The sequence below is a fragment of the Vigna umbellata genome, chromosome 2 (genome assembly GCF_029865625.1).
Source record: "Vigna umbellata cultivar VRB3 chromosome 2, Vumbellata_1.0, whole genome shotgun sequence".
Taxonomy (NCBI): domain Eukaryota; kingdom Viridiplantae; phylum Streptophyta; class Magnoliopsida; order Fabales; family Fabaceae; genus Vigna; species Vigna umbellata.
Genome location: NC_142166.1, coordinates 45425688 through 45497599, shown reverse-complemented (window position 1 = coordinate 45497599; position 71912 = coordinate 45425688). Strand labels below are relative to the sequence as shown.

The window sequence follows — 71912 nt, the reverse complement described above, 5'->3', positions numbered from 1 at the left end:
AAGTTCCTTTCCGAATCATATTTTGATAACCAAACAATGACAAGTTTATGCTATATTGTTTCATTATTATCTTTTGTTTCATTATTATCTTCTAGAATTCAATAGAAATATTTTATCACCCTTTCTCCAAAATAGATGTCCATATATACATACATAGAACATATATTTCAACTTTTTAAGTTAAAAAAGTGATTTTTTAATCCCTAGTATTTTCGTAGTAGAGTGTTAGCTGGGAGGCCTTTCTTTCTAATAAACTGTATTGTTGGGTGAATTAGGATAAATTTCGGTAAGAATCTAAATTTTGAAGTGCTTTTAAAATATAGAAGTTACAGAAGTTTAACTGAACTGTTCTCTTTTAATAGTTTGCATATGTCATTAAGATCGGTCTTCAGAGCCATTAAATTTAGTCCATTGTGGTGGAAACAATAATGGATTCAAGAGAAGCTTTGCCTCGATCTCATCTTCTCAAACTGAGAATAAACTAACTTGGATCTCCTTATTCCCTCTCATCTTCTCAAACTGAGAATAAACTAACTTGGATCTCCTTATTCCCTCTCATCTTCTCAAACTGAGAATAAACTAACTTGGATCTTACATATCTTCTACAACACAGTTTGCCTTGCAATAAATTAAAAAAAGAACCAAAATATAGGAAAAAGAATTACAACATTAAACCAGGAAGCAACCCCGACATTTTAAGAGGAGGAACTACTTATATAGTTGCAGAAGAACTAAAATAAGGGAAATATAACTAGAATAAGGGGAAAGATACGACATACAAAAGCAAAACAACAAAAGCAAAACAGCAAAACAACAAAACAACAAAAGCAGAACAACATTGAACGCTCCAAACAAAATTCAAATTAATATAGTAGAACTTGAACATGCACATTCACAAGGGGATGATAACTCCCTTCAATTAAGCCTTATAATACATAAGCATTGCACATCCACAAGGACACCCCTTCCCTCCATTCAGTTCAGCCTCATACAAACATGCATAGGCATGCATGATTAATAAGCTCCCTGTGTAGCCTCCTGAATTTTACCCTGAGCATAGCTTCCATAATCTTTTGCCCTCTCCTTCACATCCCTAGCCTTATCAACAAGATACCCTTTTGCATAGTCAAGGGTGTCAGAACCTGCAGGCTGGTTCCCAGACACGTAGTTGTAAATCCAAGACAAAACAGCAATGGCAGCCACACCACAGCTGCCAGAGAACAAAAATCCGGAAGTAACTAGAAACAACACAAAAGCTGCTGGGACAAGGATGGGGCTGAAGATCACAAGAAGAGGAGTTGCAACTATCAACCCTATGACAGTACCTGTGAAGATCAACCCAGCCAAGAGCAAGAGTGAGATGCCAATAGTAACAGCAGTTATAAACTTGACTGTTTGACGTGAAATAGAGTTGCTGTAGCTGCTGGTGTTGGACTCATTGGTACTTCCATAGGGTGGTCCATAGGAGGTTCCATGGGAGGAACCATAGTAGGGACCTGCAGTTCTTGGTTGGTCAGCCATGATTTTGTGTTTTCAAGATTAAACTGAATTCAGATAGAATAGTAGTGTGCTGATGAGAGTAGAGTCTGAGAGAAGGAAAGTGGTATATAACAGTGTAGGAGGAGGTGGTGAGGGGTTACGCGGCAAGTTAGGAGGGTGCATTGCATGTCGTGGCGGCTTTGCATGAAAATGAGGTAACACCTGTCCTCTCCTGCACTGACCCCTCTTAAACAACCCTAATAAGTTATTATGAAATCATGGAAAACTTGGAACTTCTGCACCTCCTTTTAATACTTAATCATACCAGAGATACTCTCTGACGTTCTCTTTATAATATTGTTTTTACTAATATTCAGAAAAAAAGTTATTAATAATTTGCTATCTGTTTTGTTCAAAAGGAAAATATACTAAAATATGTAAAAAGGAAATAATATAATCCAGAGGAATGCTGCCATTCATACTCATGTGAAATTTTACTGCATAGAGCAAGTTAATGACATTTTATATAAAATCTATGAGATTGCAGGATTGTTCTTTCTATAATTCCTAGGTTTCTTTTAAAAATATAAAAGCAATATTTTTATCCTATCAGAATATTAAAATTCAAATTCTTAAAATATTACGTCTTATACTTCTGTGCACTTTTCTTAAAATAAAAAATATTATTAAAGTTATAAAAATTATATACAGACATTATTTAAATTTTTTTTTATTAATTTTTATAATGGTATAAGTATATAATAGAAACATTAGTAAATTTTCATTAAAAGAAAAACTATAATAAAGTATATCAAGATAATTATAAAATATTTTAATTTTTATTTAAAAAATCATAATGGCAGTTATATAATAAAACTATTATGAATTTATATGAATATTTCTTTAGATAAGAAAAACTAAAAATTTAGTTAGTAAATATAAGAAAAATAAATAATAAGAGAAGTGAAAAAGATACACTGATAAAACAATTACAAATTTTAATTTAATTATTAATTGTTTTAATTAACCTGACTTTTTTTTACTAAATAAAGAAAACTATTCATGTTATTTTTTTGAGTTTCTTGTTCATTATATACATTAGTGTAGGAGTAACCTGTACTGAATCAATAATGTTTTTCTTTATCAATTTTTCTTTAGATAAGACACACCAAAGCATCTTTATTCTAATTTTTTCGGGTTTGTGTGTTTTATTCTGTTGGATTGTAGTAAATTATGTCCTTCTTGCGCCTATTTTTTCATAGACAGAACCATTTATATTAACAATAAAAGATATTTTAAAATTGTAAATCACTAGTATTACAAGATATTACAGTAATTACTTTTATGCTATATATACAATTTTATCCATTATTTAGAATTCTGATTTTGTTTATAAAAAACTATTTTGTAACAGAGCTGGTTTGTTCGTCCTGGACATTTAATATTATCATGCTTCGATACACATTTGATGAGAAGAGAAAAACAAATTGACTGAAGTTAAAATTGTTTTTCTTTTTTTGAAGTTAATATCAACTAGAGTTGTTTTAGTTAAAATTGATTTTTATCTGATGAACAAATGGCCTCCGTTAAACTAAGAGGGGATAAATTAAGTTAGCAAAATTTTCTACCTTTCTAATTTTATTATTTAATTTCTATATATAAAAAATAACTTAGTTAAACTTCGTATTAAGATAAATTATGAAATATAATTATTAACAAGTAATTTAAAAAATAAACATATAAAAAGTTAGTGAAAAAGTGTCAATTCAATTTATATTGGTTTGGTCCTCAACACCCAATCCTAAGTCACTTGATATTTTGACTATCTTTTGTAAATCATTTACAAATAATGAACATCCAATTATATCTGGGAATCATTTCCTTGTGTTTGAGTTTCTTTTATCACAGAAAGAATCTCTTTTAATTATAATCAAATAACTTTCACATAAATTACACAAGTTCAAGAGTAGATTACAAGTTGAAGAAAACAGGTAAAAATACTCAATAATTTTGTAAGTGTTTGGCCGTTGTGAGTTTCATAATATGAAAACCTTATATTTTTTTAAGTGAAAACTCATTTATAATGAAATTTTGAATCTTTATGTCTCTTTGGAAGAGTCATAAGTTTCTCAAAAAAGTTGTAAGATTTCATAAATATTTGAACATTGATAATTGATTACACATTAATAGTAATATATTACATTTATACCGTTCATCATATTGGTTCAAAATTTTAATTTTAAGTGTTAGAAACTTCTTGTAAATAATTATAGTAATATATTACAACTTAACAGCAATGGATTACTAGTTCAAAATTTTGAACATCATTTCTCACCTAACTTATTGATTACATTCTCTTGATAACTTATTACTAATTCAAAAATTGATTATTTTTAGAAAAATAATTTCATGTAATTTTATTTTCAAATCGAATACTTAAACAAAAATATAAATTCTTTTGGTAGATATACTAAATGAATTTTTTACTTATATAATGAATCTTTTCAATAGTGATTGAATTTCTTGGTCCTTCATTATTTAAGCTTGATCAATCTTTTCTCAATTTTTGTATGTTCTGTCTTTTGTCGGTGTCATCAAAACCTTCTTAGATATTTACGTTTTTCTCTTTTTTGTTATGAAGACAATGACCTAAGGAGAGAAATAATAGAAAAAATAATTTGAATTATAAATTGTTCTCTCCCCTTACTATATTAATAAACTTTAAGAACTTTCTTATTTGTTTTAAAAATAATTATAAATAACATTCTTGTTTAACATATGTGTAATCTTCTAACCTTTTTATTTTTTTCCCTTTTGACAACATAATATCCTTATTATCTTTAGTAAACTAGATAACAAAAGTCAAATTAGTCATATATATTCAAAATAATAATCAAATATGCATAAATAATTAAACAATAATAAATATAAGAGAGTTCAAAGTGACAACATGACCTATGTTTTATAAAAATCCGAACATAAGTCGAATAAAGTATTAATAAAAGTGTGAATCCTGGTATGAGAATATTTAGGAAAAATATATATAGAAAAATTGCTTAGTAGATTAAATGTTGGAAATACCAAAACCAGGAATACACATTTGGGAACTCATTTAAAGTTTTCAAAAGGACAATATCCTCAGACAGATAAGAAGAATCTTACATGTCTAAAGTGTCATATGCCTCTACAGTAGGGAGTAGGGAGCTTGATGTATGTTATGACTTGCACCAGACCTGACATAGCACATGCAGTGAGAGTTGTGAGTAGGTTTCTATCAAATCCCAGAAAGGAGCATTAGAAATGTTTGAAGTGGATATTGAGATATATATTTGTATTGTTCTTCTTTTACAATTGGTATCAAAGTCGATGGTTCGAGTTTGGTGACCAAGCTCAAACGAGTACGTCCCTCCAAGGTAAGGTGAAACCCTAGCAGGCGAACAGTGACAAACAGTCAGATGAATCATGGGAGGCGGAGAGCAGGAGATGCTCAGTGGTGTGACCATGAGTCTCATGGTGTACTCAAGAATAAAAAGAATACTTCGACGATAGGAGAGGTGAAGAACCATAGTCCTTTGTTTGAGAGAAAAATTGTTAGGATATAAATAAAGTCTCACATCAAATAGAAACAAGACATAAATATGAGTTTATGTACTAAAGATAAGATGCCTTCATTGATAAAAGATCCTTTGAAGTTGTATCAAAAGTAAATCCTTGAGAGTTTGGCTAGAACGGACAATAATCTGAAGGTGCTTGATCATATATTCATGAATCCAATCCTTCAGATACCCTTCTTTGTTAGAAAAAAAAAATCTGAAAGTGTTTTTTCTTTTTTAAGTTAATATCCATTATAGTTTTTTTTAAATAAATTACTTTTTATCATGGATGATAATCATTTGTTATCAATGTAATTTAGGATTAATTTTCAATTAATGGTACTCAGTTTTTTTGTTTTATTTTTTAAGTTGACAGTTATTTTTTATCTATGTAAATCAGATTTCAAAATAATGAGTAAACTATTTTTAATTGGTTTAAATTAAGGTTTTTTCATTAATATTGTTACAATTTTTTTTAACTCATCATTCTACACAATTTTTTTATATGAATGAAATTTGTTTTATAGATTAAAATATACTATTATCTAATTATTTATTAGTTAAATTCTAATAATAATTTTTTACATTCTTATTTTTTTAAAAGTTGCATATGTTTTGTATTTGAAGATAAAATTTTATTTAAATAAGTGGATCTAATAATTATTTATCAAATTTAGTTTTTATTTACTTTTGAAAAGGTTTTTTTTTCAATTGAAATTAGCACTACGTTAATTTCTTTTTCAATTTTTTCTTCATGTAATGTTTATACAATATTTTGTATTGATATATTACTTAATATAATTTGTAATGTTAAATTTTTAATTTAAATTATATAAAACAAGCACATATTAAAAATAGTATTAATAATTATTATTTTATATAAATTTGAAATGAGAAATAATATAGATGATAAAAAAAATTAAATAAGTTAGATGAAGTATTGAGGGTTAAAATTTTTAAAAATAAGATATTTTAAGAGTATTTATTGACCACTTTTCATTAGATGACTTATAAGTGAAATAAATTAGTAGTGAATTTACCTTATCAAATAAATTCTTTAACTTAGATGCAAGTGGCTAAAGGAAGAAGAGAGCTTTATAACAATCTGAATGACAGACATGTTATTTTAAGAAAGAAACAAGGTTAGAAATGGAAAGTTGAAAAATTAGATATCAAGAATAGACGATGTGGAACAATATCCACTTCTCACACAGGACAGGGAAATGGCAACCATGTCCCTTACAGTTGCAGCACCTTCTCTTTCCTTTCCTTCAACTCCCTCTCTCACCAAACTCCATGACCGTGTTCTTCACATCAAGCCCCTCCACTGCACTCCCATTCACCAACAACACGTACTTCTTCTTTTCTTCGCCATTATTGAATTCATTAAGCTCAAAAGCTATCCACCTCATATGTTTGTTCTTGATCAAGGTTGATGCAGATGCAGCTATCATGTGTGAGCCCTGCAATGGAAAAGGTTGGTTAGTCTGTGACTTTTGTAAAGGCCAAAAGACCAACATCAAAGCCGAAAACAAACGTATCTATCGAAGATGTCCCTCTTGCAAAGCCGTGAGTCATACACTATTTTGCAATGTTATTCACCTGTCAATGTCATTATAGATATTAAAGCTCTGTGCTTTGCTTTTGTATTTTTTGGAAAAAAAAACTTCAGGTTGGGTATGTCTTGTGTTCTAACTGCAAGGTCTTCAAATGCGTCACTTTTCCTAATTTCGAAGATTCTCAGAACTGAATTGACCAACAGCTTTCGTTTTTGCCATAGTGATTACGCTAGTCAGCAACAAGGATCGATTCTCTTGTTTATTTTCATTCTTCACACCTGCTCTTGTCGATCTCCTATACAATTTTACTTCTTTCAGATGAATCAATTTTATTCACTGGTCAAAAAGTTAAAGAAAGAGATGATACAGTGTTTCACTGTCATCTCTGTTTTGTATCTCATGGATTACTGTAAGTGATGTGATTCAAAGAATTGTAAATCTTGAAGCTTGATAATGTTATGCGTTCTTGATGCTCATTACATTTTTTTTTTCTCGATTTAGATTTTTATATTGGAAGTGGGGGCCAGAGTATTGTGTTACAGAATCACCCTATTCATTTTTAAGCATGATATAATCAATTAAGGAAAAGATTCTGCATTGTTAGAGGCTGATGATTTGAAAAAAAATGGGAGTGATTAGAGTTTTTCTTTTGATCATATTTGCTCTCATTCATGTTGTTGTTGTGTGCTGTTTTTGTCTAAAGACTATGAGTGACCAACACAATTGCATTTGAAATAAATTAGTTTACAATTTTTCTACTTTTAAAGGAATCAAATCCATTATACTTGTCAAAAGGTTTAAGAGATTAAGTGTTGGAAAACTGTTTCCCTGTCATATTTTTTGTATGATTCAATGTTTCACTGTCATATTTTTTTTTTGTATTTCTTTTGGATAGACTGCAACTGATGCATGATGCTATTAAAAAAGGTTGTACACTAACAGCTTTTCATGCATCTCGATGCATACTGTAGTGTTCAATTTTAACTTCAGTTTTCATTTTTGTTTCATCTTTTCTTAATTTAAGTTTTATATTGCAAGTGGTGACCAGTAGTAATTGTTATGAAGTCACCCGAAAACTGATAAATTATACATAAGATTCTGCACTATTACAGACTAATCTCAGCCTCTGCTACGACGAGACTATCAATAAGAAACAACAAGAAAACAGTCTTTTCTACTTCATCCAAGTCTTTCATTCGTTTCAATACAGCTAAGTCAGTCATTTGATTAATGATTAATATAAAAGAAAGGTAGTAAATTATGTTTTCAATATTTAATTCAATGTTTTCAAGAAAACAATGCTACTCCTTCTACATGTGGTGTTTGATGAATAATTCTGAACAGTTTTGCAGTTTTCGTAACAGTCAAACTTCTAGTATGTGGCTAATATTTTTTCCACAGTTTCACAAATTTAGAAACAATATATTGATCATAGTTGGAAAGTTGAGGGAACTCTTAGCAAGGGTTGTATACTTGTTCTTGTTCTTGTTCAATTGACTCGTTTTTTATACCATTATTCAATAACAAATGGAAACCAAATTTGAAACCAAATGCAGAGCTAACGATGGAAGGTGATAAATATTCTTTGTATCAAAGTTAATGTTGCATGAACAACTTCTACTGATTGCTTTTACCTTTTGCAATTGATTTGTCCTTTTAAGTTCAGTCCTTTTTATTTTCCAATTGATCTAACTTCTAATTGTTCATCCGAGCTTTATCCTACTGCACAAGTCCTTTGAACTTTTCCATTTTCCCTCCTTGTTCTTCAGCATCTGAACATATTTTTCAGGTTTATATAAATTACACTTTTGGCAGTGAAATTCATGTAATTTCACTGCGTTAAGTTACATTTAGTTGCAAAATACGTTTAACAGCCCAAAGCTCTAATTGTATAAGTTTGTTTATTCTTTCTAACCTTTTTTTTTTACTTTTCATTGTCTATATTTTACATCAGAAAAGGATATTTCAACAACCAACAATCACTTGTGTAAATTTACTGGGTTGTCAAGATCATTAATCTTCACATTATGGTGAGGCAAAAAGATGTATCCAATTTGAAAACTGGGGTTGACGCTAACTGTTTGTCTGCAGGGAACTGTTCAAAATCTGATAATCCTTTGAAGTATGGAAAAATCTGTAAGCAGGAAAAGCTAATAATAATTATTTTAATCGACCAACACAGTTCAAATAGAATCATCTTCAAAAGAAACCGAATAAATTGCATATTTAGGAAAAAACTAAGCTATTGTAATTCCATTTGAGAAATTCTTAGCTCAGGTTGTTAACAATGTTTTGGCGTCAAAGTTGCAGGCTGTAGCATACTAGTTGATCACATGAAAATTGAAAGATTGATAGTTTGAAAAGGAACAGGGACTGTTAAAAACAAGAGTTATCCTAGGAAAAGTTATCGGGGCAAACTTATAAAAACAATGGATGTCTGTTTGATGGGTTACTCTTAAGGTTTCTTGTGAAAATTAATATACCTATATGAATCAAAATCACTTAAATAATTTCTCTTATTAGAAGAGTGAGAAATGCTAGAACATAGTCTCAGTCTTCTGTGGTCATGCTCAGTCATCTATCTGTTCATGGTCTCAGTCAATATCTACATAACAGACATTTTCAATTAACAGAAAATAATACTTAGGCTAGATTTGGCTGAGATTATGCAGTCCAGAACCATATAATTTATCATTTTATCTTTCTACGTAGTGAAATTCATGTGAATTTCAATCACTAAATGAAGAAACCGAAATAAAGTGTCAGAGATAGTACTATCAAATATTTTGAGTGCATGTTCTCTCCTCCGTTAATTGGACAACGAAACAAGTTACATTTCTTTGAAACATCTTATCATAACAAGGTGAGTGAAGGCTCGTATATGAATCAGAATCTCCTCTCAAGTTGCAATTACGCAGACATATTCTAATGATCATGAGATTTAGTTAAGGAGTCAACACGTGGTATCCTGGGAAATCTGACTAGAGTTGCTTCTGCATTTTTTTAAGCTGATCACACATGACACCAGTAAAGATATCGCATTCTTGACTCAAGATCTAAATAGTTATCCTGATCTTTTTCTTTAGTGCTACAAGGATTATTATTAAGAGAATGTTACACGTAGATTTTAAAACAATATATGTTTTTCTGTTAAATTGATGAAGGCAGCACATATATCAATGTAGGCCACTAAATTATTTGGCCATGTGCTACATTATATAGTATTTAACACAAGTCCTCATGAACTTAGTGGAAGATTCCATATGCTGCAGAAGCTTGTAATTTAAGTCTAGTCCTGTCACATACCACAGATAACGAGGGTGAATTTCTCAACTTTCACCGTTACACATGTTTTCCCTTCTGAATTATGAATGCAGACATGTGAATTATGCAGTACAAGTTTGAAGATTTGATTTCTGTCAGTAGACTTCTTCTGCAGACGTGTTGTTAAATTCATTCAGACAGTAGTAGTTGAAAATCTTGCATATAAGCTCAATTTATAATATATAACTTCATTAAAATCTTATGTTATAATCTATTAAAATTGAATTAGTCAAATCTATTACTTAAGAATTGTTAACAAAATATCATTAAATGATGATAACATACAAAAAGAAATACACTACATAAATAACATCAAAGTTAAACACATCATGCCATCTATAAATTCTCAATGAGCAATACTTGAAGGCAAGTGAGTAGGATTTAATATTTCTGAGCGTACGTAATGCACCATTGAAACATGTGTTGATGCATATACAGTGGCATTACAACTTGTAATCTCAATGATTTTACTAAAGGCACATGGGAAGGGAATTCAAATAAAGAGAAACAGTAACATGGCTTCTAAGATGGGAAATTTCCGTAGATTATCCGTATATTAATTTCCATTTCGGTTATCTCGATAAGATCTAACATACCAGATATCAAAGATTTAACTTCAAAAGCATAATACTTATAAACATATCCATGTTTACATACTATGAAAACCATGTTTAAAGGAATGAATTGGTATTAATTATACATTTTATGTTGTGGGAAAGATTTATTGAAAACTTTCATATTTGACTTTCCATTATCTAAACAACTTATCAAACTAAACACACTAATCATAGTAGGTATTCCTAGTATTTTCTGTTAACATATTGATAGCTGATACTTTTTTAACATGACAGCAAAGATTGAACCTCGTGTAAAACTATCCAAAAACTTCAGTCTTAACTAGACTAATTGGGTTAAATTCAAAGTTGTTTGAACACATCCTCTCGATTTTGTGTCATATATGTCTTTTTTTCATAGTTAAAGTTTGTCTGTAAACTGAGGTGTTTTCAGAATGAAAAGCGCAGTTCCTTTCTTAACCTTTTAGCAGTGGTGAACCTCAGATTCGGTGAGAGCAATTTACTTTTCAAATAATATAAATTAATAAAAATTATTATCATGCATATAAACAGTCAACAGAATCAAATATATAAGATTAAAGAAGTAAAATAAAATAAAAATAAAAGTAAAAAAGAAAATAACCATTTCTCTTCTGTGTGATTAGACTATACCTTTGGCTTGGCTGAAAGATTTGAATTGATTCTTTCCAATTAAATAATACTTCTTCATTCACTAAATTTATAAAGTCAATAACTTCTAAGGTGTTGCTGATAAGAAACTTCTGTGCGTGCGTGATCACAAGTTTCCCAATTCCTAACAGGTGCAATATACAAGGCCTAAAATTTATCATGTTATATTATTTATAAAAGAAAGAACACAAAAGGGTAAAATAAATTCATGAACTGAAATGTAAAATAACAAAACTTTCTATTCCATAATAAAAAATTAGTAAGTAGTACTCAGATTTGTCATCTGTGAAAGCTTTTTGTCTTATCATCACGAGTCCAAAATTTCTTGAGATACATGATTTGGACAATGAAAGTTGTATTCTTTGCTTAGAGGGTTATCTCAGTTGTAACTGATGAATTTGTTGGAATTCACTCTAACCCTCTCTTACATGGATGAGCTTCCACAAAGAAGAAAAGAAAAGAAAAAATGTATAAAATTGTCAAAATCCTAAACTATCTGCACATTGGACTTGGAGGGTGATGAGAATAAGCAAGGTTGTTGGAGGAACAATATCCCATCATTTTCTCAATGCTAAACCTGCATTTCTGAGTGAAAAACTTGTCCTTTCTCTCCACAATCTTCAAGATACTCTCGAACACAGACACTTCACAAGGGATTCTGAGAACCCCAGTCTGTTCAAACCCAAACTCTTCCTCAGCTTCTCTGAGTAACATGTGAAAGGCTTGGTGACCCAAATACTCGGTTGGTATAACGAACCTGCTAAGGTCCACGCCAACACAAACAGCAACGTAGCCCTTGGGAACAACACTGCTCGATCCTCCTCCCTCACGTTCAGACAGAGAAAGTGTTCTTTTGAGAAATTTGATGCTTCTGCCGGTGTTGTTGCTGTTGTTACTGTTACTTCTGCTTGTTTTTGAAGAGTTTGCAACCCTTCTCCATTTCTTAAGAATCTGTTGAAGCCTCACTATGTCTCTGATCTTGTTAGGCTTCTTGGCAGGATCCATGGACATGTTGTTTGAACCCTTGTTAAGGGTTTTGGGTTATTTCAGTTTGGCTATATCATGAGAAGGGTTGGGTTAGGGTTATTATGGGACAACAGAACTGAACCTGGTTTTCTCTATGGTTGAAATAGGTTGAGTTTGGCTAATGATATGGCTCCAATTTATAGAACTCGTGCTTTGGTAAGTCTTAATATTAAAAGGTTATTAAATTGTGACAAGAAGGAATATTATATTTGTAATGAGTGTTTGGTTTTCTATGTCACATGCATGCATGAGAAAACGAACAAAAACTTTTGTCCAGGTTAGGATGAGTTAAACGTCAAGTTGCGTTTCCCATGCTTGGCATGTGAGTGATTAGTGCAAGTCAGAGCTTTCCTTCTACCTCACCATTCTTTGTTTTGGAAGCTAAATCCACCGTGGTTTTCATTATTTTAAATCACCGATGACTAGGTCTCAGAGATTCACTATAAAATTATTAGTTTATGTTCTGCCATTACACTTAATGGAAGCTTGAAAGGTAGTTATTTTCTGATTTGATTTCCAAGGCAAACCGATATGTAAACAGTCAAAGGTCGCCTCGTACAATGCAATGGTACATGTGTACCTACTATTCAACATTAAACTCATAATAGTTTTAGTTTATAAGGATTTCAGTAATCTCCTTATAGTGTTTTTCATTCTCTCCTGTGTTTGTTTCTCTGCTGAAATATTTTCTATTCTAACTATAAGTTACTTCTTATAATTGAAAATCTTAATCATTATTATTTCTACTGTAGTTAGGTCACTACAAATTAAAAGTTGATTTTAAAATTAATAAATACAAATTTGATATTCAGATAATTGATTATTTTTTTATTACATATTTATAGTTAGAGTATTCAAACTTTAGCATCAAAAGTATTTTCTCCATGTAATTTGACAAGAGAAAACTAAAAATAAAACTTTAACATAAATTTAGAATTTAAAAAACCCTTTAGAAGAGAAGAATTAACGTCGGTCCCATAAACCAATAAATAGATACAATCTCGTTATATAAATTATTTTTAAAACTGAATTAAGTTTAAAATTTATCTCAAAAAAATTAGATAACGAGAGATACAACGTATTTTATTGGATCATTTATTAATATGCAGAAATAAAATTTTAAAATATATTTTTTAATATATATATATTTTAATCACTCAGCTAGAATGTTGATTCTATCCAAACAATTAAAAGCTTAATTCATAATATTTTTTTATTTCCTGTGTTGTCAATTTTGAAAATGCATGCAGTTCTATGTTGCATTTTGTTTTTTTCGTTGTTTATGTCTATCTGCTGCGCATGCTCAGTTTGAACAACCAAAACCTGAAACAAGTTCACTTCTCCAATCACGTTTTATTTCCTTTTGTTTTATTTATAATGATTTTGTGATGGGCTAACATCAATTGATTGAACAAGACCAAACTGGAAGTCAAGGAAAAAGTTAATATATTACTTATTTTATTTTATTTTAAAAAATTAAAATTATGCTATTTACTTACAATCTCTATTAGTAATTGCTAAATTATCTGATGAACAGTAGCTAAAGTGTTTACAATGCTCATATATATATATATATATTATCATTAATTTTCTTCACCACTAAATATTAGTCAGAGCATATAGTAGAAAATTGAGTTTTCTCTTGATTACTTCGGCAGAAATTTGTTGCAACTTCTTCCACAGAAAAGTCTCCACAAAAAATTACGGAAATGTCTTTATATTTTAAGTACATTTTCCACAAATTTAAATTTAAAGGAGAAATTGAATATATCTTTAAATGTCAAGGAATTTTCGCAAATAATTTTTCTTTTGAATTGAAGATTATAACAAGACAATATAATGTTGTAAAAAATGAAGTACCCATGATATACGGCATTATTAGAAATAGCTGTCGGTTAAATTCATCATATTACAGGTTCAATGCACTAAATAGCTGTTGGTGAAGCAGAAGAAAAGGAAAGGTAACTACTATATTCTTTGGGTTTTTTTATAAGAAAGAGTAGAATAATAAATAAATAAAAAACATCTCTATCCAGAACCACAAAGACTGAAAGTTATATATAGGTTTATTGCTGGATTTATTTGTTTCATCTTACGTGGCTAACAACGAAATTACCATTTAACTATGTTCAACTATTCAAGAAGTATCTCAATAATGGCTAGAAGATAGATTATAATAAACTTGAAAGGAGAAAAAGTTAAGGGGTGACAGAATTTGGAACAAGTTTGTTTAAAATAAATAACAAAACTAAAATTAAAATTAAGACCTTTGAAACTGACTTAAAAAATTAATTAGCAAAAAAAATATATCACTAACCCTAATGGAAAACTTTGGCCTATAATAGGAACCTAATTTAAAAGAGGCGAAAATGATTTGCAAAAGAAAAGAAGGTTGATTACGTGACGTACTCGAACAGTTACGTAAATGGAGGTGAACAATTTGTATTTCTGAAGAAAATTTATAAAATATTATGATTTGTTAGAAAAATGTAAAGGCTGATTGACTTTTAAGTATAGTTATCTCCGACCTTGATCCGCGTTCTCATGCGCCATTTGAGATAGCTTAACAATGCGTTGCATTTGCATGCTGATATTGAAGAGAAGAGCAAATACGTATCACTGAACAACCTCTCATTATTCTTTGGATTAAATCTGATTTTCAAAGTTTTATTTTGTTTCTATATATTTCATCTTGGACGTTTTATTAAAGTAAGGTAAAACATTTTTTTAACAAACTATATATCCGGCCTATATATCCTGAAATATTATAAAAATATTATATTGTAACTATTTATTAGTTATCTTCTCTATTTATAGACTTAAAAGGTTTATAAAAACACTCTTATATTTCATCTAATCAATATTACTTTAGAGGTTAACTTTTTATCCATGTTTATTCTTTACCAGCTTATCATTACTTAATGTAGTATAATGAATTTTAAGTGAGAGTGTCGTTTCACGATAAATGAATTCAATTAAAATAAGTTTATTTCAATCAATATATGTTCAGAAGTAAAAGTTGGTTCATAATTGATTTCTATAAAATTATGCTAAGTTTGATACAATTAATATCACCACAACACTTAAAGAAAGTTTTAATAAGAGAATTTGAAATTGAATTTCATTCATCTCTCTTGTGATTTGAATGAATATCGACATATATTATTTAGAAATATCAATATTGATGCAACACACAATAATCATTTATATTGATTCATCACCTATAAAATTTAAAATATGAGTTTCGTGAATATTGATTCCTCACATATCCAACAAAATTATTCAGCTTTATGTTAAAGTGTTATAAGGAACTGATATACTGAAATCTATTCCTAGAATCCTTATATATCAAGTATTTTTATTCAAATCAAATTTCAGAAATATTTCTTTGTCAAATCCAAAAATCACAATGAAGAATCTATTGATTAGATAGAATCAAACATTAAGAATAGAACAAGAATACAAATATTGAGTAAAAATATCATAGTTATATATAAATATCATCATATTACATCCAAGTTTGAATCGATTACATTCAATCCTTAGATAAAAGATTAATCACTCATGGTAGCCACTGAAATCCTAAGTTCAAGAAGAAAAATTGAAGAAACTTTGATTTATCTATCTTTTTATTCCTTTGTTCTTCTTTTCCAGAGTTCCTCCATCCATTTTTTTTTCATGATATATAAAACTACACGAGTTATCGTGATAAAGAATCTCCAAGAGGTACGAATTTGAGGACAAATCCTCTTCAAGGAAGGTATGATAGATGACTATTTCCTGAAACATATATGAGAAAAACTTAAAGAAGAACATTTGCAATTCAAAGGATCTATGACAAGGTCAAAGATCAAAACATGTCTCCTTGAATCTTGATTCTTATAATCTTCCATAAAGAATGGAATTTAAAGAACATGAAGATTATCAGCACAATTGAAGAATAAATTAGGAAATTAAATAAATTGTATTTTTATTTTAATTGCAAACAATTTGTTTCTATTTTTTAAATTATTTTTGAACCCAATGTCATTGGGCTTTCTTTTAGGGTTTGTTAAGTGCCTTAAACATTTGTATCTATATATAGACATTTTTGAGTCATAATATATGCATTTGCATTTTTGAGAGAGGATTCTCTTGGTTTTTGTTTTAGAACTCTGATTCTTATGAAAGATTAACATCTTTGTGACGAATCTTCCTTGACTTATCAATCTGCTAGATTGTGGCGTTCCCATATTTGTCTTATTATACATTCTTCTCTGATTTATTTTTATTGTGCCCCTAGAAGGTACTTTAGAGTGAAGAAATTCTTCTTTCTTGAGCTAAATTATTCTCGCTTAAATGAGAATGATACAAAAATTTAATAACTTGATGAATCTCGCTTAGACGAGGTCTTTGTTGCTTAGGTGAGAGTGACAATAATTCTAAAGCAAGGTTACTCTCGCTTAAGCGAGAGTATGACAGAAGCTAACTCTTTTTTCTTGTTTTTTTTTTGTTTCTTCTTGCTCTTCTAAATCCTTTCCTGACCATATTACCATTATTGTGCTTCCAAAATTCAGACGTGGGAGATCTTTCATCCACTCATAGGCTACTTTGCCAAATTTTCATTAAGAATAATTTATAATCTATTATAAAATTCTACTTGTCATATAAAAAACACTTTATGTTTTGTTTTTTTGGAAATGATACTTTTTCATAAAGTGTAGGAACAAAATAAATATATTTTTATTTAAGAATAAAACATAATTTTTAAAAATATTTTTGAAACATATTTAAATTTTTTTTCTAAAGCATTTATCTACATCCTTGGTATGATTTAAATGTTGGATTTTGTAATGAAATTCATTGAAATGATTTAATTTTAATAAATCATGACTCAATTCATAAAAGAAAATTTTCAATGGTATCTTAGAATTATATTATTTTTAGATTCTTGCAAAAATAATTTCATTATTGATCAGCGTCAGTATATTATATAATTTGCATATAGTGTACATTGATTAGGAAAATGCATGCATGTATAGGTGCATTCCACATATATGTAAGAGATATTCATACAATTATGAGTGAATAATCAAAATTGTAGGTTCGTTCAAATAGATAGTCATGAAAATTCTTTCATAATACGCAATACATAAACCAAAATCATTAACGAGTTAATTAAGCTCTGTAACATCACGTGAGGGGTTTATTTGACGATTAAGTTTCACTAGAAGGACTTCCATTCTCTACAACAATCGAATCCCATAATACTTTCAAAGGCCCATTCATCACTCTCCAAAGTCCCTCTTTCAAAGTTGTCATCTTCATCGGTTGTCAACTTTTGACTAATACTTATCAATTGTCCATTCTGCCATATTTATTGACTCAAAACTTCAAGAAGTGTTAGGCCCAATTAAGCCACTTTCAATATATTTTCAGTGCTTTCAAACTTAATCAGAAAATTAACAACTAAATAACTTTTTGTCCGACATATATTTTAAAGGTTTCAACATTTTTTCATCCTTTTTTTCATTTTTTGATTTCAACAATTTGCTCTTCAACTATTGTTTTCGTTGTACATGTCGACGTCGTTAAAAATATGACAAAAATGACAATGATTAAAATAATAGTTATAAAAAATATCAAACAAGGATGGTTGTTCTTTAAGTGATGCTAAAATTTATTAAAAAATAATAATGTGTTACATATCATGACGAGATTAATAAAAATACACAATTTTTCTATGGGTTAATCATTTGTTTGCTTGTAAAGTTGTAAAGATAAATTATAAATAAAAAAAAATATTGAATAAATATAAAGTACCAATAATTGGTGGAAAGAGACTTATAATGAGGGTTTTGTCATGCGGTGGGGAGGGAGAAGCCTTCCAACACAGTGTGGAAAGCTTCATGGAGAACCTAGTGAGTTAAAATAAATTAACACCGTTAAATTATGTTAATTCTTTGACAAACGTATCAAATTGTATAAATAGTATCCGGTAAGACCGACTATTATAATACTAAATAATCATACATTTAATAAATAATATAAATTAAATAATAGTTTCATACTTTGATATCATGTGCAATAAAGTAAATTGATGCATAAATAATAAAGATGAACTTAAAAAATGGAAAATGTTAGAAATAATATGGATTGATATTGTTGGAGCTAGATTTCACTTATCTCATTTTAGTGCATATAAAAACTTATATCCTTTCCGTAAATATACTAATGTCAACCCACAAGTCTACTAAAACCTTAATATCTTTTTAGAATGAGCCTACATTTTCTTATTAAGAGTCAATCTCTTAAACCTCTAATAATAAACAAACTTGCTTTATGAACTTGGATTTAAGACACTATCTTAGAAACAAGCTTTATTGTATATGTTCCAAGTCTAGGTTTCAAAAGATATCTTCCAATACCTAATGAGCCAAACATCAAGATATGAATGGTCACATCAAAGTGAGTATTAAGTACATAAACAACAATATTAACATTTAATGAAATAGTCATATATATATATATATATATATATTCAAAGCATTTGCAAAATACAAGAGAGTTTAGTTATTACATATACCCTTAACAAAATGGGTTTAGTTTTCCTTTGTCATGGAGAGTCCAGGACTACAATAGATGGAAGAAGATAGAGATACAAGAAGAAATATATAAGGGATGGTTCTTACAAACCCCAATAGACCACCAAACTCTTGAAAGAGTGAAAAATTGTGTCTCAAATAACTAAATATGAACTTCCCTTAAGCATATGGAAGCAATAGGACACAACTCTTCATATCAACATAAGTACCGCTCAACACAACCTTTGTACCACTTAGCATTACATTTTTCAAAACGAATGACACTCAATATTGGGTACCTAACACTCAATGCTGACTTTTGCAAATAGAATGACACTCAACACAGTTTTCTTGGCACTCAGTGGTAGATACAAGACTGATACGTCTTACTTGTGTAATACTAGCACTCAACGATAAGAAAGTGACGCTCAATGTCATATAAACTTCATCATCTCTATTTTTGTTGTTCTTTTTTCTTCTTTGGATTGTTAAATTACGTGATTTGAAGTAAAAATTTATTGTCACTAAATTGAAAATAAAAATAAAAATTAATGTATAATTGAATTAATATACCCAAAATATAATTATTTAAAAAATAAAATAATTGAGAATTAAAAAATTAAAAGTTAGAAAATATTTTATTTTGTTAATAAAATATTATTAAGATAATAGTAAAAATTAACAATACCCTGTTATATTAAGAAAGTTATATCCATTAATATTAAAAGTTTGACTATCAAAAAAGTATAAAAAAATTAGAATAAATAAATAAATTTTGCGCTTTAAAAATTAAAAACATATTAAAAAAAATTATAATTCGTGTGTGATGATCGTGAAACTGATAAGGTGAATATATATTGATAACTGTTTGTCCTAAAACTTTAGCATCTGTTCGCTGACATTAACAATGAAATCTTGGGTTTCGAAAACATTGGACCATTAATGAACACATGTTTTCCATGAATTCATACGTCACCCTAGTTAATTGTTCAGTTCACACAAACTATAATTGTGCCCAGGCATCTTCCAAAGCATATTCTCATTAATGGGCTTATTCTATTCAATCCAATTGCCTCCAACTGTTACCATGTTGGACAACCTTAATCAAACTAATGCCCAAATTGTTTTTAAATAGTATAACATATTTTAATAATTTATAATTATTAAATACATACTATTTTAGTACTGGAAAATCTTGAATTTCGTTATTATTAAATATATAAAGAGATTGATAAAAAGATATCAAGGATATTACATTATGTTTCAAATCAAAATGAGTTGTTTCTTAAATGTTCCATACTAGAATTTTTGATTGAGGTAAGTAAGAAAAGGATTTTAGGGTGGCTTTGTTTTGTCTCTTGGTTTTGGAACAGTGGTGTCAAAAGTGGACATCAAGTCTCCACTAATTGCAAAGGTTTGTTGTCCACCCACTTCCCATGCCCATAGCACCCATTAGGTATGTAGTGTTATCTTTTTTTTTTTTTCAAATTGGTGAATAATATACAAAAAAAAAAACTTAAAACTTTTCATAAATTAAATCTTTGAAAAACATTTTTTTACATTATATTATACCACTTGAAAATCTATTTTTGATTATTAAAAAAAATAACTTTTGTAATTATAAAGACACAGAATTATTGAAAGGTAAAATAATAGATATAAATTTGTTGGGTGACAAAATAATACTACGTACCCAACTTCTTTTTTCTCTTATAAGGGTTTCATTTCCCTCTAACATAGCTTCCCATAGACAACAATGTCTTTAAAAATCATTCACATCACACTGTCCTCTTGTCAAATTTTACTTTTTTCTGTTTAGATTCTCCATATGCAAACTTTCATTTTTTGCTTACCAAAAAAGAAAAAGAAGGATTCTTCTTATAAACTAACATAAAAGAAGTAAAACTCTCTTCAAATGTAGTTTCTCTCTGTTCACAATACATTTTAACTCAATACTTAATTCAAGAAAAACCAAACAAACTTGTCATTGTTTCTTAACTAAGTAGTGTGACAAATTTAAAAAATATGTTGGAAATGATTAATTAGTTTGATTTATGAATAACAGCAAAACTATAATTTGATTTAGTCATTGAATGTTTGGAAACTGAGCCTTCATTGTGTAACAACGTATACGTACTCTTTTTTTTCATATGTCCTTACCCTTTAACTTGCTTTTGTTTCTCTTTGACTACCTTTTTCAAAGTCTGAAATGATTTACTAGCTAACTAGCTACGGAAAGCTATAAATTATTGAGCATGTCATGTATCGTAATATAATAACATTTAATTTAATCTAAATAGAAAAAGTAGTTTGTTTTAAAATTAGATTAGTGATAGAAAGAAAGGAATTAGTGAAGGAAACGGTTGTGTTGAACTTAACCGCGAAAGAGCGTTTGTTTGAGTGGATTGCGTATATTATAGAGAACGCACTTATGATTAGCCAGTCTCGCATGAGATGAGTGAATAATGGTGTTGGACATTGGGCCCAATTTGGGCCCACTTCACTTGACAGTGGCCCTTTCCTTATCTCCTATTTCTCTCCTCAATAATCAAATGCGCTTTGTCACAATTTCACTTTCCTTCTTTCTATCAAACCTTATCACTTCTCTTATATTTTAACAAATTTCTCATTCCTTTTTTCCAACTCTTTTTTTTTAATGTAAATCCGTACTCTATATTCCTCATCTAGAATTATTTTTCATTCAAATTAGAGATTATACATTAAATATAAAAAATAAAAAGTTATATTTTTATTTAAATAACTATTAAACCAAAAATTATATTAACACAATTATATTAACTAAGGTAAAGAAAACTACAATTATATTGGAATATAACACAATTTTTTCTTTCTTGAGAATATAAACTCTATTATAAATTTCATTTTTCTTAGTGGTGAAAATTGTTATTTAATATGTGATTGTCTTACACTTTTTCAGAACAGTGTGATAATAAATTATTATTTATTTAAACATATACAAGGTTGAGAATTTGACACTTCAAAATATGCGTGCGATACTAAAATATTATTTGATAGGCAAACAAGACATATAAGGTTGTGAAAGTTTCATACTTTTAAAAAATTTATGATTATCATATATAATAAAATATTATTTTATAAGAATCAAGATATAAGTTGTGAAAGTTTGACACTAATATAAACGGTGGAATAACATTTGATAAGCAACATGACACAAGGTTGAAAAAGTTTGATAAATGAACATTTTAATTCATGTTACAGTTATGTATATAATCAACGTTTTTCGTTATTATTATTTTTGTTTACTTAAATGCAAATAATAAATACAACTAACCGTATTAAAATTACTTCTCACACAAATATACATCCAATTATTATATTTTTAAATATTGGTATTTAACAATTACTTATACAGTCATTGCAATTTTTCATTGGTAATGCATGCATAAAAATACCTTGGTTTAATTTGTCAGCTTTAAGGTTGAAAATATCTCGAAAATTATGTGCCAATAAGATTTTTTTTTTGTAACTTTAGCAAATGTCAGCAAAAAGCACCCTTAAATTTAGATTTACATCATTATTTAATATTTTGTGGTGTATTTTTCTTTTCAATTTTTCATAGGTATTTGCATCTCAATTTAGTTAAATATATTAAAAAAGTGGCTTAAAGCTAACGTAAAATCAAATACAGTTTTGATTTGGTTCGATTTCTTATTTAATATAATGTTTTACAATTTTCTTTGAAGTGATTTTGTAAATTTTTTTATCTAGAAATATTTTTATGGTAATTATTATTTTCTTTTAAATTTATCATATAAATTTGTTTTAAAATATTTGTTATAATTTTTATTACATGATTATTGGTATAATAATTATTCTTTTCGTATATTCATAAATAAATCACATACAAATAAAACTATAATATAAATTGTTATGATGGTGGATATAAATAAATTATAAATATTAGCGAAACGCATCCGCGCAAGTGTGTTATTATTTTATGATAATAAAAATAATAAAATAATAATTATTATTATTACATTATAAAATTAAATATAAATAATTTGTATAATTTATTGTAAATAATTTTTATTTATTTTTTAAATAATGTTTTAATTAAAAATATTAAAAACAATCAAATAAAATAATATTAAATTTAAGGATACGGTTACTTAATTAAAAGATATAATAAGGGAAATAATTTCTTTAATTTAAAACAACTTTTATTTAAAGAATAAAATTAAAAATAAATTTGGAAACCGAAAAAAAATTCTCTTTATATGTGTGTGTATATATATATATATATATTATTAAATCATAAAAAACTTTCAAAATCTGTTCTATATATATGATTAACTTTAAATATATAATATTATATTTCAATAAAATAAATTTTAGTTTGTCTCGATTTTTTTATTTTCAAACCACGTCACTTGATTGAAAAAAAAAATCAATCTAGTCTTTCATAAAAAAAAGTAAATTCTGACTGTTTAGAATTTCTTAAATACATTGTTATCAATCAAGTTTATATATCACTAATCCTAAAAGCTATAATTGATGTGCAAATTGAAAGTTCATGAATACATCAAAATCAAACACAATGTTAAAAGAAGTTTTTTAGACATTTCCATATATATATATATAACAAGTAGGCAAGTAGAAAATGGGAGTAGCTAATTGGAAGATAGAAAAAGCAAAGAAAAACACATGTAATGGGTGCTAAAAGCTGTTCAAAAGAACCCCACATGTAATATATATATATATTAGGCTAATGCTTGTAAATTAATGAGAAAAGTAGGGTTCTTCTTTTTGAACTCAGGTACAGATTGAATTGAGTTTCAAATAAGTCCACATTCATCCTTGCTTTATCTGTATATAAACCATGTTTGCCACTGTCAGAGAAGAAGGAAATTAATATACGAAAGTTGAGTTGAGAGCGATTTCTCTTCAAGATAGCTAAGTTTTTAGAAGCCAAGTGACATGGAATGGAAGAAGTGTTATTTGGATGTGATATTGGTGCCCTTAGGATTTCTTATGAGCATTGGTTACCATTTCTGGCTCTGGCACACTGTTCGAACTCAGCCACACACAACTATCATTGGCATCAATGCTACTGGCAGACGCAATTGGGTTGCTACCATAATGAAGGTATCTTAATTTACTTCCACCTCTCCAAAATTTGGATAAAGATATGTAAAACAAAAATCATCTCAACTTGTTTTAAACCAGAACCAATATGGATCTAGCATCATCTTCTTCAATGTAAAACTAAATATGTGAAACATTATCTAAAATCATATGTACTTCTTATAGCACTTGATGAACGTTCTTTTTAGCAGGTTACCAAACTGGTATATATATATATATATATATTAGCATCTTCCCTTCCAATGGAGCGATGAAAAACTGAAAGTATTTTGTTTTCCTAAACACCATTTTCCTTCCTCACCCTTAGATTTTTCTTAACTTTATAGTTTTTTATACTAGAAAACAAAAGGATTGTTCTTATTCACGCAATGCAAAATGGTTGGAACGAGACGTAGATAATGTGCATGCAAATCTACATGTTAATAATATATTGAAAAAGAAAACGAGACTTATGACAGTTCAAATCTGTCACACTTCTTCATTTTAGCTTTTGTATTCAAATTTACCCTTATTTGGAGTTTTATAAACTATTTCGTCTTGTGTTTGTTTGTATCAATCTACTCAAAAAATTTCAGAGGTATCTATTTAAAAATGGTTTCTTGTGTAACTTTGTAGGAATCCTATGTGTATATTCACTTGAGTTCTAGTTTCTTCAGTATATTCCAGTTTTAACGTGTTGTGGCAACTTTAATGGTTATCACCAATAGGATTATGTCCCTTAATATAAAAAAGTATTTTAATATAAACTTTTTTTATAATATTTTGACATATTTTTTATAGATTTATTATTTATTTGTTATTATGAATTCTAAATAAGAAAATAACACATTGTATTAAAATATTATAAAAATATCTGTGTTAACTAATCATTATCCCCTAATAATATTACAAGTGCAGCAAATAAAGAAGATTATCTCTATGAAAGTTTTGTCAAGTATCCTACGATTAATCGAATGTGGACAACTCATTGTACTGCATGAAGAAGTGCATGTCTAGCGTTGCACTTTTCATTACTCAATGTTTTGTTCCACTAGTTTTATGGTACACTGAATTCAATGGTGAGGCAATAGATTGGAAAAAGAATGAGCAGACGCATGACAATAATTCAAGAATGATGAACTTTTTGCAGGACAACGACAAAAAAAACATCCTAGCTGTTCAATCACTGAGGAACACAATCATGGGTGCGACCCTAATGGCCACAACCTCTATTCTGCTATGCTCGGGCTTAGCAGCAATCATAAGCAGCACCTACAGTGTGAAAAAGCCACTTGAGGACACAGTTTATGGGGGTCATGGAGAGTTCATGGTATCACTCAAATATGTCACTTTGCTCTCCATTTTCCTCTTCTCATTCTTCTGCCACTCCTTGTCCATAAGGTTCATCAACCAAGTCAACATCCTTATCAACACCCCACAGGACCCCTTGTCCTTGGTCAGCCCTGAATATGTTCATCAGATCTTGGAGAAAGGCTTCCTTCTTAACACTGTTGGAAACAGACTCTTCTACGCTGCTCTTCCTCTTCTGCTTTGGATCTTTGGTCCTGTCTTGGTCTTCTTGTGCTCTCTCACTATGGTTCCTGTGCTTTACAATCTTGACTTTGTCGTTACTGCCAAGGATAAGTTGCACGTAAATCAAAATACACATTTTGTATGACCTAATCTAATGTAAAAATCATCACTGATCAGTTAAGTCAGATTTCAACTTTGTCTTTATATTATAATGTAAGAGTTCGAGATGGTATCAGAAAGGATCTTACTGTGTTCAATAACCTGGGTTTAGAAAATGAAAATCATCTATAATTGCTGTGTTCAATAACGTGGATTTTCATTTACTTTCAGCTTTATGCAAAATCAAGCACTAATGCATTTTTGTTGGAAGTTCCATATAAGATTAGACCAATTTAAAAAATATAAATGATAATCAAACTTATTAGAGATTAAATTAAATTTAAAGTCTGTTAAGAGACGTATATTTAAGCCTATCCATGTTGTAATATTAATTCAAGAAACTAAAAATCTTGAGATCATCCTTAAAGCAAGAGTTACAATCATTATTATATAATTTTTAATGATGATTTAAAATCTAATTAACGTAGATACTACAGTTCGAATAATTATAGTAATAATTGTCATCGTGTATTTTTTTTTATAATATTAGTTTATTTTCATGACTATCTCAGACTTACATTAACTCATGATTCTTATTCGATAATTCGTATAGGGCCACTTTCTAGTCAATTTATAAAATAATGACTTGAGCATAACCAATGTCGTTCGTCACTAAAACACATTTATAACTCAAAAGATATTCTAAATTAGCAAATTACGAAGTGTAAAAGCTATTATAAATACTAACAGAATATTATGCATGGAGATACTTTAATAGTTTTGTATTCATGAAATAATACACAATGATAGGTTAATATAGATTTTTTAAAAATATTTTGATACAGTATATTTATTATATTTTCATTAGGTTTAATATATAGTAATTAACTTTATAAGTCTATAAATATAGTGATTTACTGGTTTGACATGATAAATAATATGATTCCAATCTTTTTCAATTTTGACTTGCATAATAGTAATAATAGGCACATTGATATCTTTACGAATAATGCAAATAAAATTACATAATATAATATTAATATAAATGAATGTAGTTTTTCTAAAAAAAATTCAAATAAGTTGTAGCAAGTCGTAAAAGAATAATCTCTCTAAAATTCTTTTTAATTACGTAATTATAAATATAAATTAAGTTCTAAATAACCTTTTTAATAGTTAATATTTGTTTCACTAGTAATTATTTTTAATTTAAATTTTAAAAAAATAGTTAAATATACATTTTTTTTAAAAAAAATTCGAAACAATAATTTGAAAGCGTAAAGATAATCTGTTAAATTGAAAATTTCATAAGATAAACTATAGATTTTCGATTTGATCGGTCAAAATATATTATGGAATGTGAAATCTAAAATTCATTTATTTATTTTCAAATTAAATGATCTGAAATTTTCTGAATCATCCAATCCCAAATTTTAAAAAAAAATTAATCTAAATTGTATAATCTAGGTGGACTTTCAATTTAAAATATCATACATTCTCAAATTAATATTTTATATTTTCCAATTCAAATTAATTCTAAATTGTGTAATGATAAATAAAAAATAATTTGAAAAATATTACGTAAGACTTACCACACAAGTAACTTGAAAACCTTGAACGACCAGAAGCCAAAATCATCACCACCGCAGAGTAAAACAATGGACTGGGGAGTACTGAAAATAATTATAGGGGTGCAGAAAGAGAAAGTATTAATATTTAACAAACAAGGTTAATAGAGCCCATACAATTTGATATTTCATGAGAACTAACATCAATCCCTATCTAATTTTTTATAAAAAAAAATAAAAATTAATGGTTTTATCATATATAATTTTTTTTATGTGGCCCAATAAAATAATACAGTCTAATAAGACTCTTTAAATCTATTTATTATAAAATAATCTAACTTATATCTATTTCAATCATATTCTCATCTTATAAATAAATCTTCATAATTTAATATGATATTATTTATCATTTTATTACTATTTATTATATTCTAAATAATATTATTCTAATAAAAATATAAATTCATGATCCACGTTAATAGAATCATATTTTTCAAAAAATACTGACTTCATAATAAAGATTCACTCTCACGTATAAAATTTAGATCTTCAAGATCCTGGTAAGAAAAATAATAATTCACGATTAGATGAATTTATATACTTTTTTATTAATTGTAAATTTTAGAAACAAAAATCAAATTGAAACTTTAAATAAATGAAAACGGCAAAAAAATCTAACCTGAGTCGTTTATTGTTTTTTTCTTTCAATATTCCGGGCTTAGTATTAGTAAAGCCCAATTGCTCACTTACGCAACGGTGAATTTAAAGTTTTAAAGTTTGTACAGTGACCGACATTGCTTCCTCCCTGCGTCTTCGTGTTTTCCTCCTCTACCCTCTCTTAGGGTTTGCACGCTTCAATTTTTTCCCTAACCAAACCTCGCAACCCCCTAATTCTGTCATACTGCGCCTCTGCAGCGAAGGAATTCTACAGTGCTGCCCGATAAGGTAACCGTGTTTCTGTTCCTTGATGCCCTCTTTTTCCTTTGGAGATTTGATTTTCAAATCTGACTGCTTTCAATTATAGCTTATTCGTCTTCTGTTTGCCGATTTTTTAACACGATTTTATGTAAGCCTAAAAATTTGATTTTCTGCTTCTCTGTGTACGAGTTAGCTCCCCCATTCGTTTGTGGTTGTGACAAACAACACTGTTCAATTACCTTTTCACTCCGTAGGTTAACATTCTGTTTAGTAAATTTTGCTTGGAGGTTTTGCAATTAATTTTGTTGTCTACCATGGACTCATTGTCTGTGTTTGGCCACTGTTAATATTTGTTCAAACTTCTTGTATTTTCCAGTTGATAGGTTTTGGATCTTTCGTGTGACTGTTTTTTCTTAAATTGTATACACTCGTGAGGAGGGAGATGGCCCAGAAAACTTTGTAGGGTGAAGTTTTCGGGGCATGGTGTTAGGATGTGTCGTCCTTAGGATATTTGACTACTTCTGCCTTCACTTTAGTAAGAGAATAAAACATAATAGAAAAGAGAGGATATAGGATGGAATTGATAGTGTTGTCATTGTAGCCATGAACTCTGTGCATCAGTTATTGCATGCGGGCTACGAAGGCCCCCTTTTGATAATCAATATCTTCGTAGTCTTTTTGTGGTGAGTCAGGAGAGTTGGTTGCAGACACCGGCGGGATCCGAGAATCAATCTTAGCGGTAGTAAGGGGAGATGATCTTGTGATTGAGTAGATTATTTTGTTCATACTTTTTGTTACAAATAAATGGTGAAACGTCTTTGTCAGATACGTCGCTTAACAGAGTGCGCTTTTAGCCTCAGTTAAGCTTTTATTGATTATGGTTGTTAATAGTGTCTTTCTTTATGGAAGAATTGGTTAGAGCTTCAATCTGGAAGTATTAAGGTTTATGTTGATATTGATGCCATGGCGTCTTTTAGGTAATCCAGTTATCCAAGGTTCTTCATCCAGCATCAATCTTTTCATTCCTTTCCCGTATTCTCTTCTTAAGGTGCTAAAAAACAAACACTAATAAACATCTATTTAATTACTGTGAACAATTTTAACAACAGTGAAGGGTGGTAATTTTTTTACCCAACTCGTAGGTGTATGGGACCTAAACATTCAATCGATCCAAACTCAGTAGTATATAATAATGTAAAATTATTAAAACCTGATCAGTTTGCCATCTCTTGCCCTTCACGTGATCAGTTTTTTTCTTTAGGAAAGTAGTCTCTTATTTATTTACTGTTGTCCAATTTTTAGTGACTGGCGACATAATGAGATAATAATTTCCACTCTCCAATTAATTGATAGTAATGCAACGTTTCTAGTTTTAAATGGTCCTCTGCATTTACTAATGTTTTCTTGCAAGGGTTTCTCAAAACAGGAGCAATGTCTTCCTCTTATCTTCCTGCCACTACTGAGTCACTTGTTCTGGCAAACGAGGCTGCAAGCCCAACTGAGGCCATCTCCATTCTTTATCGGGTACTTGATGATCCTTCTTCTTCACCAGATGCTCTGCGTATGAAAGAGCAAGCAATCACACTCCTCACTAAGCATCTCACGGAAGAGAATAGGGGAGAGGATCTGCGCAGCCTTCTCACTCAGTTGAGGCCATTCTTCTCCTTGATACCCAAGGCAAAACTGCAAAGATTGTTAGGGGAATTATTGACTCAGTTGCTAAAATACCTGGGACGTCTGATCTCCAAATTGCACTCTGTAAAGAAATGGTGCAATGGACTCGTGCTGAGAAGCGTACCTTTCTGAGACAACGCGTTGAGGCAAGACTTGCAGCACTTCTGATGGAAAATAAGGAGTATTCTGAAGCTTTGACTCTTCTCTCTGGCTTGGTCAAAGAGGTTAGGAGATTAGATGACAAACTTCTTCTGGTTGACATAGACTTGCTGGAGAGCAAGCTGCATTTCTCCTTAAGAAACCTTCCTAAGGCAAAAGCTGCTCTCACGGCTGCAAGAACAGCTGCAAATGCTATTTATGTGCCTCCAGCTCAACAAGGGGCCATAGATCTGCAGAGTGGAATTCTTCATGCTGAGGAGAAGGATTATAAAACTGCTTATAGCTATTTCTTTGAAGCTTTCGAATCATTCAATGCTCTTGATGACCCCAAGGCTGTATTTAGCCTGAAATATATGTTGCTGTGTAAGATCATGGTGAATCAAGCTGATGACGTGGGAGGAATTATTTCCTCTAAAGCAGGACTGCAATATCTTGGGCCTGACTTGGATGCTATGAAAGCTGTTGCTGATGCACACTCTAAGCGGTCCCTTAGGTTGTTTGAAATTGCTCTGCGGGACTACAAGGCACAGTTGGAGGAAGACCCAATTGTCCACAGGCACCTTTCATCCTTGTACGATACCCTACTGGAGCAGAATCTTTGCAGATTGATTGAACCTTTCTCAAGGGTTGAGATTGCACATATTGCTGAACTTATTGAACTTCCCGTTGATCATGTGGAGCGAAAGTTGTCTCAGATGATTTTGGACAAGAAGTTTGCTGGAACATTGGATCAAGGTGCGGGATGCCTTGTCATATTTGACGATCCCAAGACTGATGCTATATACCCTGCAACTCTAGAGACCATTTCCAATATTGGGAAAGTTGTCGACAGTCTTTATGTTAGGTCTGCCAAGATAATGGCATGAGCTATCTGGTATTTTATTCCCTTGTCACATTTTGTTGCCGTTTTCTTCTTATTAGTGGTGACTAACTTATCATTTGTTTCGTTTTATTTTGTTATTAAACTCAATTGTGGGAAACCCCTCCCGGTGGCTCCGAACGTTTAAAGGGCTTTGGTGGTCATTGCCACTTGCCTAACCTTTGTCATCATAAAAATACATGTGTGCTGCTAGATTATTGAGTCTTTAACCAGCATGAACTGGGATGATTGTTAGAATCATTAGGTATTGGTATGCTATGCTCACATGACTTGTGTTAGTTTCATGCATATACAATACGAGCAATTTCCGTGGTGGGTTCGACAGCATGAAAGAAAAGAGGAAATTATCGATTGTTGTCTATATGCTCCTATACCATTATAAAATTATAGTTTGCTATAAAATTTCTATTATTTGTTACATTTTTTAACTTCTAAAGCTATTCTATAAAGTGGGTTTCAATATTTTTTAGGACTCGGACCACCTTTATCTCCTTATGCTTTCTTTATCTTCTTCTCTATTATATTTTATTTCTAAGGTGAAATTACAAGAAATAGTCAAGTTTTTTGTAAGTAAAATGTATAATTCAGCTCTTTGTCAAATTATTTGTCTTTTACCTTCCAAAATTTTTAAAATTATCCAATTATGTTTCTAGCCCCCAATTTCCCAATCAAACTTTTTCTAAACTACCGATTAAATTTTACAGAACAATTTCAAAACATTTCGTATGTTTTCTTTAATATTTTCCATTGCATTATCGTCCTATAATGAGTAGAAATATAAAAAATAATTTACCAATAAATTTTTCAAATCACAAAATGAGTGCATATCAACTCAAATTTTCAATCTAACATAACTCAGAATATAATACATCCAATAAAAGTGGGGTAGTGGTAACAAAAATCTACAAATCAGAAAAATAACTATATTATTTAATAGATATGCAGTTTATTTAGTTATGATATTTTGTCTTTAGATTATTTTAGAATCAACTATTTAAATATTTTATCTTTACATTAACTTAAAATCAATCTTTTAAATATTTTATTTTTATATTATTTTAGAGTTATATGATTAAGAATTTTTTTAGTTTGTGTCCTTATAAATAAACTTATTATGTAATTTCAAAATATAAAGTAGAAATTGATTTATGCTATAATCTCTTGTTAAATTTGTAGGTTTGATTCAAAATAATGCTTTTATTGTTTCATTCCATGACAAAACAAGACTTAACAAAATTAAGAGTGCATTGTCTCATATTGAAGGACAAATCTCCAGTTTTCAAAGCCCGTGAAAATCCAAATGAATCATGTCTCGGGTGTTGCTTCCTCCACCACCACACCTTTCTCCCTCCACCTCCCCAATTTATTTTAATTCCAATTATATCCTTAGATTAAAATTTTTTATTTTTACTATTTTAATTTATTTCAAACCTAGTTCTCCTACTTTACTCCTGCACCCAATTTTTCCATCTCTCATTTTCGTTTAATAATTTGTCTTTCATTTTACTCTGCAATCCAATTTGTCTTCTTCGTTTCACTTCTCCTCCTCCATTTCTTTCTTCTTCATTTTCCTTACATTATTAAAATACATTAAAAATATATTCAAAAATAATAAATCAAAACGTTTAAATTAAATTATTAAAATATTTCCAAAATAAAGAATAAACTAATAAAAGAAACCCTAAAATAAAAAACGTAACTTTTAAACGGAGGTGACATCCGTTGAAGGATTTTGACATCCGTTGAAGGATGTCTTAAAGGTTACGTTTTTTATTTTAGGGTTTTATTTGAAGGTTTATTTGAATACACACCTTGAGGAAGCAACACACACTGCACCACTCCACACACTGCACTACGAGAGCGACACTGCACCACAAGAGGGAGACTGCTTGATAATTTTTTCCACCACCACCAACCTTTGCAACTTGTAAAAGAAAGAGAGGAAGAAATATAATGTTAAAATGAAAGAAAAATATTTTACTTATAGTAGAATAGGTTGTGAATGGGTAAAATTAAAAAATAACCCTAAAAATAAAATTTTACTTAGGGGCAAAATAGTAAATGGGAGGTGGAGAGAGAAAGGTATGGTGGTGGAGGGAGCAACACCCTCATGTCTCTCTTACATCATTTTGCATCCAGTACATTTCGCACTTCTTCTTTCAATAAGAGCCGCAGTGAGTCCTCCATGGTAATCCCACAGCTTCTTGCTGCAAACCAGACAACAAGCACACCAGTGGTCTAAGACTTGTTGAGAGAGTATATTATGGATTTTTAAGAGCTTAAGGGTTTGCCACCTTCTTGGTATAAATCACATCCAATTACTTTGGAGGAAAATTTCAAACCACTACAAGTTAGACTCACGCTTTCAAAAAAACAAGAAATTAATTTTGGTGACTAAAATTTAGGATAATGATACTTTGACAATATTTTTTTGACAACATTTTAACATAATCTACGTGTCATTCTGTGATTGGTCCATGTTGGTGTTTATGATTATTATTATTGATTGTGGAGTAATTTTGGACCAATCACACAATGACACGTAAATGATATTAAAATGTTATAGAAAAAATGTTGTTAAAGTATCATTATCTTAAAATCTATATAAAAATTCATATAAAATTTGATTGAGTTGACTGACAACCTAGACGTAGAGGTTAATTAGGAGTTAAGAAATCTTTTATTTAACCTTTATACTAAGACAACAATTGAGGATAAGGTCTTTTTTTCATGCGAAAGATAATGTTATGGTTGAGCGATAATATTATAGCCTCTGAAAAATCAAAGATAAAAATGCACTATACATTATATTTTTTAATAGGTATACAATTTATAATATTTTATCTTTAGATTATCTTATAATTACAATATTAAGATTTTGTTAGCTTGTGTCTCTATAAATAAACTTATTATACATATTTCAAATGATTTAAGAGTTTATCTATTGTGAGTCTCTAGGTTTGATTTGAAAGAAGAAACTTCAAATCATATAAAAATAAAGTCCATATGTAAAGAGTCTCCCACGTTCTAGTAAATTGTGAATAAAAGTAATAATAGGATATATTATACTTCCTATTATGTAGATATATATTTATAACCCTTTCAAGCTTATAAATATCAAGTACATATCAACATATAAACGTTAATAGATTATGTTTCTATTTATAAATTATATATTGGTTCAAATCTTATATTTTCTTATTTCAAGGTGGTTAAAGTATCATCCAAATCTCATATTTGAATCTTATTTATTGAACCAGCTAACATACAAAATTAATAATAACAATTTGGTAGATAGAGAAATTTATAATTGATACATCAATAAAACTCATGTCTCTTCAAAGCTGTTAAAAATTTAATAGTAAATTAAGTGTTGAACTAAATATCATTAATTTTAGAAGTAAAAAGATTTGGTTTCAACAACTTCCATTGACTTGAATCATTATTTCATGAACTATAAAGTCCAAAACACAGTGAACCAGCACCATTAAAAAAACAGTTATCTTAAGCTCTTAAGAAAACACAATTATTATAATTATAAAAATATAGATTGCATTTTAAAAGATACACAGATTGTTCTGGTACCTTAAAATTTATTTTGAAGAAAATTTAAAAAATTATTTGAAATATTTATTTTTTTTCTTAAAAGTTGAAAAAGCCCATAAAGTTTTAAAACAATTTTACAAAAGGCGATATTTTTATGAAAAAAAAAGAGAATAAAATAATCGGGCTTTTAAATCTTTGTGAGTGGAACAAGTATGTGTTCCACCAAACCCATAACGTGCACATACGAAGGTCCAGAAGCTTCTAAGATATTTCAGCTTTATCAGTCATTTTCTCTCACCAACTTACATAAAAAAATAATAACTAAAAGTAATTAATCTTTTTTAAACATTTCACATAAATTTCTCATTAAATTCATTGTTTTATACTTTTTCCTATTACTGATTCAACAATTGTTAAATAATGATTTTGCAGACCTTTCTTCGTGCAGCTGCTTTTTTAATATATATATATATATATATACCGTTTTATTCTTATCAATATGATTCATTTTATTTACTTTTTATTTATAAAAAAAATATAGCTATTAACAATAAAAAAATTGACGACTTTTTCCACATGCACGTTTTTAATCACTTAGTTTTTTTTTTATTTAATGTAGATTTTACTAATATTTTTATTTTAACAAACATTATAATATTTAATTATTTTTAATTATATTTTTTTATTGTCATTAGGTAAGGTTATGTGTTCCAATTATGAGTACTAGTTAGAATAAGTAGCTGGATTAACTTAATGGTATTTATCAAATATAATTTTAAACATTCCTTGAAAGATGAATGTGCTAATAAATATTTAATTAATATTTATATAAATAATTTTTTGCATCATAATTTCTTTTGCACATTGTATCCATTGAAATAACTGTTGTTGAGAGATAAATAATAGATTAACAATACCAATAAGCGCACAAGAAAGATGAGTTTCTTTCTTGGCACCAAAAATCCGTAAAACATATAAACTTTTTCGACAAATAGATATGAAAAAGTACTGAGTTAATATTCTTTTTTATTAATCGTAGTTAATTCAAAAATTAAAATTTGTTTATATTTTAAACTTTAATATATTTTAGTTTTCAAACATTTAAAATAAATAAATATAATATTTTAATTTAACTGTTAATTATTTTTATTTGTTAAATGTGTTACACCATGATATTTAAGTTAAAATTTAATAATAGATATACAGAATTCAAACGTAAATTTAAAACACCTGATATGTAAAAAATAATTTAACTCGATTAAATTATAAATACATAAAAAAATTAATTCAATTAAATTATAAAAAGTATATTTATTCATTAAAGTTTGAAATCATGTTAAAATTTAAGACATATATAAACTTTGATTTTATATAAAAATTTAAGATTAAAAATATATTTAACTTACACTTCTCTATTGAAATTTTTATGTTTTTAGTTTTTAAAATATATTAACTTTAATATCTATAAAAAATAATATGTTTTAGAATAATTTAACAAATATTAGTAATTAATAAAGTCGATAAATATATTGTTAGAAAAGTATCCATGATCTGGAACAAAAAAGAAAACGAATGCAATGGTGGTGTGATTAAAGCTGGGCCAATGGAAAGCAGAAGTTACACAGCAGAGGTATGAGGTGCCATATCTGAAGAAGAGACAGAACAAAGAAGCATGGTCGAAGATGCTAAGAATAATTGTTATAAACGTAAAAATATGAACATGACAAGGAAAAAGCAACAAGTGCAAAATGCAATCTCATTACTCTCTCATTTGTCTCCATCACATACAACAACAACATTGCACAAACAAAGTATTCGGAGATGATTTGGTTTTAACGTGTGAACAAGGTGAGTGGGTGATCCATTTTTTGAATTAAATAATAATGCATAAAAAAGTAAGTAAGAAATAAAAAAAATAAATAGGTAGCTGTAAGGTTTCCTTTGAAGTGAGGGTTAACTTAACCTACTTTTCTAACACCATCCATAAAGCATCTATGTTACTATCTTCCTAACTTTTTGCTTTGGGTCGGTGCTTGTCCCAATCAAACTCCATTACTTTAACAACACCTTCACACTTAAGAAACCCACTTTTTAAATTACTTAACGCACCCCCTTCCTTTTTTTACTACTTTCTATTTGCCAATGCCATTTTCCTTTCTACTTATTGCCTGAGTCACGTCAACCCACACAACACAACTGTCTTTAATGCTTTTCCAAAAGTAAAGTCGCACTGCCTTTTCTTCTTCGTTTTCCACCGCAATTCCATTGCCTCCTTCAATTCTTTTACTCCCACTCACATTTTATCTATGTCTTAAAGTTCAAAACACATGAATTTGCTTGCACATGAGATATTATTTATTCTAGATTAAGGTTTACGAATTTATTATTAATACTATCTCAAAAAAACCTTTTAGGAAGAAAGTATTTTATATGTATATAAATTTATGTCTAATTGGTTAAAAATTTAAATATTAATTCATGTCTAATGGTGTTGTATCTTTCGAATTAACCTTCTCTTCTCTAAATCCAATTGTGTATATAAAAATTAACCATACAAAAATGTTAGAATTTTGAAAGGATATTTTGGGTTTCTGCTTTGGTTTGATTTGTACTTTTGCACACGAGAATGTGAACTTTTTTTGGTTAAGATTGTGACTGCCAACTGTGGTAAATATTGTTTAGATGTTCTCATTCCGTAATAGATCACACCAACTCCTTCATTATTATGTGCTTTATGAATAGACCCGTTTTATAAATTATTTTCACATTCAAGAAACAAAAAAACAAAACTTATGATGCGCGTGCTTTTACAGATTGCGATTTCATCTTTATTATATATAATATATATATATATGAAAAGTTTTCGTATTGACTTTACTATTTCATCCTAACGTAAACAAAATTATTATTTCATAACAATTGAAAATAAGGTTTTACAATATGCATATTAACTTTAGAAAAGTTGGTTTACCACATATTTAACTTTTCATACTTCATATATATATATATATATATATATATATATATTATATATATATATATATATATATATATATATATATATATATATATAAAGAATATTGGGTGTGTGTGCATTTCCCTTTCTACTCTCTGTTTTGGACAAGAGTAGGTGCAAATAACATAACATTTCTCCTTTCGCCATTTTCACAGAATGAAATTCCCTCGCCACTTGTTGCTCATCAAAGTCAAACCGCCCTCAACAAGTTATCCATAATTCTACAAAACTACAAACTTTTCATTATTACTTAATCAAACATCCAAAATAAATTATTCTTATTTTATATTATTTATTTTTAAAATAAAATAAAAAACTACACTTATTTCTATATATTATTATGAAAATACTTTATCAAAAGATATGACGTAACCATTAATTTATTTAAGAATTTCTTACTTATATATAATGTGAAACAGAACAACATCCAAAGCGTGCCATTATTATTCTTTACAAAACTATTCCTCCCCTACCCTACTCTACCCTATGCCCTTTATTCCACCTCTGTTCAAAACTATTTTCAGCATGTATTTTAATTAATTTTATAAAAATGGAATATATAATAGTTTTATAAATACCATGATTTCTTTAAACAGTTGAAAATAATATTTATAATATTAATATTGCAAGAGAAAAGTATACGACGACAAAATTAATGAATTTATTAATCATATTTTAATTGTTTTATAACATAATATTATAATCCTGAAGGGGGACCCAATTCTAAAGGCATTGTACAAAGGAGAAATAGAAGTTAGTCCCACGTGTAATTTTCACTTTGCCACGTGTCAATATGAGGGTTTCCTGATTCAAGATAGACGGTTCAGATTTGATTCTAGAAAAATCCCAGTCACGGTCGGAACACGTAATTATACGTGACGGATCAGGTCACTTTCGTGATTTCAATGACCAAAAAAACTTTCTGGTTTGTTTCAATGTCAAGTGCCGCCCGATCTTTCTTTCTTTCTTATTTTTTTAATAAAAGTTTATTTGTTTATGCGCATTGGTTTTCTATTTATACCCCTGAAGCTGCTACTCTCATTCCCTTTTCCCTCCTAATTCTCTCTCCTACTGTTAACGCTCTCTCTCCGGCCACGTTCTGGCTGCGTCTCAACAATCTCTCACGCCGTCGTCGGTTTTCTCCGGCCACGGCTGCTTCAAGCGGATGACGACCACGGAGTCCGATCTCGATAACGACTTTTCTAATCTCGACGAGCTCCGGTATCTGAACCTCGCCGGAACCGATGTCTTCGCCGCTTTCCAAAATCTATTACCGGTCAGTCTTCTCTTTCTCTTTCACACTCAATTCTGAAACTGAAAACGCCTTCGAGCCATCTTTTGCCGTGGCAAACTGAAAACCTATTACGGTTCTCCCTAGAACGTAATCCGCGTGCGCCTAACGCTTCCTTAACAGTAATAACAGAAAGAGTAAACGATTCCATAAAAACAAAATAATAATAATTATGCGTTTCTGTTTTAGGCAAGACTTGTATTGTGATCGAGATTTGTTTAATTAAATTTGTCTTGTAGTTCAATTCATTATAGTTTGTCAGCGTAGAAATCTTGAGGAGAAGAGTGATTTAGTATGAACAAAATGCTATACTTATAGAAAGAAGATATATAATAAGAGAAATATTTCTAAAGATGTTTAGAGAAACAGTGTTGTGGCTGGCACTAATTATTGTGAAGTGATTTCTGAAGGTGAAAGGAAAGTTACTTTCTCCAAAAAAGAAAAGAAAAAAAAAACCGTGAGAGGTATGAGTGCGTAAGTGAAGGTGGAGGAGTGAAGGTGTTCGTGGAGAAGACATGGTGATGTGGACTGCTTCGTTCTTGGGTTTTGTTGAGAACTTGTGTGAACGCAGGACTTTGAGAAATCTACGATAATGCGCTTTCTTTTTTAATATTGTTTTTTGTCTTTCTTCCTATGGAATGGGTCCCATCCCATGGTGTTCTTTCTATTTGCAACTGCGCTATGTGCGTCCACAGTTTCGCAAGCCAATCGTGTCTCTTTGCCACTGGTCATTATAAATTTATTTTGTACAATAATTTCACCTGTCTAATCGTGTATCATATGAGGCAAATTTTAATTGAATAATTAGAATTTTGAAAAATAATTATGTATCTTCTTTTGCTTGTCAATTATATTTTCATGAACATTTTAAAAAAATAGCAGAAATGATTGAAAAGTTGTATGTTGTAACCTATTATATAGAGTTGTAGCTCACTTCAATGATTAGTGTTACAATAGCGGCCACGACTTTCCTCAATGTATCAATAAAAAAATTCTATTATTATTGGGTAATATTGTTTCGTGCGTGATTGTATTTGTATAATAGTTTTTACTTAAGAGAGTGTAACTAAGAATAAACAATTACTGTATGAAAATTATTGAAAGTATTATTTATTATAAGATAATGTAGTTCTGTTGTTTTTTCTAGTAGTTTTACCTCCGCCAGCAGATTAACAAAAAACACTGTGGAAAAGCTTTCTATAAAGTGACGAGGCAATTACCAAAAACAAATATACCATAAAAGTGAGAAAGCAAACAACAGCAATAACACGAAACTGTTTTTAATCCAAATGCGGTAGGTAGTTTTCATGGTTTAAAATTGCCTAGTTTTTTAAATATTTGTTGTCTATTCAAGTGGACTGTCAGGAAAATTGTTCGGTTGATAAATAATGTTTTACAATTACGTAAAGAAAAACCCTTGCTTTTCTTTCTTAACTTTTTGTTTCTTCATTATGCGTTGGGTCTATATGTACAAATATTACATTAAAATTATATGCTAAACTTTTAGATGTTTGCAATAGCTTCTCAACTCTTTTTTTTTCTGGAAACTTTTTTTCATTATTTAATATCAATACGATGATATCAACTTATTCTATGATTAAAAGCTTCTACCATTGGCCTAAATTTGCGCATCGCGCCATGAAGTATTTCACAATCACTAAATTCTAAAGAATTGAAATCCTTGGGTTACGAGTCAGTGGTAAATAGTTATTTTTTGTGAAAGTAGCAAATAGGAATAACACGATCAATTACTCTATGTTTGGTTGGTGTATAAGCCTTCATATGTTTCTATTTTGATGGATATATACTTGCAAAAAAAAAAATTCTACATTTCAATATATGTACTTAAAGAAATATGTTAAGTAAAAATGTTTGACCCTGGTATGAATACATTATTTTATTATGTAATGATTTTAAATTGATAACATAAATAGAACCATTAAACAAGAAATTAATATATACAAAAATATGCTATACATAAAAATAAACAGTTACCGTAACTTTGCATAAAAATTAATTAAAAAATGTTTAGGAAGTTGGGTTTAGTCAACGACCCATTAACCTAATTCAGCTAAATTTAATTATTTTAAGTTTTAACAAAATTTTCAGATTTGTCGGAGTAAAACTCAATTAAGTCTATAATGATCCTTGGTTCATGGAGCAATTGGAGGAATTCGTCAAGTTTTGTTCGATTAAAACCCAACTAAGTTGAGTAGCAAGTACAAAAGTTAAAGTGTTGTGTCGACCTAATTTGAAAAACTAACCCTATATTTTAGAGTCTATATTAGATCTAAAGGTTAGGAACAGAATTTCAAGGTTGAATATTTAATTGCTGTTCTTATATAGTGGAAATTGTCAATTTTAAATAAATGCATTGAAAAAATTATGTTTGAATTATTTTTTTCAATTCTTATGAAATTTATCCTGAGGAAAGAAAATTAATTTAAATTTAATCAATTAAACCTGTTTACAAATTCCAAAAGCATTAAACTAAAAAAATCACTAATAATTAAATGAAACACTTTCTCCTTTTTATTAATAGAATGGCGTCACTATTTTCTTCAAAAACACGAGTACAATGATTTTTTTTATAAAGCTTTGATATTATTGCCTCTATCTCAGTGGACCCGGTTTGAAGCTTGTGAATTATTGGAATATTGCTTTGTTATTTCCCTGTGGCTTATTTTTGGTGCATGTGCTCCATTGCTGTTTTGCATGTAAAGAAGAAAAAGAATAAAAAAAAAAGAGTCTGCAAGGACATTGTGATAAAAAAGGGAAAAAGATAGTTTTAGTGGCTAAAATGATGTACGAAAATTCAGCTAGCTTAACCATACTCGTCTGTAATATTGCAGGATGCCATGACTTCATTTTCAACTTGTGGACTGACAGATCCTTTTTCTTCCCAAAACCTCACTCCCAAGCATTCCACCATCACTGCTACAATCGATTCTCGGTCTTCCATTTGTGGCACTGCTAATGGTATGAGCACTATAATATATATATATATATATATATATATATATATATATATATATATATATATATTGTTAATCCTTAACTCAATATTATAGTAATATTATGTTTACAACATTTTGTTGTTTATCTCTATTGTATATCATTCATCAGATATCATAATTATAGGCAGAACTGCACACAAAAAAAATGTTGTATAAATTATTGCATTCATTATTCTATGTCTCTTATTCCTCACCAAATTATCATTTAATTATGGAATTTAACATTTTGGATTGAATTAAAAACTGGGCAGTTGGTAGTCCAGTGTCAGCTAATAAACCAGAGGGCTGGAAGAATCATACGAAAGGAGCCACAAGTGGTTCTTCTGAGCCATCTGATGAAGATGGTCCTTGTGAACAGAGCACAAATTCAGTTGAATTGAAACGTCTTAGAAGGTAAGTCAAATTATGAAAACTACACTTTATTTAGATGAAAGTCCTCACCAGAGAAGAAAATAAATAAATGGAATTTTATTTAAAAAGTATAACCGATCATACTTTTTCCCCTCCATTCTAAGTGTCAATGGAAAAAATCATCTTAAATAGTATCTTCGATGATTTTAAGCCTCACTGAGATTCTAAATTTCGTTGTAATTTTAGGAAGGTTTCTAATCGCAATTCTGCCAGAAGGTCAAGAAGAAGAAAACAGGCGCAGTTGGCTGACCTAGAGTTGCAGGTATTTGATAAGTCTTTAACAAGGGAAAAGTAGTAATGATGTGAAAATTCCCATATCAATATTAATTTTGTTTTGACAGGTTGAAAAACTGAAAGTGGAAAACGCAACCCTATACAAGCAGTTCAATGATGCCAGTCAACATTTTCATGAGGCTGACACGGATAACCGGGTGCTGAAATCAGACGTAGAAGCTTTGAGAGCTAAGGTATTATTAGGTTGACGAAAGCTTAATAATAACCTATAGTTTTTTCATTCAAGGTTGAAGGAAAATATGCTAATAGAATCTGACATCTTTGTACACTTGTAGGTGAAGTTAGCAGAGGACATGGTGACTAGAGGCTCTTTCACTACGTTAAACAATCAGCTTCTTCCCACACAGTGTCAAGTGAACACACCCCCGCCACTGAATACGACCAATCTCCGCCGCATGGCGCATGTTTCGCCAACCATCACTGTGCATGGAAATGATGGCTCATACAACGATGCCACAGTTTGTGTACAGAATTCAGACCTTGGAAACTTGGACATGAATTTCAACGACATGAACAATGTGAACGGAGTTATGAGCGATGGCATGAGTTGTGGGAGTATTTGGCCACCTTTTTAGACTCTTTAGTATCCTCCGAGTAGATTCACCTCTATGATTTGCGTCTTGTCTTGTTAGATTAGTAGGGTATGTTATTGTGTCTTTGCTTTGTTTCTGTCCAATGATGCCTGTTTAAAATGGTGTCTTTCTTTCTTTTTCCTGTTGTTGTATCTAGTTTTGTATAAAAGGATTTGGTTGCTTTATCCATTTTCTCTTGTTGTAATTGTATAAAAACAAATATCTCACTTTGCTGTCATCCAATAGACCACATATTAATCCCATCTGATAAGGAAGGAATATGTTCCTTGGCAACACCACATGATGGAAAATTCCTTTCTATCTCTAACCTCTAAATGTAAAAGACAACCGCAATGATCTTTTCAATGGGCTTGGTCATTCTATTCAAATGGTTTTGGAATTTTCTGTAAAACTGTTTAAATTATAATTTTACCTTTTTTCTTGATCATGATTTTTCTTTCTTATTTTCTTTATTTTTCTGCAACTGGGTGGTGTTTTTGGACATTTTGGAGGCCGTTTTTGTAGTCTAAGTTGGGGGCTGATTGTTTCGTGATGCGTGATGTTTTTCCTCAACCAGATTAAAGTTTTAGTACGTCCAAGTGAGTCTATATATATCATTGAATAAGTGTTTTATATATCCGCTGTATTATTGAAATTGAAAACGTGGTTACATTTTGCTTTTCATATTCACTCTACATATCTTGATTTTCTTGTATCTATTTTAATGTGTTTTTATATTTTACTATTCATCCAATTCTGTAAAAAATATTAAAAATTGTTAGAAGTTGATTTTTTATCCAATTTTTTTCTTGGTAACTTTTTTTAGTGTTTATTTGATAGTAGAGACATTATATTTGACAAAAATAGTGATAGATTTTGATATAACAATTCATGATAAAGAAAAAATTTGAACACTCGTAACTTCTATAATGAAAGTTGATTGAAGAGCTTAGATCTAAATACAGTAGAAATGAAGTTGATTGGAATGAGGAGAGGAATAATTTGGCCAATAGGTGAAGAGGATTAGAGAACCAAAATATCAAAAATTCGTCTATTTAGAAGGTTTTTTTATTTGTTTTTGTATTTTGTAGGCATATTTTATATTCACTAGTGAAAAAATATTTTTTATAACAGTTATTTATACGGGTTATATTTCATGATGTATAAAAAGTAATACAACAACTTAACTGTAAATAAAATAACATTTTTTTAAAAGTTAATGCGATAATATTTTTGTAATAGGTAAGAAAATTATTCATATCAGTTTTAATTATAATTAATATAAAAAGTGGAGACACTGAAAATTTTATAATAAATAAAAAAACTTTTTATATTTATTCTAATTATAATTGTTATAAAAAGTCTTTTATAATTAGTATAATTTTTTTTCTGTATTTGTAATTTTATGCATTTGGTTTACATAGCTATACTTTTTACAAAATTTTAAAATATTTTGTAATATTTTTTATATAATTTATTAAAACCTTTATATACTAGATATTTCATATTTTCTAGATAAAAAAATTTCACTTTATGATTGTCATTTTGTATAATGTTATCATCTACATGGAAAAACAACATCATCTTAATATATATTTTTGGCTATTTTAAAATTTATTAAATTTAAAAAAAAACACCAAAAGCTTGTGTAGCATATTTTATCAAATTTGAGGTAAATTTGTGTCTTACTTTTACTAAACATAAATAGTTTTAAATATCTTATATAAAATACCTCTATATTATATTAGTGTTTAGATTTGGGATGACAAATAGGATCATGTTCGGTGGACCAACCTCTTAGCTCGGCCAAAAAAGTGAACGGGGACAACATTTTCAACATAAGAGCTCAAATCAATCTGGCCCACCAAACCTGATAGTTTGAGAGGCTAGTCCTAGGGGTTAGTTGGTAAGCTTGTTAGTCCGGCTTCATTAAAAAAAAAATAAAACTCATGTCACAAAACTTCATATTAACACAGTTTAATAGTTCAACCAAGGCTTAATACAACTCGACTAAGATCTGAAATAGCCCGCATGACAATTTGTCATCAGCCCATGTAAACTATCAAAAAATTTAACTTGTTTTCATATGATATTAGACTTTCGATGATAGAAAAAAATAGGTGGACAACAACATACTAAATCGGGTTATAAAATTCAACTTGTTTCTAATTGACAAACCTGTCTAATTCAATCCGTTGTTGGCAACCAATGTCGAATAAGACTTAAACAAAAAGTTTTAACGCACCTCATCCCTTATATCACGAAGAAAGTAACGAAGAGTTTTTATCCGACACCTCATTTGTGAGAAAAATATTACTTTTATATTTACTTTTATATATATAAGCCTCGATATAAAGCCGCAAAAATATTTTAAAGTTAAAAAAAAGAGATAAAAATAACTATGTGATGTATATATGAGCACTTTATAATAACAATTAGAAAGCTATTACTCATAACTAAGCGTGTAGGAAATGGTGTTATGAACGCGTTATGACTGGTGAATAGGTCATTGACGATACCAAGCCAAATAAATTGTACCATACAAAAATACCATACTTGATGTTAGAACATCAGAGTTTCAACTTCCTAACATGTATATTAAAATTTGTATTAGACAAATCGGGAAAAATTAATTCTAAATAAAATAGCTATGAAAGCACCAATAAGTCTAAATTATATTTAAAATTTGTTTCTTGGCAGTTTTGAATCGGCCTAATATTATAACATTTAGATCACTAATAGTAATCGAAACAAAATGGAACATATACAACAATATTCAATGAAGTATATACTATTATTTTTCTCATTTTTATTATTGTGTTAGATCCAATCCAATGTAGCAGTGATTCATGTGCAAAACACCTGGCATCATGGGATTAAGCAAACGAAAATGTTAATGTTGTATGCATATATATAGTAAAATAGAAGAAACAGAAGTGAATGTATTATAGAATCGAAAGATAGATTAAACAAAAGCTGAAATAAATCAATTAATTAATATACAATTGGGTGCTGAATAATTATTCCAAAAATTAATGATTTTTTTTTTTTTTGTGATTAACTGCTACCCCATCATCATGAATTCAAACTCAGCAAAATCAACCTTGCCATCGAAGTTCAAATCTGCAACCTTGACCATCTTTTCAATGGCATTCATATCCCAACCCTTATCCAAACCCAAGCAATGAAGCACCCTCTTCAACTCCATTGCATCTATGTACCCATCTCCGTCTTCATCAAAGATTTTGAAAGCTTCATGCAGCAACTCACTGCGCTTTGACATGTCTTCCAACTCACCAAGAACCTCTTCCACAGGCACTTCATCGTCCATCAACTCACCCAGCTCAAACCCTGTCGTCGAACCCAAACCAAGCTTCTCCACAACTTCCCTTGCACTCTCCTTCTTTATCCTTCCATTGCTTTCCATGCCAAAAACTGTTACAAGGGCACCCACCATCTTCTCATCAAGCTTCACCATCCTCTCACCTTTGCATGCATGCTCACTCACCGACCTCTCTGGGGAGCTTTTAAATGTTTGTAAAAAGTCCCCAATGAACCTGGAGCACACTTCTGCTATCCCCATTTCACTCAATACACTTACCACCAACACACTATTTTACACTACGTTATGATTTTTCAAGTTTGCCACATACCTTAACCTTTTCTTATCACCCTCTTTTATAGTTACACCCATCACATTACACCCTTCTTTCAATACCAAATCACTCAAATGCCATTGTATGCTGCAAATCATCTATTATATTATAACACTAATCATTCAATGCCATTATAGAGTTCCGATGCAGCTGGCATGCAAATTGATTGCACCAAGGGGATAATATATATATATATATATATATATATATATATATATATATATATAATATATATTATTATATATATATATATCATCAGTAAACTTTTCATGTCTTCGATACAGTGAACCAAAATTTAGAATATATGAAAACAGTAGTTGAAACTAAGATATATTTTGTATGCGTCTTAAGTTAACTTAGTTTTATAGTGTTGTTATATTTCTTACTCCACTTATATATAGGTAAGCTTCTTGGAGACACACTTTCCACAAAGCTATAAGTTAATTGGTGTGATTTTCTTCTACCTAATTGATAAAGATAACGCATTTTCCTTTAATATATACCATTTGCTTCACGTTCACTTGAGTTTATTAATTAATTGACCTACTTTTTTAATGCATGGAGTTATAACTAGTTTTAGACTAATATGCATGATTAAAAAGAGAGATGTAATAATGATAAACAATTAAAAGAGGTAGAAAAATGTTAACCACAACGATAATTTAGAAGAAAAAAAAGTGTAAATTTAAAATATATATATTGCCACAAATCAAATTAATTATTTTTTACAGTGGCTAATTAAATATTATATTTTTTTTTCTCGAAAAATGAGTAGTTCTTGTTGTCATGTGAAACAGTAGTAGAAAAAATAAATCTTAATACAAAATCCACTTGATTGGTTAAGCTTCCGTCCCGTTAGACAGTACCTTCCTTGAAGAAACACTCGGATTAATTAATGTTTTGCAATTCTCCGTAATATAATTTATAATATTAAGTCAAGATCGAACCAAACTTTTGAAAAAGATACTTTGGTATACTTAATGTAATTATGTGCCGAAACCGCGTTTTGTTGCTGTACAGATTAATTTTAAATTTAATTTTCAATATATGTATGTTGCCCTCTTCCTTCATGAATTGTGTAACCCTGTCACGTGGACTATTTTTATTTTGTTCACCATTCTTGTTTCAATATTTGGTACTTAAAAAAATGCTTGTTAGCTTAATAATGTGATGTTCGGTTCCGAAATGCATTAGGCATAATTAACTACTGTTGTGCCAAAGATAAACTATAACGAAACCTAACTTATTTAAAAGTCGTAAAATTATAATTTAATTAGTATTATAAAAACAAAAGAGGAATGAAGATAAAAACAAATTACAAACTAACATTTCAAATAATGTCTCAAATAAACGTTATAACTTCTTTAGGTATTATTTATAAGTTCGAACAAGGTTTTTAACTGTTAAAAAAATAAATAAATAATATATTGCCAAATATAACCTTAAATCATCTCAAGTCATTTTGATTTTTTTTTACTATCCTTTGTATGCTTCTTATTAATGGTAAACTAAATTAACTGAATTACAATGTTAAAAACTAATAAAAAATAGTTAGACTAAAGTAAACTGAATTAAAAATTAATTCAGACAAAAACTATTTTTTATTTGATAAAACTACATTAAATTACACTCAACTATTTTTTGTTTTATCAAATTTTTTTTTCAATTATTTTATAAGAAGCTTAATTTTCTATCATTGGGTGTTGTATAGCTAAAATTGCTATAAGGAGTACTACCTAAAATCAATACAACAAGTTTTATAACAAAAGGAATGAAAATGTGAAATGAATAGTAAAATATAAAAAAATGCAAATAGGTATAATAAATTCTTTAATGAAAATACTATTAGTGCTAAAAGCTTTCATGAAATCACATCTACCAATCAATCTAAAAGCTACAAAGAAACTAGATCCATGAGTTAACTTATTTAGGATATGATGCTATTGAAGAGAAAGAAAAAACATAAAAGTTACGGTTGTAATTAACTTATAAAAGTTCCGTTTTTTAAAAATTATACTATAAGATAATACAATTCAATTTTTATTATAATAGTTAAATTTTTTATAATATTATATAATATAGTTAACTATGGTTTAATATAATTAGATTAATTTTGACCAATCTTATGAAAGCTTTCCTGAAAAGAAAAACATTCAGGTTACCAGAACTAGTTTCTTTCAATGTAATTTTTGTAAAAACAGAATTAAAAGAATAAGATGAGGTCCAAAAATTAAACAGATGGTGTATATAGTATTTTTGGCAGCATATCCAAAGTAGAATGGGCCAATGTGAACATATACTATGTTTTAAATTTGGGTTTTATTCCTTCCACCACCACACACCATGCTTCCTCCACCTCCCCAAATTTTTTTAATTCCAATTCTATCTTTATTTCCTCATCTTGGTACGTTCTCTCGAGCGCTATAGTTTGATGTCCGGGACTATCAATTATTTTAAAGGGAAAATTACTCGGAACCCCTTCCTTTGCGTTGTGATCGTCAGTTTCCTGGCCGCATTCGATTTCAGATTCGATGACTCGGAGAAGGTTCTCATCGGAGGTTGGTTTCTTCCGGGCAGCTGTAGAAGAAAAGTGAAACTTTGGAACAAACGAATCCTTGTGGTGGTTGATGGCAGAGAAAATTAAGGTGCGGTAACCCAGGTGGTTATTCTTCGTCAATTGACCCGCCACCGCAAGGGCCCTCACAAAAGAACTTGACTTGCAAAGAATTGAGTCGAACGCCATAGCCAAACACGAAAGAGGCCTGTTGTTAGACACGTTATGACACCACGACGAAAACCTAGAAATCAATCGAGCCAAAACGCTGAAAACGGAAAACGTGAGCAAGGTCAAAGCCGCCGAAGTTTCAAGGAAATGCAAGGTGGAACGGCGGCAGGAAACTGTTGCAACATAATTCAAGCTCATTTGTGCACGTAAGTAGCTGAATAAATATCAGAGAAAATTAGCTTACTGTGTTGGAAGACTTCGTTACTGTTGCTGGTTTTTCGGCTAGTTGTTAGGAGCAATTTTAGTTTCTGTTTTTAAGTTATGTTTAACACCACTAACGTAGGATTGTTAGACGTGGTTAGTGGAGAGTGTTAGTCAAGTTTCATTTATATTTAAATATTGTATTGTTTAGCATTTAGAAAAATAAGAAGACAGTTAAACTCTCTCTCTATTCTGTCATCAAGATTTTTGTGATCTTCTTCATCTGGAATTTAAACATTTGGTTTCAGAGCTACTATATCCGGGTTCATATCCAGGGAATTGTTGGGTGAGGGTAAACACGGGTTAGAGCGTGAAAAGGTTGTTCATAATGCAGAACAACGGATCAGGAATCGCCAGTTCACAATTGCCTATTTTTAAAGGCATAAATTATCAGTTCTGGAGCTTGAAAATGAAAACATTATTCAAGTCTCAAGAACTGTGGGGTTTAGTTGAAGAAGGATTTGAAGATGCTCAACCTCCAGAACCTGATCAGCAGTTGAGAGAGAAGAGAAAGAAAGATTCCAAGGCATTGTTTATGATACAACAGGCCTTGGATGATGAAATCTTTCCCAGAATTGCCTCAGCAACCACATCTAAGATGGCGTGGGATACTCTAAAGCAAGAGTATCTAGGTGATAAGAAGGTGATTACAGTGAGGCTGCAATCACTAAGGAGAGAGTTTGAAACAGCTCTAATGACGGACAAAGAATCTGTCCAAGAATACTTGTCACGTGTATCCACTGTGGTACAACAAATGCGGTCATATGGAGAAACAATGACCAATGAGCATGTGGTTGGAAAAGTTCTAAGAAGTCTTACAAGCAAATATGATCATGTTGTAGCGGCTATTGAAGAGTCAAAGGACATGGCTGATTACACCTTTGATGAACTCATGGGATCCTTGCAAGCTCATGAGGAGAGGCTCAATAGAAATGGTGAGAAGAAGGAAGAGAAGGCATTCCATGTGAAAGGAGAATCCTTAAACAAGGAAAAAACAGGGCAATTCAGTGGAAGAGGTAGAGGAAGAGCTGGCTCAAGAGGAAGGGGCCGTGGAAGAGGACAGAATAAGGAAGGAAAAGAACAATCATATAAGGGTCCACTTAAATGTTACTATTGCAAGAAGCCAGGCCACAAAGAAGCTAGCTGTTGGAAGAAGGAGGAGGATGAACAAAAGGAACAAAAGGGTGATCAAAAATCCAATTTTGTGGAGAATGAGCAAAAGTTGTTCTTAGCACAAAGTGCAGCTGGAAATGATGCAGGAGGTGGCGTGTGGTATGTTGACAGTGGGTGCTCCAACCATATGTCAAGTGCCAAGTCTATGTTCAGAGAGCTGAATGAATCTTTAAAGAGCAAGGTGAGGCTTGGAGATGGAAAACAACTTGAAGTGGAAGGAAAAGGCACGATTGAAATCAAAACTGAGCAAGGAAACACTAAGCTCTTATATGATGTGCAGTATGTGCCAAATTTGGCTCACAATTTGCTGAGTGTGGGTCAATTACTCAATTCTGGACATTCAGTACTGTTTGATAATGATTTCTGTTTGATCTGTGATAAGAAATCCAAAGAAGTTGTAGTAAAAATTATTATGGGGAGAAATAGAATGTTTCCTCTTGATTTATCTAGAAATGTGAGCAAAGCATTGACAGTTAAAGAAGATAATGATGCCAAGCTGTGGCATTTGAGGTATGGTCATTTGAATGTGCAAGGACTGAAGCTTCTGAGTTCCAAAGACATGGTGCATGGACTGCCTAAAATTGGTGAGCTTGAGTTGTGTGAAGGATGCTTATATGGAAAGCAGTCAAAAGGACCATTTCCTAGTGGCAGAGCTTGGAGAGCAAGTGAAAATTTGGAGCTACTGCATGCTGATCTCTGTGGACCAATGCAGACAGTTTCTCTTGGTGGAAGTAAGTATTTCTTGCTTATAACTGATGACTACAGTAGAATGAGTTGGGTCTACTTTCTAAAGGCTAAGTCTGAAGCCTTTGAAAAATTTAAAATTTTTAAGGCTATGGTTGAGAAACAATCTGGTTTATGTGTGAAAGCCTTAAGAACAGATCGTGGAGGTGAATTTTTGTCAAATGAATTCATCACATTTTGTGAGGAGCAAGGAATAAGAAGAGAATTGACTGCACCATATACTCCAGAGCAAAATGGAGTAGCTGAGAGAAAGAACAGGACAGTAGTAGAGATGGCAAGAAGCATGCTCAAAGCTAAAGGTGTACCAAACAACTTGTGGTGTGAAGCTGTAGCTACTGCAGTGTACATCCTCAATATCTCTCCTACAAAGGCAGTCATGAATATGACACCATTTGAAGCATGGAGAGGAAAAAAACCATCTGTAAGTCATTTAAAAGTTTTCGGTTGTACAGCTTATGCTTTGGTTGATTTGAGATCTAAACTAGATGATAAATCTTTGAAATGTGTATTCATTGGCTATTCTACTCAATCCAAAGCATATAGACTGTATAACCCTCTTACTAGCAAGGTTATGGTCAGTAGGAACGTTGTGTTTAATGAGAATGCAGGCTGGAATTGGGAGCAAAGAGAAAGTTGTGACAGTACTCAGCAGAAAACAGTAGGGACTGATGGTTCAGGGGTGGACTTAATTGTGCCAACAAATGATCAGCAGTCTCCAAGTCCTCCTACAACACCATCATCTTCAAATCACAACTCATCATCTTCTTCACGTTCTTCATCATCAAGTTCATCGAATAATTCTACACCAAGAAGATACAGGACTCTTGTTGACTTGTATGAAAACTGCGACTTTGCACTGATGGCAGCAGATCCAACCAGTTTTGATGAAGCTAAAGATGATGTTGAATGGCAAGATGCAATGAAGGAGGAAATCAAGTCCATTCAAAAGAATGAGACTTGGAAATTGGTTTATCTTCCTGAAGAGAAGAATGTTATTGGACTTAAATGGGTATTCAGAACTAAGTTAAATTCAGATGGGAGTATTCAGAAGCACAAAGCCAGGTTGGTGGCAAAAGGATATGCACAACAAGAAGGAATTGATTTTGAGGAGACATTTTCACCAGTGGCAAGATTTGAAACTATAAGAGTGATGTTAGCTTTGGCTGCCCAATGGAAATTAGATGTGTTTCAACTGGATGTAAAATCTGCATTTCTCAATGGAGACTTACAAGAAGAAGTTTTTGTTGAGCAACCACTCGGCTTTGTCAAAGATGGTGAAGAAGGCAAGGTTTACAAGCTGCAAAAGGCACTTTATGGACTGAAACAGGCTCCAAGAGCCTGGTACACCAAGATTGACTCATTCTTTCGTCAAAATCAGTTTGAGAGAAGTGAGAATGAGCCAACTCTATATGTAAAAAAGGAAGGCTTGAATGGATTCATTGTTGTCTGTCTTTATGTGGACGACATCATCTACTTTAGCTCCTCTCAGAAGCTGCTAAATGAGTTTAAAGCATCAATGATGAAGCAATTTGAGATGACAGACTTGGGACTACTTCAGTATTTCTTGGGACTAGAAGTAAAGCAAGGAGAAGATGGAATATTTCTATGTCAGAGGAAGTATGCAGAGGATTTGCTAAAGAAATTTTCAATGGAAAAATGTGAAACTGTCAAAACTCCTATGAATTCTAATGAGAAGCTGCAAAAAGAGGATGGCACAGGAAAAGCCGATGAAAAGCTGTTCAGAAGTCTTGTAGGAGGTCTGAATTATCTCACTCACACACGTCCTGACATTGCTCAAAGTGTAAGTGTGGTATCAAGATACATGCATTCTCCAACAAAGCAACAATTAGGTGCAGCAAAAAGGATTCTGAAGTATGTTGCAGGATCAACTTGTTATGGAATCTTGTATGAACATGTCAGTGAGTTCAAGTTAGTTGGCTACACAGATAGTGACTGGGCAGGCAGTTTGGATGACAGGAAAAGTACATCTGGGTCAGTTTTCAGTTTTGGCTCAGGAGCTATTACTTGGAGCTCAAAGAAGCAGGATACTGTGGCTTTGTCATCATCTGAAGCAGAATATGTAGCTGCTGGTGCAGCAGCAAGACAAGCTGTTTGGCTTAGAAAGTTGTTAAAAGATTTATGTTGTGAGCAGGAAGGAGCAACTGAGATATGGTGTGATAACAGGTCTGCAATTGCTATGACAAGAAACCCAGCGTTTCACGCAAGAACCAAGCATATTGAAGTACAACATCACTTCATAAGGAAGCTTACGTCAGAGGAAACAATTGCTCTAAGATTCTGCAGCACGAACGTCCAAAATGCAGATCTGTTTACCAAGGCTTTAGCTCAAGCCAAACATCAGTTCTTTATGGAGAAAATTGGTATGTATGAGTTTGAATTAAGGGGAGGTGTTGCAACATAATTCAAGCTCATTTGTGCACGTAAGTAGCTGAATAAATATCAGAGAAAATTAGCTTACTGTGTTGGAAGACTTCGTTACTGTTGCTGGTTTTTCGGCTAGTTGTTAGGAGCAATTTTAGTTTCTGTTTTTAAGTTATGTTTAACACCACTAACGTAGGATTGTTAGACGTGGTTAGTGGAGAGTGTTAGTCAAGTTTCATTTATATTTAAATATTGTATTGTTTAGCATTTAGAAAAATAAGAAGACAGTTAAACTCTCTCTCTATTCTGTCATCAAGATTTTTGTGATCTTCTTCATCTGGAATTTAAACAGAAACTACGAGTCTGCGGTTGTGGTCGAGAGTAAGGAGGGTTTGCAAATCGAGGTAAGCGTCTCTTCCGGAAAGTATGAATCAGCGAATGTTAGATTGGAAAGCGGTCAGAGGAGTGAGGTCGATGACAGCTTCGAACTTGTGTTCGGATGAGGAAGAGGTGGAGGTGGTGGCGGGGAGGAAATGGCGTCTGCGGCTGTGGCAGCGGAAGGAGGAATAGACGACGGTGAGTCGGCAGAGGCGACGACATGGGTAGGGTGGAGGGAAATGGGAGGGAAGAGTACAAGTGCTGACAGAAAACATATAGCTACTTTGTTTTTTCTTAACACAACAAAACAACTCTTCCACCTCCCTCTTCTTAAACGTACGTCAACATCAGTCACGTCTTGATTCTTAAACAAAGGTCAAACATTTGAACACGAATATCGAGATTCATTTGTCTTTTAACGGATATTCGTTTATAAATATTGACATCCGTTACTCAAGGATAAAAAGGGAATGAAGAGTTATTCAAGGATAAAAAAGGAATAAGGAGATAAAGGAATAAGGAGATAGTGTGGTGGTGAAGAGAGTACCACCCTTTAAATTTAACTGAACGAGTTAAGTCTAACCGTTTTTATTTCCAATACATTAAGATAACAACTTGTTTCGGTAACATGACTAATGGTTTTGGTTTATACTCTATACTTTATAAATATTTATTTTAGATTTATAATAAACTCTTTTAATAATTAAATCGTGTTTCTAACAAAGTTACTCGTAAATAGAAAAGCATAGACTATTAAGAAAATCAAGTGTAAAGATTAAAAAAATAATAAAGATGATATGTTGAAATGTTTGAAGAAAATAATATTTAGTTAATCATGGGACTATCTTGAGATTATCATTATTATGAGTTGGACTGTATAGGTGAAATGATTAAATATAATAATTATTTAGACAAATTTTGGTGACTTAATCCACTTACCCAAGCTATCAACCTAGTAGGTTAAATCGTGTTCTGCCCCTAATTCACTATTTTATAATTTGAAAAAAAAAGATATTAAGTATTTTAGACTTAATATTTTTCGTTTGTAATTATTTTTAATTTTTTTTATCATTAATGCTATGTTATAACACATTATAGTAAAAAAGTATTTAAAAATCAAATTTAAGACATATTATTCACATGTTTTAGGATATTTAATTAATTTTGCCCAATTGATTTAGTTCTAAAAAATAATTGATAAGTTATATGAATTCCTTGAAAAATTCTGTAATATTTAAATATTCTTTAAAACAAATATTTAATGAAACTTTAAATATTTAATTATGTTTCGGTTAATGACTTGTTCAACCGAGAATTCAATGTTTTTATCAGCTATGTTTGGTGAAATTAACTTCTCCATGATATTTTTTTAATTACTAAAATATGGGGCCCGTGCTCTACAGGCTGAAACTGTACGTATCCTAAAACTCAAATTTAAATTTACAAAAATTCACTTTTACACCATTATTTTAAATTTAAAGGATACATGAATGTTAAATTGTATGATTTAATTACTGGACTAACAAAAAAAGGTATACCCAGTATAAAATTATCATTAATAAAATATTAAAGTTGTCATTTATATGAACCATAGGTTAAAGGTTAAAGTTGTTGTACGGGAATACTAATTAATATTTCATCTGTTGCATGTACTGTGTAAAATACAAAAAATGATAGTTTCTAATAAAGTTAAAATAACAGAAACATATCAAAAGTGTTTTCGAGTAATTCTTCATAATACTAAAAAGTAAAAAAAATAAAAAATAAAAGTATAGAAGCAATAAGAGGCATAAATGTATTGGCCTCTCCGTAATGAATTTGTGAACCAACCAAATTAGAAACAAAAATTGAGGTTAGCGTTGGCATTTAAGTAACTCAGCTACTTCCATCATTTCGCCAACCACAAACAATATTTCCATCAGTTATTATCACCACCATTGCTCCTATTAAGGTATAATTAATAAAAATATTTATATCAACTGGTGATTCACATGCTACTCTACTATATATATATTTTTATAATATTTTTTGTTGATAAAGAAAATTCACACATAATAAAATAGTTCATTGGTCGTTCATTTGGTTAACTTAAATATAAGAAAATGTTTCATACATTAAGGTTAAAGAGAGATGAAGCAAAACACCAAAAAGCTTATTGAGGGAAGGTAAATGAAACCGCGGAATACATATAAAGGAAAGGAATTTATTGAAGTTACACTCAAATGGATGTCCTAGTTAATCTTTTAACTACCTTAAATTTTTGGAAAGAAGATGCTTAAAGGGAAAGAGCAATTTGTTTTTGAAACTTTTAAGGCACAAGGAAAATGTAAGAATGAAAGAAAAATATATTGTATAAATTAGTGTAGGGAATTCAAGTGTGGAGCACGAAGTTTTGGAGTTTCTCGTTAAATAATAAAATATTGAGAGTGTTAAAGTATGAACTTACGTCACATTTAGTAAAAATGAAAAATTTAACAATATATAAGAAATAAAAATTTTGAACTCATTATTTTAAGAATTTTTTAGATTATAAGTAACGTGAATCTCTCACGAGTTAAATCAATGTTTTATTAATATTGTATTTCTAAGATAATGAGGTGAATAATATACAAGAAAAAAAATCAGCAAATTAATTATATTTCGAAATTAATTAAATTTAGATTTTGAATTAAAAATAATATCATATAATCTTTTTTATATGAATTCCCTTGTGATTTATGAGATGTAAATCTCTCTAACTATATACCAGTTTCTTTATATATACTTATTTATCAATAAATCTAACTATTAGGAATAAAAAGAAAAAGACAATAACTTAATAAGTTACTTTTTTATACAACTTTATTTATATATATATATATATATATATATATATATATATATATATATATATATATATATAATATTTAATTTTTTTCAGACCCTTGTCAGTTTTTTTAAGTTTAAATAACCGTTATAAATTGTATAATAAGATATTTATTGGATAAAATATCTTAGATATTTTAAGCAGTTAAGATATTTATGAGTAACTAACCACATTTTTAGGTAAGGTTATTTTTATTGGCCTATAAATACAATGACAGGACAAAAGTCCAGATACGTTCCCTCTACGTTCTAGAGACTCTAGATAATATTCTAGGGTAACATTATAATCACTTTCTTGAGAGTTGAGGTTCCATAACCCTTTTCTTCCTTGAGCGTCGGAGTACCTTTGCAGGTACCCAGCCCATTTTCCTTCAAAAAGCATCATACAAGAAGGAGACGCGACAGCAACAGCATCACTGGAAGGAGCGGTACGCTCGTATCTCGGCCTCAACCAATTTACCGAAACATAAATTAATCAATATAATTATTTATTAAGAAAAACACTAAGTCTTCACAAAGTATACAATCCTTAGCCCTTATCCCTTATGCTAACTTATTCGGCCATAACAAAAGAAAAATAACTTACGCTTTTAACGATAAATCACTAGCCACATCAACCCTCCACACACTTGATGTTACATCCAACTTATAATCAATGGCAATACCAATGACAAATAATTAGAAACACAGTGAACAAAATGAAGGAAAACAAGTAGAAAGTAAAAGAAACACCCTCTTATACTAGTACAGATATAAGAATAATATTAAATATGAGATTTTACAATAGGACAATAATAATTTGATAATATTTTTTTGACAACATTTTAACATCATCTACGTGTCATTCTGTGATTGATCAATGTTGATGTTTATGATTATTATTATTATTATTATTAATTGTGGAATAATTTTGTACCAATCATAAAATGATACATAAATTATATTAAAATATTGTCAAAAAAAATGTTGTCAAAGCATCATTATCCTAAGAAATATGTTTAATTGAGTCACGTATGATATGTTAGAAAAGTTCAAAATTATTAATAAATAATTGGTGTAAAACAAAGACCTCTCATTGAAACATCAATAGACTTGAACATTCAATTGTGAACGTAAAAACTTCATTAGTTACAAAAGTTGAAACCTAAAACCACCGTGCATTTCTATTAATACTCTTGTGATTTAAAACTGGTAAAATTTAGAACTTTTGTCCTTCTAACTTTGAGATACTCAATATTACGAGTACAAGAAAGAAGGAAAATAACCAAAATAGAACAAACGAGGAAGGATATGAATATACGAAATATATTAAATATTAAAAGTTTTACATAAGGTAAACTTCAAATAAATAAATAAACATATATATATATATATATATATATATATATATATATATATATTAATTACATTAGTGTAAAAATAGTATTTAATATCACACATTTAACATTTAACGAACAAAAATCCAACATAAAAAATGACCGGTGACAGTTAATTTTATAAAGAAAATGTCATTATAGATTCGACTCCAGGAGTCCCCGACGTCAAATACATTATAGACACCGGTTCCCCACCTCACAGATGTTAAAAGTCTGCAAACAAAACTGAAAAGTCACTATTATATTGATTTTACATGTCGTCTACAGGTCCTTTGACATCTAATTTGAATCAGACTTCGGTCCTTTCACCCACGAACGTAAAAAATGTGCGAAAATACCTCATTTTGGATGTCAATATTAATTTTTTTTACAACTTAAACATCGACTGCGAATGGGGAGCCGATGTCTTAAAGCAATTTGACGTCGGCTTGGAAGGGGGCCAATGTCAAATCCCTTCCATAATGTAAGCATCATTTTGCGTTTTTTCTCTCGTTGTTTTTGTCTTTTCGTCTTGTTTTCTAGTTTGTCATTATCGTTCAAGTGAGTTTTCTTCCACTTTACACTTTTTTAAATTATTTTGCAGAAATTACATTATGTTTGGAACCATTATCTTTCATTTGCATCGACTAAAAATTGTTTTCATTGACTTTTGGTGCAATTCTTGTGCGCGAGTTCTCGGACCTCGGCAACGACGTTTTCCCTCTCCATTGCTTGTGTTCATTCTCTTTCGGTGTTTTTCATTTTCAACCCTTCAAAAAGGTTAATATTTTGGTTGGTTATTGTTTAGTATTTTAATTACTTGAAACACATGATATATATAATTTTGTGATGTGTTGGGATCATTTTCTGTATTTCAGGTGTGGTATTATTGTAAAAACAAATTTTTTAAAAATAAAAACAAATTCGAGGTCAAATAGTATCAAATCGACATCAATTGATGTGATCCACGTGAAATACGATATCAATTATGTAAAATTCAACGTTTTCTTATAAAACGTCGAGTTTAAGTTAAATCCAGAACAAAAAATATCAAAGGTCCTTTTTATAATAATATTACAAACCATTTTTTAAAATTAAATTAGATTTAAAACTTGCATATTATTATTTGATCAACACTTATTTTAGGAAATATATATATATATATATATATATATATATATATATATATATATATATATTTATATAAGGTGGTTTGATTGAAATTTTCATTGATATAAAAATAAATTTTATATTTATTAGTTTTAACAGCCATATAAGATTTTATCTTATAGTTCTATTTAATTTATGTCAAAATATATTTATCCTTTTAGTAATTAAAATCTTGTATTATTTTTTTCATTTATGTAAAAATAATTTTTATATTTATCACTTTTAACATAAGATTTTTTCAGTTAATTACAAAGGACAGTATATTTTGACTTAAGTTAAATACAACGTAGAATCATAAGACAAAATGCCGTGAGTTCATCGACTATGTCCTGTATTTTTGTTTCTCAACTTTAATGTCGTGAAACCATTGTGTTCGCACTACCATCGTCACTGTTGAAATGTCACAAAGACACATAGGACTATATATATATATAATTAAACATGCGAATTTTTATATAAACTTGGACACTTTTCATCTGACGTAAAATTTCGATGACTTTGCAATTAATCATACACATTTTTTATATTTTAAATAATTTTATTTTGATTAATCTCCAATTTTTCCTTATACACGTCTCACGTAGAAAAAATAAAAAATTCAACATGTTCGCAGCATATATGTCTGTAAATATTTGTTTGGGCAATGTTTTCATGTGCCACTTATTTTATTATATTTTCATTTGAATGACATTTTCAATCAATTTTATATATTTTTTGGCCGTTGGATATTGTTGCTTGAGTAGTCATAGTCTTTGTTACGTGAACATGCGATTCATCATTTATGGAATAAACAAAAACAAGTTTCCATCCATAGAATTGAATTTTTCTCCTTTTCACTCCCACAACACAACACATGTGGTCACAGTCAGTCTTTCGTAAAATATCAATATCATTAGTTTAATAAATAATATCCATCAATAACGTTAATCGACTTCCATAATAAAAAAACAACATCTTGACAACAATCTTGCTATTTTTTCTCGAGAAAAAAAGTATTTTGGTAAAATAAATTTATCAAGAAAATCCCGAACACGAAAAAAATAAAATAAAGTATCTGATAGTATAATAAATAATGCAATGAAAATAGTAAAATGTAGTATTTCCAAATTATTATTTAAATAATATATATATTATTGGGAATCAAAGTGTAGTTTTATCTGATTGGACTCTGATTTCACCAATTAAATCCTTCTCGATAAATCAACATTTATATTTTTTATAAAACTCCCCTACCACTATTTCGCATGTTTTCAAAATCTCTTAATAGTCAACTACTTTTGTTGGTCCTGTGATGTAATCCATTTCAAACCTCCCACGATGTCTTCACCTACCCGAAGCACACAACTACTCAACCACATTTCTCTTTTATGATCTTCTAGAAAATTATTTTTCCATATAAATTTAAAGTTTGGAACAGTGAAATTAATTATGAAAATCAGTAATGAGAAATACTTGATTTTACTACTGTCCTAAAAGATTTATTCAGCATAGAAAAAGTTAATTATATTTTGGAAAAATTGAAAAAGTTAATCGATTGTGAACAAACATGTCTTGCATCAATATTATTATGGATGAATCATTAGATTTTGGTGGGCCTGAGTTGCCACTTGTTCACATCGCATCGTCTTTTAAAATAAAAGATCAGATCAGGTTCTCCAACGCCACGCCCACCTCGTGCTTCCCTTTTTCCTTATTTTCTGAAATTTATTAAACCACTGAGTAAAAAAAGAAAAGGTTTAATTTTAGGCTATTTTTGTAAAATTAAATAAAAATTCTATAATTGACAATTGCCGATTCAATTATAGCGTGAAGAGTGTATGGGTATGTATCATCAACATTCAGTATATACTATATAATAAAGAAAAACATGAATATTCAATTACTATTTATTTCTAGAGAAAAAGAAAAGCAATAGAAAAGCTTCTTGTAAACGACGAAGGTGTTATAAATATCAGAACACCGACGAGGGTGTGTTTTTCTCCGAAGCTTTGTTGGCGGCAAAGCAAATCTGTATTGCGATGGCGCCCACGAAGCTCTTCTTCTTTGCGTTTTCAGTAGCCCTAATTTTCGCCATCGTCGGGGCCGAGGCTGATGTTTCCGTCGACGGAAGCGTAGCAGAGCCTGATTCCTCTGCCTTCAAGATCCAATTAGATCAACTCAATTCTAAGATCCGAATTCTCGGTCTGTTTTCGTCTTCTATGCAAAATGAAAACCTAACTCTGTTTTTAATCTCGATTTTTTTCATTTCCAGATTTTAATTTTAGTAGTTGCACTCTTCGGTCACCGGCAACTCCGCGTTTACGATTTTTGTTTCTCTGCAATTGAAATTAGGACCGTGCTATGATTGTGAGTCGTAGTGTTGTCGTGCTCACGGTTTTAAATTAGGTGCAGTCGCCGTGTTTAAATAGCAATTTCTGGTTTTTGTTTATGCTGTCAATGAGAGTGCTGTTGATTGATCTTTATACAAGTACCTTTTTTGCGTACTTGCTAACGATTTACGATTGTAATGACTTCTTTTTATGGTTTCGTTTCATGTCATTTGAATTCAAGGAGTTATAATTCCCTCCCCTTTTTCATCTGGATACATGCTGATTTCTTACGGTTTCTTTTTATGACTAACATGTGTCGTGTTTAATTTTATTTTGAAGAATCTGAAATCAGAGAAAAGTCAGAAGAAGTGAAGAGGAAGGACGAAATTGTGGCCGGAAAAGAAAAAATTATTCAAGATAAATCGGTCACCATACAGTCCCTGCAGAATGATATTGCTTCTCTCCAGGTGTGGGACTAGACCTGGATTACAATTTTTCTTCATTACACAGATGTTTTCTTTTTTTAATATTGATGTGGTATTGTTACTTCATGTAATAATGATAATTTGAGTATCGGTGGTTAGTGTAAGCATCCCATTCTCATGCTTTATTGTATTGTTGGTAGTATTTTTTTTTTGTTAATAAATTGTACTTAGAAAACTTTAAAAAATATTTTTCCTCTCAGAAAAAAGGGTCATTGGATGCTGAAGAGCAAGTCGGAAAGGCTCATGCACGGGCTGTTGAACTACAGAATCAGGTTACTTATAAATCAGCCAGTAGACGTGTCTTGTATGATCATTATTCTATAGTGCAGACTCAGAAATTCTTTATGCAGGTGGACAAGCTTAAAGGGGAACTAGAAACACAAAACAGGGAGAAAGGGAACTGGGAAACTCGAGTGCTTGGGTTAGAGAAAAAAGTTAATGACTTGAACTCAAAATTAGAAGATGTAAGTTTTACGTTTACCAACAGTTCTGTTTTAACTAATGTGCCTTAAGTGCACCTCATTATTGTTTTGTCCTTGAAACTAATTCTTAATCACTATTTACAGTTGATTTTTGTGTAAATACTTTAGTATTTTAATTACACATACGCTGAGTTATATTCCCTTTTCATTTCACTTCTTCTTATCAATGTGTCTTGTAATAAAATTGATCTGTTCTAGGAGTAACTTATGCACCTTCACATGTTCAATTCTCACTTGGGAAGGGCATACGTTAATCTCCATTTTCTACATATCTACCTTTTGGTTTTCACATGCCATTCTCCTTTTTCCTCCTTCGTTTGTATTGTAATTGTAACTGTATTCTTCTAGCTTTGAACAACATGCTATACTTCTCTGCCATTTTTTTTTTGCATGTATAGTCCTGCCTATCTCTACTTTTCGCTTTCCACTATGACTTAATACATGCTGCATGTTCTGATTCCTCAAATTTGGAAATTTTCGTAGAGTTTGCTTTGAGATGTTAATGGTGTAGAAGTTTTTATGCTATTATTGACAAGCAAGTGTGAATTAGGATATTCTCTTGGTTGGAGGCTTCAGTAGGTCTTAGAAACTGACGTTGTCAGCTCAGCAGGCAGCCGCACCTTGCTGTTTGTTTATTTTCATGTCGAATTTACTATTCATTTTTTTGGTGCATGCTTTTGGATTATGCTTGGCTTGACGTGCATCCATCCTCTGATGTATTGTGTATTACTGCAGCATCATCATTAGCTGCTAGTTTTTTGTTAGTTGGTATGATAATAATATCTACTGCTGTTGGCTTTAGGTTGATCCGACTCTCATTTTAGATCTAAGAGAATTACTATTGACCTCTATTACATCCAAAAAACGAATTAAAAACCATTATGTCATTATTTTTCACTAGTTACCTGCAGTACTGTAATCGATTTTCAAGTTATTCAAATATATTCTGTCTAAGGATGACGCGGTGACCTGAGTAAGTACATTTTTCACAGCTTCAAAAGATAAACCAGGAGCAGAGGACACAGATTCAGAAAACGGAGCGTGCTCTTAAAGTTACCGAGGTATGTCAGTGCATAGATTTTCTTGTCTATGTTGTGCAGGAGGATGCTTGATGATATTTTTGATTGAAGTCTTTTGATTTTCACCTAATATTCTTGTTTAGGAAGAGATGGTGAAGGCTAAGTTTGAGGCAGCTGTCATAGAAGCAGAGTTGAGTTCGGTAATAATTCACCAATTCAGTTTAATACCTACATCATTATATCATTCTTACACGTCTGTAAATTTTGATAGCCGTTTTAGCTATCGATGTTGTGCCTTCTATCTGAAACTGAAGAATATCTTTAAATTCTTTGTCATTTTATTTATAGCCTTGCAAAATTGCGAATAGTTTATTTGTTGGTTAAGGTTTTAGGGTTGTTATTGAAAATGTCAACATATTATTAACAATAATGCAGGAAAATAAATGAATTAATTGGATGTCATTGCTTAGCTTTTAGGCTCAGTCTTTGTGTGACACTGCTATTGCTTACTGATTGGATTGGATAAAATCGTGAGAAAATAGCTGAAGTTGCATAGCAGTTGAAAAGATGAATTGTGTATGTATAAAAAAGTTAAGGTGTATGCTAATAAAAATAAATGCACAAAAATTAAAAATTAACTTAAAGTTCAATTGAGTGGAGGCTTGTTGGAGATGGCAGGACGATGTAGGCTGCATCATGCAATCATGGCAATGACAGAAGGAGTTGCGATTGTCGATCCACAAAATTCGACTATGTAATGGTGATTTTGTGCTGCCATAGCAGCCATTTAAGTACACTGCTTTGTGATAAACATGGTGGCTCTTACCTTGGACTGGAGTTCTTAAATTGATATTTTACTAAAAAACACTGGAGGTCAAATAAAAGTGAATTGTTCATGTTAAATACTAAATAAAATATTATTTGAAAATACTTGTACATGTAAATACTGGTTTCTGATGGATTGTTTTTCAATTAAATTCAGTGCTTAATGAACAGAATCCATAAGCTCGTAATAACTTAAACTTCATAAAATAGAAAAGGTAAAATCTCATCATTCATCCTTGATTTGATCCTTTGAGTGCGGTTACCATGGAGAGCTACGTTTACAAGCTGCACTTAGACATTCCTTTTTTTTTTTTGACAAACACTCCAAACACCAACAAGGGACAATAGAAAGCTCTAACCATTGTTGGACACTGTAACTCAAACTAGCATGTGATTCAATCATAGAAATCTCAGCCTTAGTATGTTTAAGTCGGACTCATGGATAACCAGGGTGAGACTGAACATATGTTGTGGGGTTTTGATGTAGCTCCAAGCAATTGCCAAACTACCATTAGCCTTGCTTAGATCCAGTTTAATATCCACGACCTGGAACTCCTAGTCTAAATACCCTTCAAAATATGAAAAATATAAAATCTTTAGTCCAAAACGAGTTTCCGTTATCTTATTATTTTGAAAGGCTTTGTGTAATGATTTCACCATATTCACTTCAAAGATGAAAAACTTAAAATCTTGAGTTCAAAACGAATGTCCATAATCTTAATATTTTGAAATGGATTGTGTAATGTAATGATTTCACCATATTTTTCTTCTCATATCTAATATTTTCTATTTCATTGTTAAATTGTAGCATTTTAGATTTTTCCATTTTTTGTTTTTGTGTGCAGCAGTTGCCTATTGCTACAAATAATGATAGATTAGAAAACCATTTCATTTTCTCGAAATTTTTTATCATATTAATAATTATAATTACGTACATTGAATTGATTCATACTGGTGTTATAATCAGACACGTGGTGCTTGGCTTCCACCTTGGCTTGCTGTACACTATCTTCATAGTAAGGTGAGTCTATGTTGTATCTCCTCTGATGTTTTTTGTTAGAACATCCTTCCTCACCAGTTCTGAGAGTTTTATTTTTCTACCAGTCTTGTGTTGAGACTCAATGGAACAAACATGGGAAACCTGTTTGGGAAAAGGTTGCTCAAAAGGTAATGTTATTGGTTTTCATTTTGGCTATTATTCTTCTGTTTCTGTTATTTCTTTTGATATGTTAATCTATTACAAATACACTTTATTTTGTTTCTTTATCACTGCAAGCGAGTCATATTGGCTTCTTTATTTAAATGTCTTTCCTATTTACTCTAGGCCCTAGATAAAAAGGCACAAGCTGGAAAGTGGGCTGAACCTCATGTGGAAACCATTAAAACTGTAAGACCTCCATTTACTTAGTTTTTTGCTATGCTTTGCTGGGCATGTTTCTATTTACGTGTAACGAATAGCCAAAAAGCATGCACTTCTAACCAGTGGTATACTGCAATTTTAGTTCATATGGACTTTTTTCCGAATTGTCTCTTTTTAACCCTCGTCCTGATAATATGGTAATTGGTATCCATTTGCGATCTTCCTCGTTTGTAAATATCTTTTCATTTTCTTAAATACCCAGCCAAACTAAATTGTTTTCATTTTCACTTCCTCCTTTTTCAATTGAAGAAATGGGTCCCTGCTGTAAAAGAACAGTGGTCTGTGGTGAAAACAAGTGCTGAACCGCATTTGCAATTATTGACCACAAAAACTGTTGAAGGTTATGAGGCTACCAGGAAGACAATTTCTCCCCATTTAAGCAAGGCAAAAGAATTTGTTCATCCTTATTATCAGGTACAAACCTCTTCAATTCATCCTTTTGTTTTGTTGGTTTTGTTTGCAGATGTGTCTCTTAAGACTACTGGTTGACAGGAAGCTAGAAAGTTCAGCAAGCCATACATTGATCAGATTGCTGTTGCAGCTAAACCTCATGTTGATAAAGTACAAGTGGTTTTGAAGCCCTACACAAATAAAGTTGTTCATAGTTATGGGAAATTTTTGGAATCAGCTACTACATATCATCGCCAGGTTTCAGTCTTCATCTTTTATTAGAATATTGGAAAAGTTGTGCAATCCTTATTGTATTTATCATTATTTATTGCTGATATAAATACCTTTATTGTTTTTTTACATGTTTTCCTTTTGCACCGTATTTAAAAAAAAAAATTGAAAAATGTAAACTTTGGTTGGACAGTCTGTCTTTTGAAACATGTAGTTGTCCTTTCCTTCAATCATTTTTAGTTGTTAAAGAAAGGAAGTATATGCAATAACTTATTGCTTGCCATTATTTATTGTTGATATCGGCGCTATTATTGTTTTTTAATTGTATTCCTCTTGCACTGTATCTACTTATGAGAAAATTGGCAATATAAACTTTGGTTGGCAGTATGTATTTTGAAATTTATAGTTGGTCATTCCCGTAATCAGTCTTAATTGTTTTTTTTTTAAAGGAAGAAATATAGTCAAAGGAAACTTCATATATTTGCATATCAGAATTGTGAAGAAATAAAAGAAAGAATTTGTATTGGTTTTATGAAATTTACTAAAGGTGTTTGAGTCAGATTAAAGCCCTATATATATTATCAGGACTCAGTATGATAGAACTAAAGAAAATAAAGGAGAAATTATTCCTTTACATATATTTATTCATTTAAGGGGGCAATGTGAGTGGTATGCCCGAATGTTATCAACCAAACTGATCATTGACTCAGTAAAGGCTTTTAGGTTAATGGGTCATTGGTCAAACTATTGAATCACTATTTGAACCACATGAAGTGGTGCATATAAGTTTTTTTAAGTTTGTATTAAAAGTATTATGTTTTTGTGTTAAATAAAAATCTTACTCTATTAATAATATTTATTTTAAAGTGCTTGTGTCTTGGATTGAAGTCCTATTACTGAAACTTTGAAATAAACTTCTGTCAAAATTTCCTCACTTAGCAGGATAATACACTACCCATCAAGTAAACATTTAAATTGAATTAGTAACTGTGTGCACAGTGCTAGACACAACGTGAAAATTCAAGAATTCAGACCTGGGAGATTGTACAATATTGACGGGTGAGCTGTAGTCAAGAGAATTCACTTTGCATGCTAACAGAAGCTTCATATTTTATAATAAAAAATCATTAAAAAATAGAGTGTTTTGTGTTGTTTTAAAATTCAACATGATTAGTTCAAATAATTTAATCACACTGTCATCCATAGAAAACTATCTGGTACATACTTCTTTGATCTGGTTCAAATAGCATTTCCAATCCAAAACTTCCTTGGACTCTACCAGTTTTTTGTCTAACTGGTCAGATTGACTGGTCTGAGCCAATTTTATTCATACTGGTCTGCTCATTTCATAGTCTTTTTACTGTTACATGCTAAAACATTTTACTTTTGCTCGGTTGTACTGTGATTTAGACATAGAAGTGATGTTGCTGAAAACAGATTTGGTTAGAAGTGTTTCTAAAGTTCCTTTCATTTACCATAATGTGATTCTGACCTAAAGCTAGGATTTTAATATCTTGATGACATACTCACTGAAATTCATTTTAGTTCCATGATCTGAAATGACTTTTTCATCTGATTTTACTACATTATTAAAGAGTTCTGTTGACTTTTCTAATTATTGTTTAATTAATAAATGCTGAAAATTTTGCCTAGTATTGAAATTAGGATTAATTGCATTTTCATTTTGGTATTGATTTTTTTTTTAATGAAGGTCCAAGCCACTGTCCAAGAGACACTGAAAAAGCATGAGCTCACCAGACCTCTTGCTACTAAAGAGTTAGAATGGTTTGCGGTAATGAATGATTTTCTGTCCTGATAAGTATTACTGAAATTGTCAGTGATTAGGTGAAATGACTAATATTTTGACAATTTTGCAGGCCTCGGCTCTTTTGGCTCTACCCATTATTTTTGTGGCTAGAGTGTTTTCAGCTGTGTTCTGGTCGATCTTTAATCTTTTTCAAAATTTGTGCACTAATTTGCTTTATATTGATCTGTATGTTCTCTTTACACATATATTTGGAACTTAATAGTAATGACTTTTATTGTCTGCAGCGATAAAAAAGTGAATAAACCTTCTCGAAGTGGAAATAACCATGCACGACGCAAAGCTAAACGAAGCCATCCAGACAAGCACACATCATGAAGTTAGGTCCTGCCTTATTTTTTTTGTGGAAAGAAATTTAGGTATGCTATTCTATTCCATTATTGATTTGATTCGGGATATCTTCAATAACTAATATTATTTTATGCAGGATTCATGATGTAAAAGTGTGCTTTGATATCTTTACCATAAACTGCTATATATAATGCTTGTGTGGCTCAATTTGCTTTTAAATTTTCGTGAGGAACATTAGTTGTTACTGAGTAGGATTCATGTGGGTTCTACCAAACGATGTGAGTTCTACTCCTTATTAACAGGTCCCACATTATTTTTATCCAATAATAGAGTTGTTCTTTGGAAAATAATGTTTGATTCGTAGCTGTGTATATGGAAATCCTTTTGTTGGTGAAGGTAAAACTTGCTTAGGTGATCTTTATACCAAAAAAGATATCAGTTTCTTGCTGTTGGGTGTTGTACAACAAAATAAGTTGGCATTTCTCACTTTTTATGAGGGTCTTCTTTCCTCTGTGATCTTATTTTCAAATGACTGCCTATTTTGATTTACTTGAAAGATTTTAGAGCTAAAGGGGAAATAATTTTGGGTGTCTAACTGAACATCCATGAAAAGCTTTGTTTAGTCTCTTATACAAAACGACCTTGTTGGGAATTGATATATTTCTCAGAGGAAAGCAAACATGGTCACTCATTTACTAAATTATGAGATTAGAAAGAAGCTTCTCTAAGCTGAAAACCTGATGCCCCCTGCTATCTTAATTGTATTTGATAATTCCGTCTTATTGAAGCCTTATTGTTTGAAGGTTTATCTTCCTTCCGTATCAAATGGTTTTAACATGAGAAAAACGAGTGTCCTATTTTCCGCCTCAGAGTCTGCTCCTATACATGTTGTGGTGTTCAACAACTTACTGGGATATAATACAGTTGTTTTTTGAAGATCAGGGTAAAACATTAGTGTCATAGATTGTGTAATTGGATGTAGTAATTAAGTTAATGTGCCTAGGTCATGTTAATTTATGTGACTTCATTTTGAAGGGCCAAACCGATCTGAATGACCGCCATAATGTTTTTTCTCATTTGGAGATACATCACTGTAGATTGAGTTCCTAATCTGTGGAACTAGTATTGAAAATACTTCTTTGGACGAAGTGTTATAAAGGAGATCTGTGACCTAGTAGTGGAAGCGGGATAGGGTAGGTCAAAATGGGGGAAAAGTAGGGATTTCATCCAAGGATCAAATAAATCCCTGAAGGTACTTGGTCACTTTAGTTAAGGCTCTTTTGGTAAACTGCTTTTTTCTTAATTTAAGTGAAGCAAGTGAAGAGCATCAAGAGTCTTAGACTTTAGAAGATCCATCGTGTGCTCAAAGCTATTTGAATTTGGTAATTGATATGAAGAGATCATGAGGTCAAAAAAAAGAAAGAAAAGAAAAGTGGAATTCACTTGATGACATTGTGTGAGCATCGTATTGGTAGAAAACCACATAGTTTATTAAAATTGGTCCTCTACTGCTTAAGGATGTTCGCAAGTCTTCTCAAATTCCTTCTGTTAGATGATTTAACATCTGGATGGTGGTGTTGTTAAGTATATATTTATCATTTTGAGTGTCATAAATGGAAGCGTGAAACTATGATACATTTCAGCGTTTCTTATTTCCAGAAGAGGTTTACATAATGACTTTTTGTTGAGTAAAGTTGTAAAGTGAATTGAAAATAATTGTTTGGATGAGACAAAAAATGACTTTAATATATGAAAGAGAGTATTTGTGGAAAGTTAAAAGGGAGAATATGAAAGAGAGATGGAAAATTAAAAGGGAGAATAGTTGTTGAAAAATAACAACTTAAATATTTTCAAAAAAAGCCTTTTGCAGATTTTAGTTATTACTCAAATATAAACTGAAATTAAATTTTTTTTTTTTCATCTCGACTGTTAAAACTTTAAAAATCCATCTTTTCCTAAAATGTTTTCACTGTTTATTGTGCAGTCGAGTTTTTTACATCATTTTGCTTTTCATTAATCATATTGAAATTTGATGCTGAAAAAAAAATACTCTTTCTGTTTATTGCAGATAATTTTTCCTGTTCGCATGGGCTTATGGTGGAGGGCTATATCTTTCATGTCATGAGGGGTTTTGAATATTTGCTTCTCTTTTTCTGGGTGAGGTAACTTTAGGATGTTTCACTGTAGAGTTGGGCACACACTATGTTTAGGTGTTTATGTATTGCCTTGTCACTGTGTTATATTTGTTATTATACTTGGCACTCCCATTTCCTGTCGGTTTTGTTTTCTTAAATTCTTGACAGTAGAAGTGTTTCCACTTTATGTATGTTCATTAGAATCAGAAATTTTCTTTCTATCGCGGTTTTCTGCGGAACGTTAAATTTAGAAACTAATTCATGAGTTATTCTTCATTGGAACTTACTGACTTCCCCCCTCCTTTTCTGTGTACGTTTCTTGAACTATCGTTTGAAAATTATTAAAGAGTAGTTTAAATATCATATTATGTACTCCCGTACCGAGAACTAATTGACTTGTTAAATGAGGAATTTCTGTTTAAGTTAAAAGTGCTTGAGAGTTTCCCTATTGAAACTTTAATGTTTATTCTCGTGGAGAATCTCTCAAGGGATCTTAAAAGCGTGTGATTTAATTTGATTTGGTTTAGGAGAAAAATATCATGGTTCAGTTCACGAATTATGGATCAAATGGACCCGGGTAATATGTACCTGAATTTCTTTATTTTTTTTACCAATGGTAGAAATACCCAGTAGTTGTTAATTATATTGTAAATCATGCTTTGCATTTTACATAGGTATTTCAGTATCTACGGGATCATTTACCCTAGTTCGAAATCTATTGCATTACAATGTTTATTTTGAAGGTTAAGTTTTATGAAAAGAGTAGTAGGAGATGAAATGAGTCGTGTCAGATTACTAGTGAAACCATGTACATAAATGTTCTGTTCCAAATAAAAAATTGGAAAAATAATATACAACTCGCTAAGATGCATGTAACAGATGGTGCCCTGCCTGAATCTCATCAAACACAATTGTATATAAT

General features: G+C 30.5%; 9 protein-coding genes across 9 annotated transcripts in view; 6 read left to right on the top strand and 3 right to left on the bottom strand.

Annotated features, from left to right (window-relative positions):
- The window catches only part of LOC124846566 (AIG2-like protein D), a 2685-nt gene extending 2604 nt beyond the window's left edge, over nt 1-81 (top strand). Inside the window, exon 5 of the mRNA XM_047323844.2 lies at nt 1-81. This exon is cut by the window's left edge and continues 235 nt beyond it. The gene's annotated coding sequence lies outside the window, so the exon portion shown is untranslated.
- A 656-nt stretch (nt 82-737) lies between these two features.
- LOC148204101 (oleosin Ara h 15.0101-like) lies at nt 738-1595 on the bottom strand. The gene has a single exon (XM_088107062.1). It carries the CDS (start codon nt 1519-1521, stop codon nt 1015-1017), a length of 507 nt encoding a protein of 168 aa, XP_087963188.1. The 5' UTR covers nt 1522-1595; the 3' UTR covers nt 738-1014.
- A 4666-nt stretch (nt 1596-6261) lies between these two features.
- LOC148204100 (uncharacterized) lies at nt 6262-7107 on the top strand. The gene is made up of 3 exons (XM_088108010.1): nt 6262-6424; nt 6504-6641; nt 6745-7107. Exons 1-3 carry the CDS (start codon nt 6296-6298, stop codon nt 6820-6822), a joined length of 345 nt encoding a protein of 114 aa, XP_087964136.1. The 5' UTR covers nt 6262-6295; the 3' UTR covers nt 6823-7107.
- Nucleotides 7108-11413: 4306 nt separating this feature from the next.
- On the bottom strand, nt 11414-12312 carry LOC124820817 (auxin-responsive protein SAUR72-like). The gene has a single exon (XM_047292590.2). It carries the CDS (start codon nt 12208-12210, stop codon nt 11692-11694), a length of 519 nt encoding a protein of 172 aa, XP_047148546.1. The 5' UTR covers nt 12211-12312; the 3' UTR covers nt 11414-11691.
- An 11273-nt stretch (nt 12313-23585) lies between these two features.
- Nucleotides 23586-25704, top strand: LOC124848921 (uncharacterized). Its single transcript, XM_047326746.2, has 2 exons — nt 23586-23915; nt 25045-25704. Exons 1-2 carry the CDS (start codon nt 23748-23750, stop codon nt 25570-25572), a joined length of 696 nt encoding a protein of 231 aa, XP_047182702.2. The 5' UTR covers nt 23586-23747; the 3' UTR covers nt 25573-25704.
- Nucleotides 25705-27856: 2152 nt separating this feature from the next.
- LOC124848918 (26S proteasome non-ATPase regulatory subunit 11 homolog) lies at nt 27857-30914 on the top strand. The gene is made up of 2 exons (XM_047326743.2): nt 27857-28036; nt 29436-30914. Exon 2 carries the CDS (start codon nt 29776-29778, stop codon nt 30706-30708), a length of 933 nt encoding a protein of 310 aa, XP_047182699.2. The 5' UTR covers nt 27857-28036; nt 29436-29775; the 3' UTR covers nt 30709-30914.
- Nucleotides 30915-38311: 7397 nt separating this feature from the next.
- LOC124848919 (basic leucine zipper 9-like) lies at nt 38312-43132 on the top strand. The gene is made up of 6 exons (XM_047326744.2): nt 38312-38560; nt 41428-41554; nt 41844-41985; nt 42190-42265; nt 42345-42470; nt 42573-43132. Exons 1-6 carry the CDS (start codon nt 38450-38452, stop codon nt 42870-42872), a joined length of 882 nt encoding a protein of 293 aa, XP_047182700.2. The 5' UTR covers nt 38312-38449; the 3' UTR covers nt 42873-43132.
- Nucleotides 43133-45830: 2698 nt separating this feature from the next.
- On the bottom strand, nt 45831-46528 carry LOC148204099 (calmodulin-like protein 2). Its single transcript, XM_088108085.1, has one exon. The coding sequence runs from the start codon at nt 46450-46452 to the stop codon at nt 45934-45936; it is 519 nt and encodes a 172-aa protein (XP_087964211.1). The 5' UTR covers nt 46453-46528; the 3' UTR covers nt 45831-45933.
- A 14944-nt stretch (nt 46529-61472) lies between these two features.
- On the top strand, nt 61473-71209 carry LOC124826130 (uncharacterized). Its single transcript, XM_088107060.1, has 15 exons — nt 61473-61759; nt 62227-62354; nt 62573-62644; nt 62723-62836; nt 63847-63915; nt 64017-64073; nt 65666-65719; nt 65803-65865; nt 66023-66085; nt 66368-66532; nt 66611-66766; nt 68451-68531; nt 68617-68678; nt 68792-68923; nt 70924-71209. Exons 1-14 carry the CDS (start codon nt 61597-61599, stop codon nt 68880-68882), a joined length of 1338 nt encoding a protein of 445 aa, XP_087963186.1. The 5' UTR covers nt 61473-61596; the 3' UTR covers nt 68883-68923; nt 70924-71209.
- Nucleotides 71210-71912: the final 703 nt, after the last annotated feature.

What these genes read in the sequence shown, in the direction of transcription:
- LOC148204101 (XM_088107062.1), bottom strand. Translation starts at nt 1,521, where the DNA reads ATGGCTGACCAACCAAGAACTGCAGGTCCCTACTATGGTTCCTCCCAT.
- LOC148204100 (XM_088108010.1), top strand. Translation starts at nt 6,296, where the DNA reads ATGGCAACCATGTCCCTTACAGTTGCAGCACCTTCTCTTTCCTTTCCT. An exon ending in CTCCCATTCACCAACAACAC is followed by an intron (nt 6,425 to 6,503) that starts GTACTTCTTCTT and finishes TTCTTGATCAAG; the next exon opens with GTTGATGCAGATGCAGCTAT. An exon ending in GATGTCCCTCTTGCAAAGCC is followed by an intron (nt 6,642 to 6,744) that starts GTGAGTCATACA and finishes AAAAAACTTCAG; the next exon opens with GTTGGGTATGTCTTGTGTTC.
- LOC124820817 (XM_047292590.2), bottom strand. Translation starts at nt 12,210, where the DNA reads ATGTCCATGGATCCTGCCAAGAAGCCTAACAAGATCAGAGACATAGTG.
- LOC124848921 (XM_047326746.2), top strand. Translation starts at nt 23,748, where the DNA reads ATGGAATGGAAGAAGTGTTATTTGGATGTGATATTGGTGCCCTTAGGA. An exon ending in GGGTTGCTACCATAATGAAG is followed by an intron (nt 23,916 to 25,044) that starts GTATCTTAATTT and finishes AACTTTTTGCAG; the next exon opens with GACAACGACAAAAAAAACAT.
- LOC124848918 (XM_047326743.2), top strand. Translation starts at nt 29,776, where the DNA reads ATGGTGCAATGGACTCGTGCTGAGAAGCGTACCTTTCTGAGACAACGC.
- LOC124848919 (XM_047326744.2), top strand. Translation starts at nt 38,450, where the DNA reads ATGACGACCACGGAGTCCGATCTCGATAACGACTTTTCTAATCTCGAC. An exon ending in GAATTGAAACGTCTTAGAAG is followed by an intron (nt 41,986 to 42,189) that starts GTAAGTCAAATT and finishes TTGTAATTTTAG; the next exon opens with GAAGGTTTCTAATCGCAATT. An exon ending in TAGAAGCTTTGAGAGCTAAG is followed by an intron (nt 42,471 to 42,572) that starts GTATTATTAGGT and finishes GTACACTTGTAG; the next exon opens with GTGAAGTTAGCAGAGGACAT.
- LOC148204099 (XM_088108085.1), bottom strand. Translation starts at nt 46,452, where the DNA reads ATGGGGATAGCAGAAGTGTGCTCCAGGTTCATTGGGGACTTTTTACAA.
- LOC124826130 (XM_088107060.1), top strand. Translation starts at nt 61,597, where the DNA reads ATGGCGCCCACGAAGCTCTTCTTCTTTGCGTTTTCAGTAGCCCTAATT. An exon ending in ATGATATTGCTTCTCTCCAG is followed by an intron (nt 62,355 to 62,572) that starts GTGTGGGACTAG and finishes TTTTCCTCTCAG; the next exon opens with AAAAAAGGGTCATTGGATGC. An exon ending in TTGTTCATCCTTATTATCAG is followed by an intron (nt 66,533 to 66,610) that starts GTACAAACCTCT and finishes ACTGGTTGACAG; the next exon opens with GAAGCTAGAAAGTTCAGCAA.